We start from the raw sequence: 71,940 nt of genomic DNA on the forward strand, positions 1-71,940 counted from the left end.
TTGTCCTTGATGATCTTTATGGCCTTCCTGTGACATCGGGTGGTGTAGGTGTCCTGGAGGGCAGGTAGTTTGCCCCGGGTGATGCGTTCTGCCGACCTCACTACCCTCTGGAGAGCCTTACGGTTGTGTGCGGAGCAGTTGCCGTACCAGGCGGTGATACAGCCCGACAGGATGCTCTCGATTGTGCATCTGTAGAAGTTTGTGAGTGCTTTTGGTGACAAGCCGAATTTCTTCAGCCTCCTGAGGTTGAAGAGGCGCTGCTGCGCCTTCTTCACAACGCTGTCTGTGTGGGTGGACCAATTCAGTTTGTCCGTGATGTGTACACCGAGGAACTTAAAACTTTCCACCTTCTCCACTACTGACCCGTCGATGTGGATAGGGGGGCGCTCCCTCTGCTGTTTCCTGAAGTCCACAATCATCTCCTTTGTTTTGTTGACGTTGAGTGTGAGGTTATTTTCCTGACACCACACTCCGAGGGCCCTCACCTCCTCCCTGTAGGCCGTCTCGTCGTTGTTGGTAATCAAGTCTACCACTGTAGTGTCGTCCGCAAACTTGATGATTGAGTTGGAGGCGTGCATGGCCACGCAGTCGTGGGTGAACAGGGAGTACAGGAGAGGGCTCAGAACGCACCCTTGTGGGGCCCCAGTGTTGAGGATCAGCGGGGTGGAGATGTTGTTACCTACCCTCACCACCTGGGGGCGGCCCGTCAGGAAGTCCAGGACCCAGTTGCACAGGGCGGGGTCGAGGCCCAGGGTCTCGAGCTTGATGACGAGTTTGGAGGGTACTATGGTGTTAAATGCTGAGCTGTAGTCGATGAACAGCATTCTCACATAGGTATTCCTCTTGTCCAGATGGGTTAGGGCAGTGTGCAGTGTGGTTGCGATTGCGTCGTCTGTGGACCTATTGGGTCGGTAAGCAAATTGGAGTGGGTCTAGGGTGTCCGGTAGGGTGGAGGTGATATGGTCCTTGACTAGTCTCTCAAAGCACTTCATGATGACGGAAGTGAGTGCTACGGGGCGGTAGTCGTTTAGCTCAGTTACCTTAGCTTTCTTGGGAACAGGAACAATGGTGGCCCTCTTGAAGCATGTGGGAACAGCAGACTGGGCTAAGGATTGATTGAATATGTCCGTAAACACACCAGCCAGCTGGTCTGCGCATGCTCTGAGGACGCGGCTGGGAATGCCGTCTGGGCCTGCAGCCTTGCGAGGGTTAACACGTTTAAATGTTTTACTCACCTCGGCTGCAGTGAAGGAGAGCCCGCAGGTTTTGGTAGTGGGCCGTGTCAGTGGCACTGTATTATCCTCAAAGCGGGCAAAAAAGGTATTTAGCCTGTCTGGGAGCAAGACATCCTGATCCGCGACGGGGCTGCTTTTCTTTTTGTAATCCGTGATAGACTGTAGACCCTGCCACATACCCCTTGTGTCTGAGCTGTTGAATTGCGATTCAATTTTGTCTCTGTACTGGGACTTAGCCTGTTTGATAGCCTTGCGGAGAGAATAGCTACACTGTGTGTATTCGGTCATGTTTCCGGTCACCTTGCCCTGGTTAAAAGCAGTGGTTCGCGCTTTCAGTTTCACGCGAATGCTGCCGTTAATCCACGGTTTCTGGTTTGGGAATGTTTTAATCGTTGCTCTGGGTACGACATCGTCAATGCACTTCCTAATGAACTCGCTCACCGAATCTGCATATTCATCATTGTTGTTGTTGGACGCCGTGCGGAACATATTCCAATCCGCGTGATCAAAGCAGTCTTGAAGCGTGGATTCAGATTGGTCGGACCAGCGTTGAACAGACCTGAGCGCGGGAGCTTGTAGTTTTAATTTCTGTTTGTAGGCTGGAATCAACAAAATGGAGTCGTGGTCAGCTTTTCCGAAAGGAGGGCGGGGGAGGGCCTTATATGCGTCGCGGAAGTTAGTATAACAATGGTCCAGAGTTCTGCCAGCCCTGGTCGGACAATCGATGTGCTGATAGAATTTAGGGAGTTTTGTTTTTAGATTAGCCTTGTTAAAATCCCCAGCTACGATGAATGCAGCCTCAGGGTGTGTGGTTTCCAGTTTACAGAGAGTCAGATAGAGTTCGTTCAGGGCCATCGATGTGTCTGCTTGGGGGGGAATATATACGGCTGTGATTATGACCGAAGTGAATTCCCTTGGTAGATAATGCGGTCTACATTTGATTGTGAGGAGTTCTAGATCAGGTGAACAGAATGACTTTAGTTCCTGAGTGTTGTTATGATGGTCACACCACGTCTCGTTAACCATGAGGCATACCCCCCCGCCCCTCTTCTTACCAGAAAGATGTATGTTTCTGTCTGCGCGATGCGTGAAGAAACCAGCTGGCTGCACCGACTCCGTTAGCGTCTTTTCAGTTAGCCATGTTTCCGTGAAGCAGAGCACGTTGCAATCCCTGATGTCTCTCTCGAATGTTACCCGTGCTCGGATTTCATCGACCTTATTCTCAAGAGACTGGACATTGGCGAGTAGTATGCTAGGGAGTGGAGCGCGATGTGCTCGTCTCCGAAGCCTGACCAGGAGACCGCTACGTTTGCCCCTTTTTCGGCGTCGTGTAGCTTCGCCGGCTGGGATCAGGTCCATTGTATTGGGTGGAAGGCAAGACACTGGATCCGTTTCGGGAAAGTCATATTCCTGGTAGGAAGGGTGGTTAGTTGACGTTAATCGTATATTCAGTAGTTCCTCCCGGCTGTATGTAATGAAACTTAAGATCACCCGGGGTACCAATGTAAGAAATAACACATAGAAAAACAAAATACTGCATATTTTCCAAGGAACGCGAAGCGAGGCAGCCATCCTGTTCGGCGCCGGAAGTCGGAGTTGAACGTACTTTGGTGCGAAAAGTGCAAATCATTCCCAGAACAACAGCAAAGGACCTTGTGAAGATGCTAGAGGAAACGTGTACAAAAGTATCTATATCCACAGTAAAATGAGTCCTATATCGACATAATCTGATAGACTGCTCAGCTCCAAACCCGCCATAAAAACTACAGCTACGGTTTGCAACTGCACATGGAGACACATGGAGACATGGAGATCGTACTTTTTGGGAAAATGTCCTCTGGTCTGATGAAACAAAAATAGAACTGTTTGGCCATAATGACCATCGTTATGTTTGGAGGAAAAGGGGGGAGGCTTGCAAGCCGCTGAACACCATCCCAACTGTGAAGCACGAGGGTGGCAGCATTATGTAGTGGGGGAGCTTTACTGCAGGAGGGAATGGTGCACTTCACAAAATAGATGGCGTCATGAGGAAGGAATATTATGTGGATATATTGAAGAAACATCTCAAAACATCAGTCAGGAAGTTAAAGCTTGGTCGCAAATGGGTCTTCCAAATGGACAATGACCCCAAGCATACTTCCAAAGTTGTGGCAAAATGGCTTAAGGACAACAAAGTCAAGGTATTGGAGTGGCCATCACAAAGCCCTGACCTCAATCCCATAGAAAATTTGTGGGCAGGACTGAAAAAGCGTGTGCGAGCAAGGAGGCCTACAAACCTGACTCAGTTACACCAGCTCTGTCAGGAGGAATGGGCCAAAATTAACCCAACTTATTGTGGGAAGCTTGTGGAAGGCTACCCGAAACATTTGACCCAAGTTAAACAATCTAAAGGCAATGCTACCAAATACTAATTGAGTGTATGTAAACTTCTGACACACTGGGAATGTGATGAAAGAAATAATAGCTGAAATAATCATTCTCTCTACTATTATTCTGAAATTTCACATTCTTAAAACAAAGTGGTGATCCTAACTGACCTAAGACAGGGAATTCTTACTAGGATTAAATGTCAGGAATTCTGAAAAATTGAGTTAAAATGTATTTGGCTAAGGTGTATCTAAACTTCCGACTTCAACTGTATATTACATGGATTCATTAGACTTTTTAAAAATGGCTTGTAGGCCAGGACATGCTAAATGTGTTTCCTAATTAAGGGTCACTTACCATGAGACCGACAGTTATTTGCTTGACAATCACTAGCTGATGAAATTTTGGGACCGCCACAGTCCTACATACATCTAGTCTGTCTGTTTACAGTTCAAAGGCATGTTTGAGAACAGTAAAGCCATTTATTTAACTACATGCAATCAATCTCACAGCACTAATACTCAAAGCACCACTTTACTGATAGGGGGCATACTGCAGTCACATATTTACATTATAGAAAACCATAATGGACCTTTCTATAGTGTAAAAAAATGTACTGCTGGACTGCTAAAAATGTGCACAATATAGATTCTCAGTGAGGCTCGAACCCAGAATCTCTGGTGGCACCCGGGAGGCCACTGTAGTCTCTTTTCAAGCTGTGTAGTTAGGGTTATCACGATACCAGTATAACAATACTCAGTGGTATCATGGAAAGGAAACATTAAACAGACTTAATTTCCTGAGGAAAAACAGTCCTAATGCTGGAAACATGCAGCCTTATGTTGTCACCCAGAATCACATGTTTATTTCCAAGCTATAGCAACAATATTTTACATACAGTATGCTTTTTAAAGGACCAAAGAGTTTAGTGTGCTTTGCATGTTCCTTTTTGCCATGGGAAATCAGGTATTGTAGTATTGCGATACTGGTATTGTGACAACCCTAGCTTCCATAGATTTTTAAACTAACCTGTTCTTGGCAATACTTTCTTTGTCCTCGATTCAGTGAAAAGTGTATCTCAAATGTCAGTTACCAGTTGCATGTGGGTTTACAAAAACTATAGAAAATTCAGAAAGATAAATGTAATGTTTTGTATCCAGTGAAACATGCCATGCATGTGTGTAGATCTTTGTTTTGGTCGCACTGTGTGACGTGCTATCATCTATTTCTACATATGGCCTCGTCACATACAAACGACTGCTTCCTGCAAAGACGCTGCGAAATGCTAGATGTGTGGCAAAACAAGTATTTAATATCTTTCTTTTCACTGGTTTTCATAGAACCACCTGCAACTGTAAACTGACATTTGAGATACAATTTTCACCGAATCGAGAATGAAGAAAGTGTTGCCAAGAACAGGTTAGTTGAAAAATCTATGGCGGCTGTTTGTATGAGGGTTTTCTGTAATGCCCAGTAACGAACACCAAAAATCTTTGGTTATATCACATTATTTGGCATCCAATCTGTAACTACCCATCTGGAGAAACTTGGCATGCTACTGACCATCTAATCACCTGTAACCAGTCCTGGATATTGTCAGCTGCTGCGTCAGTGGCTCTTATACGTGGTTAACCAATGCTGGACGTCGACCAGTGATAATCCACCACCTGTCAGTGTTACCTCTCTGCATTGGTAAGAACTCAAGACAAGCAACTGGATAGAAAGTTTTACAGCTAGATAGCTGATTTATAGATGTTAGTCAAGTACCGCACCAGGACCACTTATGAAAAATAGTAAATACTAGTAGATGTCCACCTTCTAATATAACTAACTGCTATGTCTAATTAGGAGGAAAGCATAATGTTCAGTAACTGTTAGTCAAACCAACTAGAAGAAACGTGTATTATCGGTGTGCCTGACAAGCCATGGACGACTGAGTTGAGAAAACAGATTAGCTAGTTAGCCAGAAGGGTACACCATCAGCTATCTTCGCTTAACATATGAGAGGATTGAATAATCTATAGAGTTAGCAACATCTGTCAGTGTTCTTTTTAAGCAACAATGATTTTTAACAACACGGCGTTATCCAACGTCACCTGTTTGTGTTAACGTTAGCTAGCCAGTCACACCCCCTTGACGATGCGAGCTAGCCAACATATGTGTTACCTTAAAATGTCTCGAGGGACAAAAAAAGCATCCCACACCACGAAAGGACAAGGTCATAATATCAGTATAACAGCTTTCCAATGCTGCTTTCGAGTTCTGTCAATTGTTCGACGTAACGTGACAGTCAAAAGCTATATTTACTACCACAATGAAAAGCATTTAAGAAGGGCTTACCAGCAAAGGACAGCTACAATGAGGCACACGAACAAAACGCGCAACCGCTTCATTATCTTCCCGCGGGAACCAACATCCTCGCTATTATAGGATTTTACTAGCAATATATTTTTTTTAAATAACCTTTGATGATTATAAAATATAGATAATATTTAAGGGAGGGTGGCACTTTCCTAAAACTACAGTCGATGTAGCTAGGCCAATTTTCATTCAGTCATCCCCCTCGCCGCTCCTTGCTGTCTTTCTGTTGCTCTGTTACCCTGCTCGATTTTGCTAAGGTTTCCTGAGGTTCTCCTCTCAGCCAATAGCATTAGGGCAGTACTGCGGTACACCAATAGGATCAGGTAGCGACCAAGAAGTAGTGACGTACTAAGGGCCATTTCCTCTGCTTGAGCTGAGTTGGAAGTTCTGACATGGAACGCGTATATATTTTGCTTACGATAAGCAAAATATACAAAACCTGAAATAGTCCACCCGATTAGACTACAATCACCCCACTAATAACCAATTTTTGGATGACACCAACGTTACCATCCAACCTTTTTTTAACGCGAGTAATGCCGCGTCGGACTAGGAAACTTGGAAATAGCTGATTCGTTGAACACAGTACATGTATAACTACAACCAGATACCATGTCAAACATTACCGAGTTTTCTAGTTCCGACTAGTATTTGAACGCGTTATAAATTACATATCGGATTTAAAAAAATCGTGACAGGTCTACATTTTCGGTAAACTGTCCAAATGTCGACAAAACAAAATACGGTGTGATGTATTTGTGTCACTAAAATTAATTATGCGAGACATGTCAGTGGAAAAGCTTTTATGCACACATTTTGATATAATAACCATAATATTCAAGTGAACTTTGAGTCACGCGATGACATGTTGTGTGGTCCTCCCACTACGACTCGTTGGGAAAGCATGCAGTTTAGGCTACAGATTAAATAAATTATGATGAATTTTACGGGGTTGTAAAAGTGCAAAGTGATGAACTTGATTCACCATACCAATAAATATCGAGGATCTTATTCTGATGACATAATTGATGCTTGGCTGCCATTTGACAAAACATTATCTGCTTTTAAATTGCCCATATTAATAATAATAATAATCTCGTCATGTAGGCTATAGAGCCCCACAGTGGGATGTCACAATACCCATAAAACCTAGCGGTCAACAGGTAAATGGTTCCAATCGTTTTTCCACCATTCATTTTTCCCCATAGGGAATTTTCGAAAGACTTAAAATAAGGACTGTTTTGTGTAGGCTTACCCTTGCGTAACGTTTGGATAATCATGTAAATCTCTCGGGCAAAGTTACTTTTATCAATATATTCAGCTCTATTTACTCTCTGATTTGAAATGGTAATTAGCATCAAAGTAGACACGCAAAACTATAAATCCCTGCAAGCTCCTGCACATCATCCCTAGCTGACACCTTCGCTCACAGGTATTGTGTACATTTAAAACTTGCACAACACAGTTCACAGAATTGGCCATTTTAAGAAATGTAGCTAATTTATGAATTACTACATTTAGCTGACATTAGATAGTTAACCCATAGATTCTTACCTTTGCCTCGATTTGTCAGTCTTGTCCAGATCATCATGACATTTGTAGTTCTTTATGATAGCCACATGATAGCCAGCTAATACAGGAAAATATATTTTATTTTATTTTATTTGGATCTCTTTTAGTTCCCATTTGGACTAATCTTCCAAGAGTCCTTAACATTAAAATACAATTTATAATACGAACACATTTTCACATATAACACACTATTACAAACATACATAATATACTAACATAATCACCCAATAAATACTCAATATAAAAAATATTGATTCTTCATCTACTATAGTCCCACAACATTTATATGTATTATATTTAAATCGTTTTAAAATAATATTTAAATTTATATATTGAAAGGTTTCTGGTTTGCTCTGTTAATTTATTCAATTTCTTTATTGCTCTAAATCGAAATGTTCTTTTGCCTATTTCTCTTTTCTGTCTGGATAACGCATCGAGGTGGACAATCTATTCATAGTATTTACTGAATGTCTGTCTCTTACCAACTGAATACCGTTGTGAATAGAACTTGGCCGTTTTAAATTATGTATATTATGAAATAAAATAAGCATGTTTTTTTCAATTATCTTGTCGATTGATGACCAACCAAGAACATTGCGCATGACTGCAACAGAAGAACCATATCTCCACCTTAAAACAATCCTTGATAAGTCACTTTGTCCTAGCGAGATTTACATGGCTATCAAAACATCACGCCAGGGTAAATTTACACAAAACACAGCACTTATTTTTAGTGAACCAGTTCCCTGTTTGACCGCTAGGTTTAATAGGTATTATAACGGTCCTGATGTTGTAAAGACGAGTGCGCTTTGGGAGCAGCGTTGGATGCCGTCTTTTGTTCTTAAACACTACATTGCCCATCATACAACGGATACCTGCGTCTTCTGAGAACTGCCTGTATAAACGTTTTTGTTAAATGTAACATAATACACGCAGAATGTGTCCCAAATATATTTTATGCACCAATAAATACATGAACTTGAATAAGAAAAGGTTTGAGATTTCAACCTAGCATTTAGAATGTGAGGCACTGAGGCTTAGAGCCTCACATTCTAAATGCTGGGTTGAAATCTCAAACATGAAAACTCGTTGAGCGAAAACGATTTCCATTCTGAAAAGGCAGGGTCCTCATATAGTGATTGCCATCGAACGGTGAGCTGGTCATCATAAGTTAAGTTTTGACGAACACTAATTGAACTAGCACTTATCGAGAGCTTGTCTCTTTACGGAGTCAAAATCTAGAGTTGAAGGCAGCGGGAGACCATGGATGTGGCCCGGGTGTTACTGTGCCTGTTCTCGGTGCTGGTGTCTGAGAAGTTCCTGGGGGCCGCGTTCTCCCAGAGCCTGGTCAGCGACTTCACATTCACACTCCCCGCAGGACGGAAGGAGTGCTTCTTCCAGACCATGAAGAAGGACGCGTCGCTGGAGATAGAATATCAGGTGCCAGGGGTTTATATGATTGGTTTTACATGGGGAAAGGGTGAACACAAAGTTATAAATGAGCACACTTGATATAACTCATGTGGGTAGCTTTGGAGACGTCTCTACTCTACTAGTACTACTCGCATGACTCCACAAGAAGTCCCATGTTATGTGCATACCCCATCATTGATTGTGGTTAGCGCTGTCGTATCCAGTGGCGGAAAAAGTACCCAATTATCATACGGGTAAAAGTAAAGATACCTTAATAGAAAATGACTCAAGTGAAAGTCACCCAGTAAAATCCTTCTTGAATAAAAGTCTAGAAGTATTTGGTTTTAAATACGTAGTGAGTCGGCCATATCAGAGGCAGTAGGGATGACCACTTCCCTTGATAAGTTTGTGAATTAGACAATTTTCCTGCCCTGCTAAGCATTCAAAATGTAACAAGTACTTTTGGATGTCAGGGAAAATGTATGGAGTAAAAAGTGCATAATTTTTTTCAGGAATATAGTAATGTTAAAGTAAAATACAAATAGTGAAGTACAGATACCCCAAAAACTACTTAAGTAGTACTTTCAAGTATTTTTACTTAAGTACTTTACACCACTGGTCGTATCTGAATCCAGAACCTAGGAACTACTTGTGGAATAGGTTGAAGTAAATTAAATGTATTGTAAATGTATTAAACACTAACTATAGGCCTATGTGATTTTGAAATTATGCCATCATACTAGTTTAGAAACTCGTTTTTACCAGAACTGGCTATAAAGTTAATTTCTAATAATGACATTCCATCCTAGGCTGTGGTTCCTCTTACTCCTATTTCATTGGCCTAGCACTAGATTGTGCTCTGCTGATGTGTTTAAAATGTTTCCAATTGAGTAGTGGCCCTGAATCACAAATCTCAACACAGAAGTCTGGTAAAACCTCTATTTTCTATGAAATATTTAAACATTTCTGACATAAACGGATTGTCATACCATCACAGTAGGATAGCCTAGCTGTAGCATGCTACCACCATAGACAAGCTATTTTTGTGGCATGCTGTAGCCCAGCACTCTGCTCTCGGAGTGTGAACAAAACTGATAATGTCCTTAGTTTGTGGAGACACTAATTTCTAAGTACTTCATGGTATCTGCTCAATGTCTGTGTTTGGAAATACTCAAATAACTAGACATTAAAGTTTGGAAACCCTGTCATTCTTTGCTCCTGAGTAACAAAGGAGGCAGAGATCTGTGGAAATAGTGAACCAGTAATGCAACTGTAGAGAAACAGGCACCAGGGACTGGCCTGTTCACTTATTGTCTTGAATGGACTCAATCCAACCATATTTCACTAGTGAAAATAGGCCTTGTTCTTGGACTGGACATTGTGAAGCACCTCTGCTTGTTCTACAACTTTTCAGCACCAGCTCTCCTCAACCTCTCTCTCTTTCTGAGTGCGAATTATACTGTGACATTCGGGGTGGTCTCTTGGGTGAATTTTTTAAAGAGGATAATAATGATAATAAAGACATCATTTAACAGTAAACATTGATTACCTTTTAATGTGGCATGAACACAGCCAGTCATGGTTTTCATCTGATTTTCAAACAAATCACTTAAAGTGGGCTACCTGTGCATGTTCGTCCACAAAATAATTCTAGCATCACAACAGTACACTGCATGTACACTCGTGCCATTTGATGAATGGAAATGAACATCTGTTACAAAACACCAATAAGTGTGCCAAATGACATTCAGTGATTGTCATTGATTAGGCCTCCATTGATTGGGCCTGCATTGATTGATGTGTCTTGCTGACAAATTAACATTATTTGTTGCCTGATAAGTCGGGACACCTGAATTGGGGCTGAAACTGTCCCGTGAAATAACAGGATGGTCACCCTAACACACACGGTCAATTTACTAGACTACAATGTGTTTTACCATGAACTTCTAATAGGTCTACCGGTAGCCAGTGACGTAGTGGTAAAAAAGATAGGTGGGTAAACTATAATTGCCGGTTGTGGTGAAAAAAGTAACGCGCCCTATACTTTCAATGCATTTTTCTGAAAAAGGTGGGTAAACTGTTTACCCTCCACTAGGCCAACACCACTGGCAGTAACCTACCCTCTCAGTCGAGGCAATTGTACACACATGAATACATGCAGAACAGGTAGCCTACATTCAATATAATAGGCCTACATGATATGAATCAAAACATGTTTACACCCTAGTTCATGAGTTGTCCATAATTCATTAGTTGAATGCTTGGAGTCTTCACAGATCATGTGACATAAAACACTACCATTTTTTCCTTACATGAATGACATTTGTGTTATTTGTCATTATTAAGCATTTAACCATTTAGAACTTTAACCTGTATGAATCCTGGATCTTGGAGATCTCAGAAAGTTCACTACGTGTAACTATGCTTACATAACATTTCATTATCTTTCGCCGTGAAAATAGTTCTCATGGGCACACAAATCCAAAATAAAGTAGACCTATGCAAATACAAAATCTAATGGTTGTGACTGAAAAAGCCAACTATAGGCCTGCTGTCATTAACGTATATTGAGTGTACGATTTCCATGACAGACTGACCAGGTGAAAGCTTATTGATGTCACTGGTTCAATCCACTTCAATCAGTGTAGATGAAGGGGATGAGACAGGTTAAATAAATATTATTTTAGCCTTGAGACAATTGAGACATGGATTATGTACGTATGTCTTTTAGAGGGTGAATGGGCAAGACAAAATGTAAGCAATTTTGAACGGGGTATGGAAGTAGGTGCCAGGCGCAATGGTTTAAGTGTGTCACGAACTGCAACCCTGCTGGGTTTTTCACGCTCAAGTTTCCTGTGTGTCTCAAGAATGGTCCACCACCCAAAGGACATCCAGCCAACTTGACACAAATGTGGGAAGCATTGGAGTCAACATGGGCCAGCATCCCTGTGGAATGCTTTCGACAACTTTTAGAGTCCATTCCCTAACGAATTGAGGTTGTTCTGAGGGCAAAAGGGGGTGCAACTCAATATTAGGAGCTGTCCCCAATGTTTTGTACACTGTGTATACTTGTTGGATGGATTGGAAGCACATTGGTGTCTGTGTAGGCTAGTTGTAGTGATATTGTCTACCATCAGCTGAAAACAAATATTGATAGAAAACAATCAAGCTAAATAAATGGTCTACTTCTTCTGGCCACGGACGGCACAGAGAACACCAATACCCACGCGCACCTGGAAAAACAAAGTTGTGAGCACAGCTGACTGACAAAAGCAAACGGTAATAAATCAACGGATGAATATAATGCATTGGAATAAAGGCTATTTCTATAAAGGACACATGGCAAACAAATGGTGAAAATTAGGATGTACAAAGGAAAATCTATGCATTTAAAAGAGCTCAGCTTAGGCCGAAATTCAGCACTACAGAGTGGACAGCGCCGCTGTCTAGCTAGCTATAGAATTCTACAGTACCATTCGTGGACAGGAGGACGGTTTGTGTAATCATATAGAAATAAATGGTTTGAGGCCTCACGAGTGGCGCAGTGGTCTAAGGCATTGCACTGCAGTGCTTGAGGCGTCACTACAGACCCGGGTTTGATCCCAGGCTGTGTCATAGCCGACCATGACTAGGAGACCCATAAGGCGGCGCACAATTGGACCAGCGTCGTCTGGGTTAGGGGAGGGTTTGGCCGACTGGGGCTTCCTTGTCCCATCGTGCTCTAGCGACTCCGTGTGGGGGGCTGGGCGCCTGCAAGCTGACAACGGTCGCCAACTGGACAGTGTGCGGCTGGCTTCTGGGTTAAGTGAGCAGTGTGTCAAGAAGCAGTGCAGCTTGGCAGGGTCGTATTTCGGAGGATGCATGGCTCTCGACCTTCGCCTCTCTCGAGTCCGTAGGGGAGTTGCAACGATGGGACAAGACTGTAACTACTAATTGGATATCACGAAAAGGGGTTAAAAGTGCAAAAAAATGAAATAAATAGCTTAAACAATGACATTGGCGTGTTCGTTTCATTTGGAAGCTTTTATTTTCATAATTACCACTGCATGGTTAAATTAGCATAATTTAGAGAGCCCCCTGAAAGTTGGACTTTTGTTGCATTTAGGGGAGCTAATGTCTCATTCAGGGAAGCCGACAAAAGCATACTTTGGAAATGGAATGATTCATTAACAATATCAGTAACAACATCAATTATAAATCATCAAGAATTCGTTTGCCATGGTGTACTGTCGATTTAGGGCCAGATAACACTGCATTTTGCTCTGTGCTTGTTTCCCAATGTATTTTTTTATTTAACTTTTTATTTGACGAGGCAAGCCAATAGGTGATGTAGTTTTGTTTTGACTCTCTCGCTCTCCTTTTATTAGTCTGTCTCATCTGTCTCTCACCCATCCCACCTGTCTGTGTGTGTCCTCAGGTGTTGGACGGAGCAGGTCTGGATGTTGACTTCTCACTGTCGTCTCCTACTGGACACGTTCTGTACAGCGAACACCGCAAATCAGACGGAGTATACACGTAAGACACACACACCACGCAAGTGTGAAATACACACTCACATGGAGTTGGGCTCGCTCTCACTCTCTCTCCCGGTGTGTTTCCATTAGTGTAGAGACGGAGGATGGAGACTACATGTTTTGTTTTGACAACTCGTTTTCTGCTGTGTCGGAAAAGATCATCTTCTTCGAGCTTCTCATGGACAACATGGAACAGGAAGGGGAGGAGCCAGAGGACTGGAAGGAGTACGTCCATGGGACCGACATGTTGGACATGAAGCTGGAGGACATCATGGTGAGGGGTTGTGCTTATATTACATCTAGGCTACATGCTGATTCTTCACCCTTCTCCTGAAGCGTGTACTTAAACTTTCTCACATGGATTTTACAATGGTGGAAACCCTCCAACCAATGCTTACACCAATCCTATGCTTTGAAATCCATGACAGGGAGTGTGCAAGTGCGTAACTTCTAGAAAAGGATGGAGTTGTAGTCCTAGCTAGGCCTGGAAGCATGCTTTGCTTTTACACACACTATACATGTATGGCATCATGGAGGGTGCGTTTTATTCACCCAACATCTGTATTACATCATGCGAGGGGGTGCGATTTCACACATAACATTTCACAGAATTCACACATGTTCTTTGAAGATCTTGGAAAGGGATACTGGATAGTCAAAAAGGAATCCCTGTGGATAGCCATTGGGGAAAAATCCATGTGTTAGTCAGATTAGGCCAATTCCACTGTAACAGAATTGCAGACTCCCATTTTTTACTTAAAATATATGGCAAAAAACCCATTGATTTCAAAGTTTAACAGAGTTTAACAAACCATACAACTCTATGCACAATGACTACTACTACAATTTACACTGAACATTTTACAGAAACACATTTACTGGAAGAGCTGTGCAGATGCAAAGTTTGGTTACATAATTTGCGTATAATCTACCTCAGTTTTTTGTGTCCACGTTTTCCAAAAACACTTAAATATCTGCTCGCAATTAAGATTGAATGATGTCTGCAAAAATAATGGGGTGTCAGCTATGACATGACGCATTGACTTTGAAAATATGAACTACAGTAAGTGAAGTGGATTTACACCCGGTAACGGAATTTCACCATCGGTCCCTGATCTGTACTACACAGAAATGCGTAATTATGGATATATATAAATCATTTTTGGGGGGGGCTTGCCTTGTCATATGAAGATACATAATGAAGAGAAATTATACATAAAATGTATCGGTGCTCATCGGTCATTGGACATTACACAAGAAGTTGGAAATCGCAAATTCAACAATGAGTAGTTTGTTAGGAATCACTGGCTAACTGCAAGCATTGCAAAGCAACCACTAATGTTAGTCTGCTATTCAATGGAGTGGCTGTGTGTTTTCCATGCCAGCTTTCAAGGTGAGTCCAAAAAGGTATTGTATGCTGCTGCAAAAATGATGTCATATGCAAGGGAGATATATATACTGTAGCTAAGAAAGTAATACTAATGTATGTTGTGTAGTAAGCTGTTAGTAGCCCATGTGCCTCACCTTAATAATTTGTTCTATTTTCACCAACGTGATATTGTAAACCCATCATTCGTGGCTGGTGTGTGCTTGTTTGCAAACATTTTTTGTACAGCTTTGACAGTGCTACTGATAGTAGTGGTGGCGCTTTGCTTGCACGTGCAAATTCAGCACACACAACATTCTATAATAGAATTGTGTTATTTGACGTGTCAAATTAAAAGCTTAATTAACGCGTCAAATAGTGATATATGATTAATCTTTTTTGACACGCTGTCACACCCTGACTTTAGAGAGCCGTTTTATTTCTCTATTTGGTGAGGTCAGGGTGTGATGTGGGGTGGGCATTCTATGTTTTGTATTTCTTTGTGTTTGGCCGAGTGTGGTTCCCAATCAGAGGCAGCTGTCTATCGTTGTCTCTGATTGGGAATCATACTTAGGTAGCCTTTTTTCCCACCTATGTTGTGGGATCTTGTTTTTGTACAGCTCTTGTAGCCTACGGAACGGTACGTTCGTTTTGGTTTCACTTTGTTATTTTGTTGCTGGTTCTCATTTAAATAAATATGATGATCACAAATTACGCAAATTGGTCCACTTCTTCAGATGAACGTTACACACGCAAAGACCCAAACGGCATTCAATGTGCCTCACCCTAATAATTTGGTATATTTTCACCCCTTAATTTCGCCTACTGTTCTAACTTGGTGGTGCACATATAGCCTATAACCTGTTTTAGAGAAATGTAATCATTGAATATTGTAAGAGCTTTCATTGTCTGTTTATATGCCCCATTTATTTATTCTACGGTTCTGACTTGTTGTACAGGGAGTACACTGTAAGAACGGCCCATGTTCTGAATTCTGTGGCTGTACGTTTCAAAAGTGCTGAACAAATAGTTATATTGACTACGTCCGTTGTCTCACGCTCATTAATGTCTTACCCGAAATTACGGAATGTCTCTTATCCGTTTGTCGTCCCCTTATGCCATAGTTTGTATATCTCAATTGTCAGTAGAAACCACATGTTGTTTAAGCAAGTCAGCCATATCAGCTATGTTTTTTTTTTTAAGGCAGTAAATGAGGCTCAATGAACTTTTTCGCTGTCATACAAGGCTCCGCTGACTGCCAGGTGTAGTAGTGTTAAGGTGTTGGGACTGCTGTTGGGACAGCTTTCGTAGGCCCTAACAGTTTGTGGGGACCGTTTGTCACCGTTATAGTGCAATGAATGTATTGTTTAGTGTTGTGTAGTGGCTTTGGTGGCATGCATCCCACTTGTTTTTGTTGTTGTTGCCCCGTCAAGATTTACTAGCTAAAATCGCCACTGCTTGGCGGTGATGTACTGTCCCCACAAGTGACAGAACACTGAGCTAATCATGGTGCAACTAGAGAACATTACCAACACCTACGCTTTGTATTTTCCGATGGCTGCCCCACCACCACCACCACCACCACCACAGAAAGCACTAAGCTAGGCTGAAACACCTGTATTTTGGAGCTGCCTTACTCAAGACAGCAAAAAAGAGACCATGTTTGTATGCGGCTTTATTAACTCAATTATGTTTTTGTTTTTTTACATTGTTTGCAAACTGATATGTGACACATATTAATGCCAAAATAGCAAAAATGTGGGGCTCAAAACAGGTGGGGCTCTGCCTAAATGACTGGTCGCCACTGGTCCTTTTACATGAAAATGCCCATTAGTAATGGTAGAGTGGTGTGTGACCAGAAGGGCAGAAGAATCTGGGTCTTGTCTGAAGCCTGTTGACATTGGTGTCTGTCCTGTCTTTCTGAGCCAGTGTTGCACAGTATACTGAAATATAGGTACTTTCTCAGTGCTAGAACCCAAAAAACGGTTCAGTAGTACAATGTTTGTTACTTTGGGTACTTCTGCCAAATGTTTCTCATGTCGTCTACTGATTGAGAGAGGATCATGTCGCAGCCAATGTCCCCTTTCAGCGCGAGAGCACTGTGCCTAGGGCTGTTGGGTAATCTCTTCTTATGCACTCTGGACATGTGTTGGTAGTACACAACTTGCTAACGACCATTAGGTCGCTAATGGCCTGGTACTCAGGGCTGTAATGTCCCTTTAACCACTGAGTGTAAAACATGGTCTTCGTGGATGTTGTTTCAAAGCCAAACACAATGAAATGGGCAGTGCTTTCTAAGGAGATGATTCTTTCAAAACAGCCATCAGCATATTAGAGTTTATGTATATGCATAGGATTAGGCCTATATATGAAGCCAAGCCCGAAAAATAAAAAATTATGATTGTGCTGTTATACAATATTATGCATGGCAGAAAAACATAATAATTAAAAAATATAGTGATTTAGTGATTGGCCAAACCTATACTCCAAAATGTGTCACATTTTTCCCAAATGAAGCACTGGGTATCTGCAAGGAACAGGGTTGGAGAGCCCACGGCATACAGAGTTTGGGCGGAATATCACATGTTGCGCAGCGATCATGCTCCTCAAACAGTACTTGACGGGTGGAGTGAAATAAGTGTTATTTATTTACTTCTCAGCTGCTCATATTAGGCACATGCTCCGCTATAAAACCGAAGTAGCCTACCCAGCACCATTGAAAAACGAACCGGCTGGAAACCGCGCGGCAGCTATTCGAGTGCATACAGATGACTTATTTTCCCCCCTGTGGCTGTTCCTGCCTATTTGATAATGGGGCATTCTAAATCGAAAGTAATTTTACTTATTATTAAAGACAAGATTAAATTGAGAATAGTTTGATGGGAGAAAATATGGTCACGTGATGAGAGAACAGCTGTGCAGCCTCAGACACAGGCAGCCTCAGGCGACTTTCTCAAATCATCAATAGCTTATAGTCGCATCATGCAGCCCATATATGTTTCGATTTCTAAGACATTCTGAGATTTGTATCATTAATCAACTAAAGTTGCCAAATAACTAAATCTAGCGTATAGGACCTGTTTCAAATTAGCACTTTTACGCTCAACATAGTCACTTCATATGCGCAATCGCTCCGGAATGGGAAAAATATAATTTATATTTTATTCAGCTAAGTTCAAATATATTCTTCTTACTATAAAATCATATAATATAAAATAATGGCACTTGACTTATGCATATCTTGTCAGCTAAATGAACAAGCCTATGGCACGGAGCATAGCCAGATAACATGTTATTCTGAAATACGTTGTCTTCATATCATAATGTTTCTTTAGACCTGACTAAAATAAACAATGGATTTGTTGTGATGGTGTATATTAAGTTGAATGTAGATGTTCTGAAGGCTTCATCAGCAGCTTGTATTAGTGGAGGCCTGGATATGCTAAACTTGTTTATGTTAATTATTGGTCAATTATCATGATGTAACGGATGTGAAATGGCTAGCTAGTTAGCGGTGGTGCGCGCTAGCAGCCTTTCAGTCGGTTACGTCACTTGCTCTGAAACCTAGAAGTAGTGGTTCTTTGCAAGGGCCGCTGCCTTTGTGGAGCGATGGGTAACGATGCTTCGTGGGCGACCGTTGTTGATGTGTGCAGTGTGCTGTGTGCAGAGGGTCCCTGGTTCGCGAGAGGGGACGCCATAAAGTTATACTGTTACAGTATTTTGCATAACACTAACTGGATGACAAAATGTCACTGCCACAGCCCTAACCGTGCCTGCTCCACTTACCCATTGCTAGCTCTAGCCAGTCCTGAGGAACCACTACTCACTGGGAGAATGGGCTGCACCACCACTTATGCTGCACAGAAGTTTTAAATAATGCAAAATGGCATGTAGAAATGTTGAAACTGTTAATAACTGTTATCAAAACAATGTCCATTACAGGCTAGAACATTTTACAATGCAAGATCCCGGTAGCTTCCAGTTTTGTAGGCTAGCTTTCCTTGCTAGCTTACAGCTCAAGCTAACATCAATTCACTACCCTAGTACCTTTTTTGTGATAATATGCAAACCATAATGCAAAATATTGTATTGCTGATTGTCACCAAAAACGTTATTAATTCACTTCATCTCCCCGCCTCACGTCTCTCCCAGTCAAGATGGTGATTTATAGTACTTTTTGAAACAATAATACAACAGTACACGGGGAACACAAGTATACATAAATAATATACAAAGGACAGTTGGGCTAGGGGGTACAATATCACATTACACAAAGACCTTAAGGGACATACACACACTTATAATTTTAACAGCTTTTTTGTTGGTAGAGTATTGCATTGTGTTAAAATATTGTTACATTTCCTTTTGTAATGTAAGAAAAAGGTCCCACTGTAGCCATTTGATATACACTGAACAAAAATATAAACACAACATGTAAAGTCCCATGTTTCATGAGCTGAAATAAAAGATCCCAGACATTTTCCATACTCACAAATTTGTTTAAATTACTGTTCTTGAGCATTTCCCCTTTGCCAAGATAATCCATCCACCTGACCGGTGTGGCATATCAAGAAGCTAATTAAAGAGCATGATCATTACACAGGTGCACCTTCTGTTAGGGACAATAAAAGGCCACTCTAAAATGTGAAGTTTTGTCACACAACACAATGCCATAGATGTCTCAAGTTTTGAGGGAGTGTGCAATTGGCATGCTGACTTCAGGATTGTCCACTAGAGTTGTTGCCAGAGAATTGAATGTTCATTTCTCTACCATAAGCTGCCTCCAACATAATTTGAAAGAATTTGGAGGTATGTCCAACCGGCCTCACAACCGCAGACCATGTGTAACCACACCAGCCCAGGATCTCCACATCTGGCTTCTTCAACTGCGGGATCGTCTGTGGGTTTGCACAACCAAATCATTTCTGCGCAAACTGTCAGAAACAGTATCAGGTAAGCTCATCTGTGTGCTCGTTGTCTTCACCAGGGTCTTGACCTGACTAGTTCAGTGTCGTAACTGACTTAAGTGGGCAAATGCTTACCTTGCGTGGCCACTGGCACGCTGGAGAAGTGTGCTCTTCACGGATTAATCCCGGTTTCAACTATACTGGGCAGATGGCAGACAGTGTGTATGGTGTCATGTGGGCGAGCAGTTTGCCGATGTCAACATTGTGAACAGAGTTCCCCATGGTGGCGGTGGAGTTGTGGTATGGGCAGGCAAGCTAAGGACAATGAACACAATTGCATTTTATCGATGGTAATTTCAATGCACAAAGATACCGTGACGAGATCCTGAGGCCTATTGTTGTGCCATTAATCCATCGTCATCACCTCAATGTTTCAGCATGATAATGCACGGCCCCATGTCGCAAGGATCGGTACACAATTCCTGGAAGCTGAAAATGTCCCAGTTCTTTCATGGCCTGCATACTCACCAGATATGTCACCCATTGACCATGTTTGGGATGCTCTGGATTGACGTGTACGATAGCGGGTTCCAGTTCCCACGTATATCCAGCCACTTCGCGCAGCCATAAAGTAGTGGGACAACATTCTACAGGTCACAATCAACAGCCTGATCAACTCTATGTGAAGGAAATGTGTCGTGCTGCATGAGGCAAATGGTGGTCACACCAGATCTGACTGGTTTTCTGATCCATGCCTCTACATTAATTTATTCTAATTTTTATCTGTGACCAGCAGATGCATAACTGTGTTCCCAGTCATGTGAAATCCACAGATTAGGGCCGAATGAATTTATTTCAATTGACTGATTTCCTTATATGAACTGTAACTCAGTCAACTCTTTGAAATGATTGCATATTGTGTTTTATATTTTTGTTCAGTGTAGCATCTGCTGGGTTTTTGAATAACAGGGTTAAGATTTAGGAAGCATCTACACTTCTGATCCTTAGTAATGGTTATTCCTAAAATGTAAGTTCTTATTTCACTGGAATACCTATGAATTCACCTGTATTGTGTATATAGGCCTAGGCTACATCTTGATTAACCCAGTTTATTAATAGACCATTCAAATAAATGATTACCATTATGATGTTATGTAGTTGATTGATTGTGTAATTGATTCATTAATGTATAGATTTTTTTAAATTTCAAATGTAATGATATTGAACTCAAAAGATCCAAGTGCCATTCTGTGATATTGGCTAATAGGCCTTCTTCTTTTCCCTTGGTATTGTTTTGATATAATTTTGGTATCGAGGATTGTGATGGTATCGAGTATCGTGATACTAAACCTGGTATTGGTGTCAAAGTTCTGGTATCGTGACAACACTACTCTGAGGTAGAGATGCCTGGAATTACAACACGTCAGCTTACAGAGTACACAACTACAAAGGTGGTGTCACTTTGACCCAGCTCACACACGCTGCCAACACAACAGCAGAAGGTCAGAGAGACTTAGCACCACAGCCATCAATGTCACAACAACACACACGTACCTGAGAGCAGAATGGTTTGATCTTTCTTCCAGACCCCCCCCCCCCCCCCCCCCCTGTATCAGTACACAGACACAGTCAGAGACAGGAAGTGTAAATCACAGCTGTGGTCCCTTGAGAGGACTCACCGACTTGTCGGATTTGTTTACATGCACCCACCACTTCTCCACCCTGTCCTGTTGCCTTGGTCCCTTAGGACCTCTCTAGGTAACATCTATAATCTGCATGGTCCTGAAGTCTAGTCTACTCTCTCTACTCAGTGTATTGCTTAATACTAGTTCCAGGATGGTTCTATGACTATGACAATAACCCAAACTACTATCTCTCTCGGCTCTCCAGGACACCATTAACAGTGTTAAAGCCCGGCTGGGGAAGAGCCTTCAGATACAGACGGTGCTCAAAGCGTTTGAGGCTCGCGATCGCAACCTCCAGGAGTCCAACTACGACCGGGTCAACATGTGGTCCATGACCAACATGCTGGTGATGATGCTGGTGACGGGAGTGCAGGTCTACCTCATCCGTGCGCTGTTTGAGGACAAGAGACACGTGCGCACGTAACACCCCGCCCACTGGGAATGGCCAGGGAGAGACGGACAGCTCTGTCTACACCTGCCAGCCAATAGCGAGCAGGACTGTTGAAGATGAGATTGTAACTCATCAGATTTTTATGTACAACACTCACACACTCATACGTTACATCACACATCCTTACAGACACAAATGCCATACCCGTCCAGTCTCTTCATCTGCTCTGTTCTCCTCTGTTTAGCTGCTGATGGTCAGAGGGTCTGTGTTGGTATCTGCTCTATCTATCTAATAATCAGTGGCGGGTGAGACACCAGCCAGACCTTCAGTTATTGGTGTTTAAAAGCGAGCTTAAATGAACAAGTATTTCTAATTTAATATGGTAATGTGACCTCTCAACTATTTCTTCCAGACACTGAGGTGTGTGACTGTCCTGTCTCTGTGTCATGTCTTCCAGTATGTGACCTGTGAGTCATGTTGCGAAACACTTTATTGTAGAGTAGGTTATTGATACGCCTTAGAGATTCTGATTTAGCTGTCTGTGCCAAACTGCCAGAACTGTGGCCTTCCAAACACTGGCTGGAGTGGACAGCAACACTGGCTGGAGTGGACAGCAACACTGGGGCAGAACACACATGGCCTTTCACCCTCACTCTCTTTCAAAAACACACTCATTCTCACACACACACAATCTCTTACTTACACACACTCAAACCCACACACTTCTTCATTGAAACCGCTGCTGTCTGCCAGTTCCAGCGAATAGAGAAGTGGAGTAGGGGAAAGGGAATGGTTCCATATGTAACTCTCTAAATCACTGCTGTTCTCTTCTACTCCCTCCTTTTCGTCCTACTATAACTCTGTCCTGATGGTCTGTCAGACTTAGTGCCGACAGGAGAGTCAGGTTTCAGTCATACAGGCAGAAGTGAAATGGAACCTGCCCTGCCCCTTTCGCTCTCTTTTTCTCTTGTGACAGAAATAGAATGCTATCTAACACACAGCTGTGTCATCACAGCAATCACACCCTGCACTGGGGGGTAAAAGAGGCAGGAATGTTTGTGGGAAAAGGGTTGCGGGTGACTGAAGGAGGTGGGAGTGGTTGGGAAATCATCTAATTGACTGTTATTTGGCTTTATTTTATTGTTTTGTAGCTCTGTCATATACGCACTTTGACAAACATACAGATGTGGTTGATGCACTGAGATATGTGCCAACATTTTGGAGCTGCTGACAAATTTAGTCGGATTTCTCTCTCTAACTGCTATCTATGTTACAAAATAGTTTTTCTATAAATACGCAATGCGCTGCTGTGTTGATGAGTAATACCACACCGCCATCTTGTGGCTGGACACCAAACTGCTCACGCAAAACAAAACATGACTTGTTCACCTCTCGGACTGAAGGGTGTACCACAAAGCATGCTCAATGAAATAGCCAGGTAACTTTGATAAATAAACAGATAGCTATTGGTTTTCTGTTTCATTTAAGAATGCTAAACTTATATATGCTTGAAATGGGCATATCTAAATGTCAACAGGATAATTTATTGAACCTGCTTTGTAGTAAACCCTTCTGGCTTTCAACCTATCCCTGCTTTCAGATATTAAATAAGCAATAATACAGTGCGGCAGTATCCACTCTTTCTCCACTTTTACAATGGGAGAGTAACTTACTATACGATAACAGGGTGATGTTCAAGGGGTCTTGCATTGTGCCATTATGAGCCCCCTCCGTCTCAGTTACAGCTTCTCTAAGCCAATTACAATGGGTTGTATTGCCACGGTCTGTCTCTGCCCACCATTTTGTGTCAAAGTATTTTAGCTGATGCTCAGGCAAGCATCACCATGGGAGATTAATCAATAAAAGGAATATTTTTAATTTATAGAATGTCATTGATGCTCTTCTCCAACCTTTTTTGTTCCTTTCTGCACAAGACAATGACGGCCTCTTACTAACAACAAACTCAATGTTTTGAACCTACAGACAAGTTGTTTAGGAGAAGGTGTCTATTTTACTAACATGATGATGGAACAAGGAGAGTATATTTTAGCAATAAGGCTTGAGGGGTTGTGGTATATGGCCATTATACCATGGCTAAGGGATTTTCTTATGCACGACGCAACACGGAGTGCCTGGATACAGCCTTTAGCCGTGGTATATTGGCCATATACCACAAATCCCCGAGGTGCCTTATTATAAACTGGTTACCAATGTAGTAATTAGACCAGTAAAAATAAAGGTTTTGTTATACCTGTGGTATATGGTCTGATGTACCATGGCTGTCAGCCAATAAGCATTCAGGGCTTGGACCACCCAGTTTATAATCTGGGATATACAGACTAATGTTCTGTATATGTAAATGTGTCAAATTAAAAAATTATACTTTTCTGAACATGGTGTCCTGTTGTGTCCTTTGACTTCAAATGAGTGGTAGGAAATGAGAAGGAGCCACTTCAGACAGCAGACAGCACTGTAGATCTTTCATTTATCAGTGGTAATGAAGGAGAAGAGGTTAGGAAAGCTAAATATTTTAAAAGTATTGAGTCTCAACACTCCTTCCAAATATGTTCTCCACCGCTTGCATTGCCCAATGTGGAAAAGTGACTGTATCACACTCCCACCACTTGGTGTCGATGTCGAGGAATCCTGTCATTGTTGTGAATGAGTACACTTAGCCCCTTGTTTGAAATTTGTCTGTAGCCAACATGGCGGACGAGCTGGACGTTGATATCGAAGGAGACGAATATGACGCTAAATTGGGGTAAGAGCGTTTTTTTTGTGTTTCATTGATGGGCTAAAAGTCATTAATATAACGTTTAAACGATATTTTGGCGATTCAGAGAACCAAAGCCAGTTAAATAAAAAATAACCCTTTGGACACGCAAAAGACATGGCTAGCACGGTAACTAGCTGCTAACGTTAGCTGATGACAACAGGTCGCTTGATCAGTACATTATTTTAGCTAGTTAATTTAACATGTAATGGTCGCCCCCTTCGACTACCAAACAACGTCGTAGAGACAAATTTCAAAGAGACTGATGTGGCTCCAGTCATCTATCTGCCTCAGCCACGTGAAACCTGACACTCATGACACGCCCACTCCACTGTCTTTGCCGCAGCAGTTCTTTTTTGATAGAACAGGGATGTTTTTTTTCTCCAATTTATCAGGAATTCCTGCTTTTCTGACATTTATGAAGGTAAAAAATAACCTGTTACTGAAGCAGCATCTACTCTTCCTGGTGTCCACATACAATATGACAGAATACAGTACATCTATGCTGTGTTCATGTGCTAGTCGGAACTAGGAAACTCTGAAATTTCCTACTTGATAACTGGGTGTAGTTATTACACACCAAGTTAGCAAGCATAGATGTACTGCATTCACCAGCCCACAAATAAATAACAACATTAGAACCAACAAATTCCCTACTGACAGTTGCATGCATACAATACATAAGCACATATGTATATGTTGTCCTTGTTATCAAATAACATTTTATTGGTTGCATACACATATTTTACGGATGTAATTGCAGGTGCAGCGAAATGCTTATGTTTCTAGCTCCAACAGTGCAGTAATACCTAACAATAAAAAACAATGCACACAAATCCCTCAAATTTTTGAAATATCAAAACAAACAATGCCCGAGCATTATACACACTTACACACATACATGCATACATACATACGTACATACAGTACCAGACACGCACACTTATTTAAGGGTTTTTCTAAATGTTTTACTATTTTCTAAATTGTAGAATAATAGTGAAGACATCAAAACTATGAAGTAGCACATGGAATCATGTAATAACCAAAAAAGTGTTAATCAAATCAAAATATGTTGTATTTGAGATTCTTCAAAGTAGCCACCCTTTGCCTTGACAGCTTTGCACACTCTTGGCATTCTCTCAACCAGTTTCACCTGAAATCATTTTCCAACAGTCTTGAAGGAGTTCCCACATTTTCTGTGCACTTGTTAGCTACTTTTCCTTCACTCTGCGGTCCAACTCATCCCAAACCATCTCAATTGGGTTGAGGTCGGGTGATTGTGGAGGCCAGGTCATCTGATGCAGCACTCCATCACTCTCCTTGGTCAAATAGCCCTTACACAGCCTGGAGGTGTGTTGGGTCATTGTCCTGTTGAAAACAAATGATAGTCCCATGAAGCGCAAACCAGATGGGATGGCGTATCGCTGTAGAATTCTGTTGTAGCCATACTGGTTAAGTGTGCCTTGAATTCTAAATTAATCACTGACAGTGTCACCAGCAAAGCATCCCCACACCATCACAACTCCTCCATACTTCACGGTGGGAACCACACATGCGGAGATCCGTTCACCTACTCGACGTCTCACAAAGACACAGCGGTTGGAACCAGAAATCTCAAATTTGAACTCATCAGACCAAAGGACAGAATTCCAACGGTCTAATGTCCATTGCTTGTGTTTCTTGCACCAAGTTAGTCTCTTCTTATTATTGGTGTCCTTTAGTAGTGGTTTCTTTGCAGTAATTCGACCATGAAGGCCTGATGCACGCAGTCTCTCCTCAACAGTTGACGTTGAGATGTCTGTTACTTGAACTCTGTGAAGCATTTATTTGGGCTGCAATTTCTGAGGCTGGTAACTCGAATGAACTTATCCTCTGCAGCAGAGGTAACTCTGGGTCTTCCTTTCCTGTGGCGGTCCTCATGAGAGCCAGTTTCATCATAGCGTTTGATTGTTTTTGCGACTGCACTTGAAGACTCCTTCAAAGTTCTTGAAATGTTCCGGATTGACTGACCTTCATATCTTAAATGAATGATGGACTGTCGTTTCTCTTTGCATGTTTGAGCTGTTCTTGCCATAATATGGACTTGGTCTTTTACCAAAAAGGGCTATCTTCTGTATACCACTCCTACCTTGTCACAACACACTTGATTGGCTCATTCGCATTAAGGAGGAATGAAATTCCACAAATTAACTTTACCAAGGCACACTTGTTAATTGAAATGCATTCCAGGTGACTACCTCATGAAGCTGGTTGAGAGAATGCCAAGAGTCTGCAAAGCTGTCATCAAGGCAAAGGGTGGCTACTTTGATGAATCTAAAATGTGTTTTTTAACACTTTTTTGGTTAGTACATGATGCCATATGTTTTATTTCATAGTTGTGATGTCTTCACTATTATTCTACAATCTAGAAAATAGTAAAAATAAAGAAAAACCCTTGAATGAGTATGTCTCCAAACCTTTTACTGGTACTGTGTGTATACAGTTGAAGTCTGAAGTTTACTTACGCAGCCAAATACATTTAAACTCAGTTTTTCACAATTCCTGACATTTGATCCTAGTAAAAATTCCCTGTCTTAGGTCAGTTAGGATCAGCACTTTATTTTAAGAATGTGAAATGTCAGAATAATAGTAGTGATTTATTTCAGCTTTTATTTATTTCATCACATTCCCAGTGGGTCAGAAGTTTACATACACTCAATTAGTATTTGGTAGCATTGCCTTTAAATTGTTTAACTTGGGTCAAACGTTTCGGGTAGCCTTCCACAAGCTTCCCACAATAAGTTGGGTGAATTTTGACCCATTCCTCATGACAGAGCTGGTGTAACTGAGTCAGGTTTGTAGGCCTACTTGCTCACACACGCTTTTTCAGTTCTGCCCACACAAATTGTCTATAGGATTGAGGTCAGGGCTTTGTGATGGCCACTCCAATACCTTGACTTTGTTGTCCTTAAGCCCTTTGCCACAACTTTGGAAGTATGCTTGGGGTCATTGTCCATTTGGAAGACCCATTTGCGACCAAGCTTTAACTTCTTGACTGATGTCTTGAGATGTTGCTTCAATATATCCACATAATTGTCCTTCCTCATGATGCCATCTATTTTGTGAAGTGCACCAGTCCCTCCTTCAGCAAAGCACCCCCACAACATGATGCTGCCACCCCCGTGCTTCACGGTTGGGATGGTGTTCTTCGGCTTGCAAGCCTCCCCCTTTTGCCTCCAAACATAATGATGGTCATTATGACCAAACAGTTCTATTTTTGTTTCATCAGACCAGAGGACATTTCTCCAAAAAGTATGATCTTTGTCCCCATGTGCAGTTGCAAACCGTAGTCTGGCTTTAATATGGCGGTTTTGGAGCAGTGGCTTCTTCCTTGCTGAGCGGCCTTTCAGGTTATGTCGATATAGCCACAGTAAAACGAGTCCTATAGATACTTTTGTGCCTGTTTCCTCCAGCATCTTCACAAGTTCCTTTGCTGTTGTTCTGGGATTGATTTGCACTTTTCGCACCAAAGTACGTTCAACTCTAGGAGACAGAACGAGTCTCCTTCCTGAGCGGTATGATGGCTGCATGGTCCCATGGTGTTCATACTTGCGTACTATTGTTTGTACAGATGAACGTGGTACCTTCAGGCGTTTGGAAATTGCTCCTAAGGATGACCCAGACTTGTGGAGGTCTACAACAACCCAGCAGCAGGACCGCTACCTCCGCCTTTGTGCAAGGAGGAGCACTGCCAGAGCCCTGCAAAATGACCTCCAGCAGGCCACAAATGTGCATGTCAGCATATGGTCTCACAAGGGGTCTGAGGATCTCATCTCGGTACCTAATGGCAGTCAGGCTACCTCTGGCGAGCACATGGAGGGCTGTGCGGCCCCACAAAGAAATGCCACCCCACACCATGACTGACCCACCGCCAAACCGGTCATGCTGGAGGATGTTGCAGGCAGCAGAACGTTCTCCACGGCGTCTCCAGACTCTGTCACATCTGTCTCATGTGCTCAGTCTGAACTTGCTTTCATCTGTGAAGAGCACAGGGCGCCAGTGGCGAATTTGCCAATCTTGGTGTTCTCTGGCAAATGCCAAACGTCCTGCACGGTGTTGGGCTGTAAGCACAACCCCCACCTGTGGACGTCGGGCCCTCATACCACCCTCATGGAGTCTGTTTCTGACCGTTTGAGCAGACACATGCACATTTGTGGCCTGCTGGAGGTCATTTTGTAGGGCTCTGGCAGTGCTCCACCTGCTCCTCCTTGCACAAAGGCGGAGGTAGCGGTCCTGCTGCTGGGTTGTTGCCCTCCTACGGCCTCCTCCACGTCTCCTGATGTACTGGCCTGTCTCTTGGTAGCGCCTCCATGCTCTGGACACTACGCTGACAGACACAGCAAACCTTCTTGCCACAGCTCGCATTGATGTGCCATCCTGGATGAGCTGCACTACCTGAGCCACTTGTGTGGGTTGTAGACTCCGTCTCATGCTACCACTAGAGTGAAAGCACCGCCAGCATTCAAAAGTGACCAAAACATCAGCCAGGAAGCATAGGAACTGAGAAGTGGTCTGTGGTCACCACCTGCAGAACCACTCCTTTATTGGGGGTGTCTTGCTAATTGCCTATAATTTCCACCTTTTGTCTATTCCATTTGCACAACAGCATGTGAAATTTATTGTCAATCAGTGTTGCTTCCTAAGTGGACAGTTTGATTTCACAGAAGTGTGATTGACTTGGAGTTACATTGTGTTGTTTAAGTGTTCCCTTTATTTTTTTGAGCAGTGTATAAAGGTGTGTATGGACTGTATATGAATAGAAAAGGTGTGTACATCATTATCACATTCCTGCTAGAGTGAGAGATAATGGCTATATCATCACTTCTATGTCAGGGGCTTTGGTGAGGGAGCAGCTCTACTCCTGAACCAGTACCCGCAGTCAGCATGGAAGAACATGACTGGAGTCTTGGTAAGAAGTGTTGCTGCCAAATCAATATGCCATGATGGAAGTACTGTGTGATGGTCTTGTGTGTGTTGACTCTCTCTCCCCTGTAGCCATGGGAACTAGACAGCTCTATCAGTGCAGAGAACAGAGAGGAGAACATACTGCTGGAGGAACAGTATCCTTCTCATAGACCACACACACACCTGGGATAGATTTTGATGTGTTTGTGTGTCTGTCTTTCTTGATATAAGATGTGTTCTAGTCCTTATTAAGCACTTTTCTAGGTATTATTTGACAGGTAAAGAGATGTCCAAGAGTGTGTGGGCCAACTCACCTAACTGCAAGCCTAAACCCAAAGTGAAGAAGTGAGTCAGTTGTCCCATTTGTCCGTGTGTTGCTCTAAACCTCTTGTGAAAACGTTCACTTCTCACCCCTCTGATGTGATGTGTTGTTGCCTCTGACATGATACTGTTACTACTGTGTTTTCACCCAGGTCTCCTGCCAAGTCTTCAGGTTCAACCTCCTCCACAGCCACTCGCTGGTCTCAGCAGGAGAAGGAGCTGTTTGAGACAGGACTGGTACGTCCCTCTCTTCTCCTCTCTTCTCCTCTCCTCACTGATCTCAGATGACACCCTACTTTTTATACCCCCAGGCTCAGTTTGGCCGTAGATGGACTAAGATCTCCAAGCTGGTAGGCAGTCGGACCATTCTACAGGTGAAGAGCTACGCCAGACAGTACTTCAAACACAAGGTAACACTCTCTAGTCGACATCTCTCCCAGCTCAGCCAACCAGGATATATTAGAGATATCCTACAGTCTCTGTCCTCTTTCACCATGTCACTCTCCCTGTCCTCTTTCACCATGTCACTCTCCCTGTCCTCTTTCACCATGTCACTCTCCCTGTCCTCTTTCACCATGTCACTCTCCCTGTCCTCTTTCACCATGTCACTCTCCCTGTCCTCTCTGCCTGCAGGCTAAATCAGAGTGCAATACTACTGCAGTGACAAGCCCTACAGCCCCGCTGGTTTTAGGCCAGGTCCCAGAGACAGGGTCAACAGTGTTCACCTCTGGCCTGTCTGTCCCCACCCACCTGTCAGCTCTGACCAACGCTGTCCGGATAGAGAGACTGTGGGACGAAGAGGAAGAGGAGGTGGACATCACTGATGACTTCAGCGATGAGGGAAGTAGTGGAGGAGGAAATGGAGGAGAGAGAAATATTGAGGGGAATGTTGAGGACCTCCAAGCTGGAGTTAGGACTGAGACACATGAGCCTGGAGCGCCAGAGGAGCTGGACAACCATGGAGTAACCCACCAGGTGCAACCCAACCAGACACACCCCAGGATGGAAGAGACGGATCAGGAGCAGTCTAATTGTAGCCCCCCATCTGCCCTCACAGCTCCCTGCCCAGCAGAGCAGGCACCCAGCGGACAGTGTGAGGGGGGAACTGCTGAGCCCCTGAGGGACCCAGTGGAGTCTGGAGAGGAGACAGGGGGGTCTGGGTGGCAAGGGGAGGAGTTTGAAGAGGAGGAGCTTACAGCCCCCGAGCAGGAAGCGGAGCTGGACCTGGCGACTATCACTGAGGAGGAGAAACGAGCTATCCCAGAATTCTTTGAGGGACGGCCATCCAAAACCCCAGAGAGATACCTGAGGATCAGGAACTACATGCTGGACCAATGGTACACACTCACACAATCACAACCAATCAGAGACATCAAGGTTTCACTTTCAACATGCTTTTTGTGTTTGTTTGTCTCAGGTTGAAGAGTAAGCCCAAGTACTTGAACAAGACGTCAGTGCGTCCTGGTCTGAAGAACTGTGGAGATGTCAACTGTATCGGCAGAATACACACCTACCTGGAGCTGATAGGAGGCATCAACTTCAACTGTGGTAACTAGGACTCACTACTAGTGTGGTTCTCTCATTCTTTTTCTCAGTCTATCTTTCTTGGTTATGCAAATCTTTCTGATTTGTCTGATCTACCTGTCTATTCTCTCCACTCTTCCCCTCCAGATCAGGCAGTGTATAACCGTCCCAGGGTGGTGGATCGTTCTAAACCCAGAGAGAGCCGAGACACTCTGGAATACCAGCTGGCCCAAAGACTACAGAGCATGGTGAGTCAACCCCTGACCTCTGTAACCTCTGACCCCCTACTGTATCCCAAACCCCTCTAGCTGGTCCAGACAATAGAGCATTGTGAGAGAACACCTATCAATGTCAGGTATTTGTCAGGCCTAGGTTGGTCATTTATATTTGGTTTATTAAAGATTGAATCTACATTTAGGGAAACAGCTGCAGTTTGCCTCAGCACATTTGTTATTGTGTTGTTGATGAAATGGAGGAGAGGAGCGTCAGGCAGCGTGGGAAAAATATTTTCAGTTCATATTGTGCTGTTCTATCCATAGACATTAAAACCAGTAGCTAGTAATATCGCTGACGTCATCCACGTGTCCCTATGGAAAACTTCCAATGGCGCATGCAGCTGGAAGTATTTGAATTTGAAGCGTGCCATATTGCTGAATGGGGCTGAATGACACCAACAAGTCGCTAAGGATCATGGTGAAAGTGGCCGTAACTAGCAAAGGATTATGGTCGATTTAGGCGTTTTCATCCTGCCTGAGAGTCAACTCTATGCTGCCGGCCCGTGATTGGTCTGTCAGCACGTGGTCCTGTGTGAGCTCCACACCCAGCAATGCAGTAATCAATATAGCACAAAAAGTAACACAAGGTAGAATACAAACACGAAAAATGTAAATCAGAAGAACTCGAGAAAGTAAGAAGCTATATACAGGGTCAGTTCCAATACTATATTTACAGTGTTCAGGGATACTGGAGTGATAGAGGTAGATACACTATATATACAGAATTATGTAGACATCCCTTCAAATTAGTGGATTCGGCTATTTCAGCCACACCTGTTGCTGACAGGTGTATAAAATCGAGCACACAGCAATCTCCATAGAATACATTGGCAGTAGAATGACCTTACTGAAGAGCTCAGTGACTTTCAACGTGGCACCGTCATAGGATGCCACCTTTCCAAGTCTGTTCGTCAATTTTCTGCCCTGCTAGAGCTGCGCCTTTCAACTGTAAGTGCTGTTATTGTGAAGTGGAAACGTATAGGATCATCAACTGCTCAGCCGTGAAGTGGTAGGCCACACAAGCTCACATTACAGGACCGGCGAGTGCTGAAGCGTGCAGCACGTAATAATCAGTTGCATCACTCACTACAGAGTTCCAAACTGCCTCTGGAAGCAACATTAGGACAAGAACTGTTCGTCTAGAGTGGGTTTCCATGGCCGAGCAGCTGCACACAAGCCTAAGATCACCATGCGCAATGCCAAGCGTCGGCTGGAGTGGTGTAAAGTTCGCCTTCATTGGACTATGGAGCAGTGGAGAAACGCGTTCTCTGGAGTGATGATTCACGCTTCACCATCTGGCAGTCTGACGGACGAATCTGGGTTTGGTTGATGCCCGTAGAACGCTACCTGCCCCAATGCATAGTGCCAACTGTAAAGTTTGTTTTTCATGGTTCGGGCTAGTCCCCTTAGTTCCAGTGAAGGTAAATATTAACGCTACAGCATAGAATGACAGTCTAGAAAATGCTATGCTTCCAACATTGTGGCAACAGTTTGGGGAAGGCCCTTTCCTGTTTCAGCATGACAATGCCCCCGCGCATGAAGCGAGGTTCATACAGAAATGGTTTGACGAGATCGGTATGGAAGAACTTGACTGGCCTGCACAGAGCCCTGACCTCAACCCCATTGAACACCTTTGGGATTAATTGGAACGCCGACTGTGAGCCAGACCTAATCGCCCAACGTCAGTGCCCGATCTCACCAATGCTCTTGTAGCTGAATGGAAGCAAGTCCCTGCAGCAATGTTCCAACATCTAGTGGAAAACCTCCCCAGAATAGTGGAGGCTGTTATAGCAGCAAAGGGGGGACCAACTCCATATTAATACCCATGATTTTGGAATGAGATGTTCGACGAGCAGGTGTCCACATACTTTTGGTCATGTAGTGTATGTATAGGGGTAAGGTAACTAGGCATCAGGATATTTGATAAACAGAGTAGCAGCGTGAATTAATATTTTACGTGAGTGTTTGTGCATTTGTATAGTCAGTATAAATGTGTGTGCATGTTATGTGTGTTGGAGTGTGTAGAGCCCTGTGAGTGTGCATAGAGACATTATAAAATACAATGGTCAACACAGATAGTCTATGTAGCCATTCTGTTAGCTATTTAGCAGTCTTATGGATAGAAGCTGTTCCGGAGCCTGTTGGTGTCAGACTTGATGCACCAGTACCGCTTGCCTTGAGGAAGCAGAGAGAACAGCCTATGGCTTGGTTGCTGGAGTTTTTGACAATATTTAGGGCCTTCCTTTCACACCGCCTGATATAGATGTCCTGGATGGCAGGGAGCTCGCCCCAATGATGTACTGGGCTGTCCGCACCACCTTCTGTAGCTCCATGTGATCGAGGACGGTGCTGTTGCCATACCAAGCAGTGATGCAGCCGGTTAAGATGTTCTCAATGGTGCAGCTGTACAACATTTTGAGGGCCTATGCCAAACCTTTTCAATGCTATGAGGGGAAGAGGAGCTGTCACTCCCTCTTCACTACTCTGCGCGTGTGAGTGCATCATTTTAAGTCCTTAGGGATTTGGACACCCAGGACCTTGAAGTTCTCGACCCGCTCCACTGTAGCCCCGTTGATGTAGATGAGGGTGTGGTCTTTGTTTTACTGACATTGAGGGAGAGGTTGTTGTCCCGGCACCAAACTTCCAGGTCACTGACCTCCTCCCTGTAGGCTGTCTCCTCGTCGCCGGGGCTCAGGCCTACAACCGTTGTGTTGTCAGCAAACTTGATGATGGTGTTGGAGTCGTGTTTGGCCACGCAGTCCGGTGAACAGGGAGTACAGGAGGGGACTGAGCACACACCCCTGTGGGGTCCCCGTGTTGATGGTCAGCGTGGCGGAGGTGATGTTGCCTACCCTCACCACCTGGTGTCAGCCTGTCAGGAAATCCAGGATCCAGTTGCAGAGGGAGGTCTTCAGTCCCAGGTTCCTAAGCTTGGTGACGAGCTTGGAGGGGACAATGGTGTTGAACGTTAAGCTGTAATCAATGAACAGCATTCTCACAAAGGTATTCCTCTTATCTAGGTGGGTTAGGGACATATGGAGTGCAATTAATATGGGGCGGCAGGGTAGCCTAGTGGTTAGAGCGTTGGACTAGTAACCGAAAGGTTGCAAGTTCGAATCCCCGCGCTGACAAGGTACAAATCGGTCGTTCTGCCCCTGAACAGGCAGTTAACCCACTGTTCCTAGGCCGTCATTGAAAATAAGAATTTGTTCTTAACTGACTTGCCTAGTTAAATAAAGATAAAATATCAAAATGAGATTGCGCCATCTATGGATCTGTTGGGCGGTATGCAAATTGTGGGTCTAGGGTGTCTGGGATGATGTGTGCCATAACCAGTCTTTCAAAGAACTTAATTATTACAGATGTAAGTGCTACAGGGTGGTAGTAATTGTGACGTGAAACCTTATGAGTGTTGACCTGATTTAATGTCGGCCTCGGAGAGCGAGATCGCCCAGTCCTCTGGATCGATGGGGGCCCTCGCGCACGATTCGGTGTTATTGTCGAAGTGTGCATAAAATGAGGCGTCTGTGACCTGTTATAGCTGTATGACATGTTGATTGGTTGTGTGTCGTAGCGAACCAGGAAGCGTCGTGTGAGGGACGTGTGGGGGAACTGGCGTGACGCTAAAGACCTGGAGGGGCAGACATACGAGCACCTGAGTGCAGAGGAGCTAGCCCTGAGGAGAGAGATGAGGAGACCGCATAAACCCTGTAAGGTCTCCAGGCACAGAGGGTGAGTGGGTGGTGTATATGATGATGATGTCTGTGTGTGTTGTCAACACTGGATCCTTAGAAATGTGTACTGTAAATTACATGCATTAAAAGTCTCTTTCTCCATTATCAGGTTGCTTGATCCGTTCCAGCTGATTCCGTGTCGTGTGTTTGGAAAGGAAAGGCAGGAGCCCTTTCAGGTCATGGTGTGTGCCGAGGCTCTCCTCATCATGGACATGGTAGGTACACACATCTACACGTATTTAATAAAGCAACAATGTTCACACATGAACACACAGACAGAGCTATGGGTTGTTTACCAAGGTCTTAGTGTTTGTATTTTTACCCAGCATGCCCATGTGTCGATGGGTGAGGTCATCGGGCTACTGGGAGGATCCTACAGCGAGGGAGACAAAGTCCTGAAGGTGAGACTACCACCTCATGATGATGATGTTGATAAAGAAAATGCTAATAACACTAGTCTATCCTGTGTCCTACAGTGCATTCAGACAGTATTCGGACCCCTTGACTTTTTCCACATTTTGTTACGTTACAGCCTTATTCTAAAATGGATTAAAAAATAATAATAATCCTCAATCTACAGAAAATACTGCATAATGACAGTGAAAACAGGTTTTTAGAAATGTTTGCAAATGTGTTGAAGTCTGAAGTGTCATACAGTTTTTCACAAATCAAATCAAATGTATTTATAAAGCCCTTCGTACATCAGCTGATATCTCAAAGTGCTGTACGGAAACCCAGCCGAAAACCCCAAACAGCAAGCAATGCAGGTGTAGAAGCACGGTGGCTAGGAAAAACTCCCTAGAAAGGCCAAAACCTAGGAAGAAACCTAGAGAAGAACCAGGCTATGAGGGATGGCCAGTCCGGCTGTGCCGGGTGGAGATTATAACAGAATATGGCCAAGATGTTCAAATGTTCATAAATGACCAACATGGTCAAATAATAATAATCACAGTAGTTGTCGAGGGTGCAGCAATTCAGCACCTCAGGAGTAAATGTCAGTTGGGTTTTCATAGCCAACTGCTGTCTCTAGAGAGTTGAAAACAGCAGGTCTGGGACAGGTAGCACGTCCAGGTCAGGGTTCCATAGCCGCAGGCAGAACAGTTGCTGACATTTAATCCTAGTCAAAATTCACCACTTTTATTTTTAGAATGTGAAATGTCAGAATAATAGTAGAGAGAATTATTTATTTCAGCTTTTTATTTATTTCATCACATTCCCAGTGGGTCAGAAGTTTACATACACTCAATTAGTATTTGGTAGCATTGCCTTTAAATTGTTTAACTTAGGTCAAACGTTTCGGGTAGCCTTCCACAAGCTTCCCACAATATGTTGGGTGAATTTTGGCCCATTCCTCCTGACAGAGCTGGTGTAACTGAGGCAGGTTTGTAGGCCTCCTTGCTCGCACACACTTTTTCAGTTCTGCCCACACATTTTCTATAGGATTGAGGTCAGGGCTTTGTGATGGCCACTCCAATACCTTGACTTTGTTGTCCTTAAGCCATTTTGCCACAACTTTGGAAGTATGCTTGGGGTCATTGTCCATTTGGAAGACCCATTTGTGACCAAGCTTTAACTTCCTGACTGATGTCTTGAGATGTTGCTTAAATATATCCACATAATATTTCTGCCTCATTGATGCTATCTATTTTGTGAAGTGCACCAGTCCTTCCTGCAGAAAATCACCCCCACAACATGATGCTGCCATCCCCGTGCTTCACGGTTGGGATGGTGTTCTTCGGCTTGCAAGCCTCCCCCTTTTTCCTCCAAACATAACGATGGTCATTATGGCCAAACAGTTCTATTTTTGTTTCATCAGACCAGAGGACATTTCTCCAAAAACGACGATCTTTGTCCCCATGTGGAGTGGTTGAAAAACGAGGTTTAATGACTCAAATCTAAGTGTATGTAACCTTCCGACTTCAACTGTGTGTGTGTATATATGTCTTATTTACATAAGTATTCAGACCCTTTGCTATGAGATTTGAAATTGAGCTCAGGTGCATCCTGTTTCCATTGATCATCCTTGAGCTGTTTCTACAACTTGATTGGAGTCCACCTGTGGTAAATTCAATTGATTGGACATGATTTGGAAAGGCACACACCTGTGTGCCTATATAAGGTCCAACAGTTGACAGTGCATGTCAGAGGAAAAACCAAGCCATCAGGTCAAAGGAATTGTCTGAAGCGCTCTGAGACAGGATTGTGTCGAGGCACAGGTCTGGGGAAGGGTACGAAAGAATGTCTGCAGCATTGAAGGTCCCCCAGAACACAGTGGCCTCCATCATTCTTAAATGGAAGAAGTTTGGAACCACCAAGACTCTTCCTAGAGCTGGCCGCCCGGTCAAACTGAGCAATCGGGAGAGACGATTGCTCGTCTCTCTGTAACGTAACAAAATGTGGAAAAAGTCAAGGGGTCTGAATACTTTCCAAATGCACTCTGTGTGTGTGTCTATGTGCTAGATTGTTGCAGCGGAGCCGTGTAACAGTGCGAGTACAGGTCTGCAGTGTGAGATGGACCCTTTGTCTCAGACTCAGGCCTGTGAGCTGTTGTCTAGCCTGGGCTTGGCTGTAGTGGGATGGTACCACTCTCACCCCACCTTCCACCCAAACCCCTCTATACGGGATATACACACACAGGACCAGTTCCAGGTACGTGTGTGTGTGTGTGTGTGTGTGTGTGTGTGTGTGTGTGTGTGTGTGTGTGTGTGTGTGTGTGTGTGTGTGTGTGTGTGTGTGTGTGTGTGTGTGTGTGTGTGTGTGAGAAACTGTGTTCTGACTCCCTCTCTTTCTCTCAGAGTTATTTCTCTCGAGGCGGAGCCCCGTTTATTGGGATGATTGTGAGTCCGTTTGACCCTGCTAACCCCTCCCCCCGCTCCCAGACCACCTGCCTGATGGTCAGAGAGGACCAAGGACCTGGACCACAGAGTATGACACACACCTCTTAACATGACCCCTTTCACAACCTCTAATCAACTACAGGACCCCTTTCACAACCTCTAATCAACTACAGGACCCCTTTCACAACCTCTAATCAACTACACGACCCCTTTCACAACCTCTAATCAACTACAGGACCCCTTTCACAACCTCTAATCAACTACAGGACCCCTTTCACAACCTCTAATCAACTACAGGACCCCTTTCACAACCTCTAATCAACTTGGTAGAAAAATATAAATATAATAAAAAGATAGTCTGAGTGTGCATATTCATCCTCTACTCCTCCTTCCGTCTCTCAGAGCTGCCCTACAGGTTTGACTACCAGTGTTCCCAGCAGCAGCCTGACTGGAGCCAGCTGATGAGGAGGGCAGAGTGGATTATCCACAAGTATAAACACGCCCACGGCAGTGTCCAGATGGACAGGCCGTTCCGCAGGGACTCTCATCTCACCTGTCTGGAGAAGGTAGGTCACCTTGTCTCTATTCACTCTCTTACCCTGTTTCATATTGCTGTGTCACCTCTCTCTGCTGTCTTGAGTTTTTCTCTTCTTTCTCTATCATCCCTGCCTCATTTCCATCTCTCAACATCTTGCTCTCTTTCTCCTCCCTGTCACACCCTCTGTCTCTATCTAGATGATGTCATCTTTAGGGAGGTATCTGGAGCCCCTGCTAGAGGAGGAGGGAGACCACTTCCTCTCCCAGATCCACACTCTGTTCCTGTCACACTTTGTTGCTGAGAAACCAAGAGACGAGGATGAGGGCGAAACCTCTGACTCCTCAGATCCAATCAACACCCATGCCTTCCCCTTCACTCAGCCAATCAACATCAGAGGAACAGACGACACAGGAACAAAGGATAACTGGGAGAATGAATCGGTCTCGCCCATTGATAGTATAGAAACGCCTAATATAGAAACCACTAACTCACACACAGCTAACCAAGAGAACTTACATCCAATGCAGTTTGGTTCTGTGTTGTTAACTGGTCATGATTATCTATTCTGAATCTAATAGATTTCTCTATATATCCAGTTTGTAATGCGGTAATCTGCAGTTGAAACAATAACAAAGTGTTATCCCTGCCCCTATTTCGGTAAAAAGCGCTGGGGGATGTGGCTGGAGATATGTAACCCCTCATAGACAGAGCTATGGATGCAAGTTCTGACAATCCATGATATAAAAATGATAGTTTCAACCATGTTTTGGAGCTATATAGTGTTTGTTTAAAAACATTGTAGTAAAACAAGTGTATATTTTGGGTTCTGATGGGATACAACAGTTCAAGAATCAGTAGGTACATATAAATCATTTATCGTTCCAAAAATAAATGAAGATTGGCCTTTTAAACCCCTTGTGTGGTGTTCATGTTTTTGTTATTCACCCAATGTTCACCGGTCTGATGGACCCACAACATTATTGGGTTTTAAAACAATTCAGCCATAACAATTTACGTAAAAATACTTAATACTTAGATGTTGACTTAAATCAATTACAAGCAATATAGACCGCATACATGGTTAATATTTGCCATTTACCTCTGCTAGATCACATTTATCAATAAAAGTGCTCTTTTTTTTTTTTTACCAAAATAGTTTATAATCAAGACATGGGTGGAATAAATCATGTTAATCTTGAACAAATGTAAATGAAACAAGGTTTTCATCACTATTGATGTTTATGGTTTTGAACTGAACAAATTGGAAGGACACATTTTACCAAAAAGTTAAGAGCCCAATTGAACACAAATGAAGGCCGATCTACACACCACATGAGGGACAGAGTCTTACACTTGATGCATGTGTAGTGTATCTTCCTGTCCTCCTTGTTGCTATCGGCTGCAATCTAGAATGATGAAAACACTTAGTTCAGGGATTTGACTAACATCTCACTCACATATATAGTTACAGCAGGCCAAGGTAGGAGAGTCAGACACACACACACATGCAACATCACTCACACTTCCGCTATTGGAGTTGTTGGTTCTGTGAGTCGGGTGGATGGGGCACCAGCATCCTCCTCACGATGGCTGCAGAAGCTGGGGTCCTTGGAATATGTTGCCGCCTCTAGATTTGAGGTCTCACCAATACCTTGCCCAGCTCCTGGAGTATCTCTGTTCCAATCTGGGTTCAACGCCATCCAGATGACAAACGCGTTGTACGCCGAGATGTCCAAGATGTTGAAGAATATCACAAGTGTCCAGCATAGGGTTATTTTGCAGCTGTAGCCAGTCACCAGCTTGTCTAAATTGTCCACCCCTCCTTTGGTGGCATTGTAATCCAATATGATTTCTGTTTTTTGATGTTCCTGGCCACAGATTCTCCCATCCCTATGAAGCGTACTCATGAGTACCACATTTTTGCCTGCCTTTGGCACGTAGGACACTAGGGATGTGTCGGCTGTCAACACAAACTTAGAGGAATTGACAGGCCTGTTCTGTGTATTCAACAGCTGAGGGGGAAGCTCTGGCTTGTTTTGTTCCTATACTTCCTACCATTGTCAGCTTCCTCTTGAGGAGCTCCTGTCCCAGCTTATTGCATGTGATGTTGTGGCCACGGAGTCTCTGTCACGTCCAGGACAACCTGCATCCCTTGGTTCTTCTCAGGGGCTCCTCCATCTGCCTTCCCCGTATACACTTGCAAGTTCCACGCATATGATGAAGCAGCATCACAGGCAGCCCAGACCTTGAGTCCATATTTTGCGGGTCTAGATGGTATGTACTGCCTGAAGGTGCAGCAACCCCCTAAATGGCTTAAGCTGCTCATCAACAGTAACGTTGGGCCCATGGTTGTAGTACAGGGGAAGGCGGGCCCCCACTTGTCCCACACTGACCTGATTGCAGCTAGCTTGTCTCTGCCGCCGAGCTGATCTGGTGTCTCGGTTATCGAAGCAGATCATCTTGGAAATAATGTGGAATTTTTCCAGAGACATTGTTGCACAGAAAAGTTCTCTGCCAGTTTCTGCATCGCACAGGGATTCTGTGGATTCCCCATTGGATCTAAAAACACCAGCAATGAAAAGAACCCCAAAGTATGCAGGTAAATGAGTTTGGTACATCTCCTTCCATCTCACGCCTTCCCTCCAAATGAGTGTGCACTCAATGAAAATGTGTTCTTTTACATGTTCTTCACAGAAAATAAGCCTAGGCCAATGAGTCTCAGGTTGAACAAAAATATTAATTGTATAATTTTTCTTCTACTAAACATTGAAAATGGGTCCCACAGACCCGAACGCTACACAAGGGGTAAATATTTTCTTTTTTTTAGGTTCATTAGTAGGCTTTCTTGATTTAGCTTGACTGGTGCGTTATGTGGAGTTTGTTTCCAAAAGGGAAAACTCTGCCTACCTGTTGCACAAGGCAAGCTAATTCAAGTCTGCCTACTGTTTTAATGGCTTCATACTGTATTTAATATTTAAAAAAACATTGCTAGAACAAGTGATGTAGCAAGTTTTTACATGTTATTTTTCATACCATATAAGTTGTATCATTCCACACCTTTGAAAAAACGGAATGATAATCAAACATTTCAATGTTTAGGTTTGCTTTATGGTGAAGTTACCTCAAGAAAAACAGAGGAAAAAATAGTTCCTGTATCACTGTCGATAATAAAATGTGTATATTTTGTAATGCATTTCATTTCCATTTATTAACACAATGAATTTGTCAAACATTAATATACACTGTCTGCAGAATGTTATATTTGACGAGACGGTCATTGACGGAACGTCCTAGCGCATGATGTCGCAGGGGGATTGCAGACACACGACACAACCATGAAAGAGAGTACACTACAGTATGGTTTAGAAGCTCTGGTTCCTCCTTTGCCAATCAGGTTTTGACTTGCAGAGGACCGTTAAAGCAAATGAAAATGCTTTGACAAGATGGATCCAAGGGGTTTGATTTGATTAGGATTCCCATTAGCCGACGCCAATGGAGACAGCTAGTCTTATGGTGCCCGACGTATAACGAAAAAGACATTACAAACAAAATACTTTACAATTTACATAATTTAAAAACACTAACATGGAATGTGTGTGTGCACCTATCAGTTACAAATACATGTCAATACATACATGCAAGTAGGTCACATGGGTGAGAGGTGTTGTGCTGTGAGGTGTTGCTTTATTTGTTTCTTTAAACCAGGTTTGCTGTTCACTTGTACTATATAAGATGGAAGGGAGTTCCATGCACTCATGGTTCTGTATAATACTGTATGTTTTCTTGAATTTGTTCTGGACCTGGGGACTGAAAAGACCCCTGGTGGCATGCCTGGTGGGGTAAGTGTGTGTGTCAGTGCTGTGTGTAAGTTGACTATGCAAACAATTTGGAATTTCCAACACATGTTTCTTATAAAAACAAGAAGTGACGCAGTCAGTCTCTCCTCAACTCTTAGCCAAGAGAAACTGGCATGCATAGTATTAATATTAGCCCTCAGAGTATGAATCATACAAAGGTAAAGTGTTGTTTACGCATGCCATTCTTATCGGTGCATCAAGACAAGCTAGCTTACTTGCTAATGTTAGCGCTGCTGTGCTCTAGCTGAAAAAACTGCAAGACATGACATTGAATCTCTATTATTAGCTATAAATATGACCAGAGTTAAAAGTGGATATCTCAGGGAAACGTTTGTGGCAATTGCAAACTAATGCCAGTTATTTTGCAATTGGTGTCTTCCATAGGCTTTCAGATGGACATTTCAGGAAGTGGTGTCTTCTCATTCAGTAGCCATGTAGTTGTTGTTTGTCTGTCTCTTCAGGAACCAACGCAGTTGCCTCCTTGCCTACCTGTCTAGAAGCTTTCAAACCGCCTTCTGCCAATAGAGACCAAGAATAACCAGGAGGACGTTGCCTCCCGAGTGGCACAGCAGTCTGAGGCACTGCATCACAGTGCTAGAGGCATCACTGCAGATCTGGGTATGATCCCATGCTGTGTTGCAGCTGGCCGTGACTGGGAGACCCATGAGGCGGCGCACAATTGGCCCAGCGTCGTCCGGGTTAGGGAAGGGTTTGGCCGGCTGGGATGTCCGGGCGCATGCACGCCGACTTCGGTCACCACCTATATGGTGTTTCCTCCAACACATTGGTGCGGTTGGCTTCTGGGTTAAGCGATCATGTAACAGGAAGCAGTGCGGCTTGACGGGGTCGTGTTTCGGAGGACGCATGGCTCTCGACCTTCGCCTCTCCCGAGTCTGTAGGGGAGTTGCAGCGATGGGACAAGACTGTAACTACCAATTGGATATCACGAAATTGGGGAGAAAAAGGGGTGAAAAAACAAATCAAACAGGATAACTCTACTACTCAACCAACATATGTTGGAATCTACTGCAGCACGAAACCACAAACTCAGTTTGTCAACTTCAATTGAGGCTATCTTTGTCTCAGAGACTGTATGTAAGAACAGGACTTCTCCCAGTAGGGACCCCCAGACTTGGCCCTCCTGTCAACTGTGTCTCTGTTATATGGCTGTCTCAGTGTGGACAGAACCTCTTCCATACCTCTGCTCCTCACCGCGCCCTGCCTTCTCCTTTAAAATGGCTGGTACTCAAAACCCTGCAGAAGATAGTGCCTACTATACTGGGCAGGTAAGACACACACACAGATCTGAGTGTGATCTCCAGATGTTGCTGCTACATGGTGTTTTTGGTGTCCCTGTCTCCAGTAGTACTACATGGTGTTTTTGGTGTCCCTGTCTCCAGTAGTACTACATGGTGTTTTTAGTGTCCCTGTCTCCAGTAGTACTACATGGTGTTTTTGGTGTCCCTGTCTCTAGTAGTACTACATGGTGATTTTGGTGTCCCTGTCTCCAGTAGTACTACATGGTGTTTTTGGTGTCCCTGTCTCTAGTAGTACTACATGGTGTTTTTGGTGTCCCTGTCTCTAGTAGTACTACATGGTGTTTTTGGTGTCCCTGTCTCCAGTAGTACTATATGGTGTTTTTAGTGTCCCTGTCTCTAGTAGTACTACGTGGTGTTTTTGGTGTCCCTGTCGCTAGTAGTACCTCATGGTATTTTTAGTGACCCTGTCTCTAGTAGTACTACATGGTATTTTTAGTGTCCCTGTCTCTAGTAGTACTACATGGTGTTTTTAGTGTCCCTGTCTCCAGTAGTACTACATGGTGTTTTTAGTGTCCCTGTCTCCAGTAGTACTACATGGTATTTTTAGTGTCCCTGTCTCTAGTAGTACTACATGGTGTTTTTAGTGTCCCTGTCTCCAGTAGTACTACATGGTATTTTTAGTGTCCCTGTCTCTAGTAGTACTACATGGTGTTTTTAGTGTCCCTGTCTCCAGTAGTACTACATGGTGTTTTTGGTGTCCCTGTCTCCAGTAGTACAACATGGTGTTTTTGATGTCCCTGTCTCCAGTAGTACTACATGGTGTTTTTGGTGTCCCTGTCTCCAGTAGTACTACATGGTGTTTTTGGTGTCCCTGTCTCCAGTAGTACTACGTCGTGTTTTTTGGTGTCCCTGTCTCCAGTAGTACTACATGGTGTTTTTGGTGTCCCTGTCTCCAGTAGTACTACATGGTGTTTTTGGTGTCCCTGTCTCTAGTAGTACTACATGGTGTTTTTGGTGTCCCTGTCTCCAGTAGTACTACATGGTGTTTTTAGTGTCCCTGTCTCCAGTAGTACTACATGGTGTTTTTAGTGTCCCTGTCTCCAGTAGTACTACATGGTGTTTTTGGTGTCCCTGTCTCTAGTAGTACTACATGGTGTTTTTGGTGTCCCTGTCTCTAGTAGTACTACATGGTGATTTTGGTGTCCCTGTCTCCAGTAGTACTACATGGTGTTTTTGGTGTCCCTGTCTCTAGTAGTACTACATGGTGTTTTTGGTGTCCCTGTCTCTAGTAGTACTACATGGTGTTTTTGGTGTCCCTGTCTCCAGTAGTACTATATGGTGTTTTTAGTGTCCCTGTCTCTAGTAGTACTACGTGGTGTTTTTGGTGTCCCTGTCGCTAGTAGTACCTCATGGTATTTTTAGTGACCCTGTCTCTAGTAGTACTACATGGTATTTTTAGTGACCCTGTCTCTAGTAGTACTACATGGTGTTTTTGGTGTCCCTGTCTCCAGTAGTACTACATGGTGTTTTTAGTGTCCCTGTCTCCAGTAGTACTACATGGTGTTTTTAGTGTCCCTGTCTCCAGTAGTACTACATGGTGTTTTTAGTGTCCCTGTCTCCAGTAGTACTACATGGTGTTTTTGGTGTCCCTGTCTTCAGTAGTACTACATGGTGTTTTGGTGTCCCTGTCTCCAGTAGTACTACATGGTGTTTTTGGTGTCCCTGTCTCTAGTAGTACTACATGGTGTTTTTAGTGTCCCTGTCTCCAGTAGTACTACATGGTGTTTTTGGTGTCCCTGTCTCCAGTAGTACTACATGGTGTTTTTAGTGTCCCTGTCTCCAGTAGTACTACATGGTGTTTTTAGTGTCCCTGTCTCTAGTAGTACTACATGGTGTTTTTGGTGTCCCTGTCTCTAGTAGTACTACATGGTGTTTTTGGTGTCCCTGTCTCCTCTAGGAGCATTAAGAAGTGGTGGCAGGCCCTCCCGCCCAATAAACAGCAGCTCCTGCGTCAGGGGGCCTTGCGCCGCCGTTGGCAGCTGGTGGTATGGTTGCTATGCTGGTCATGGCACTGTTATTCCTCACTATACCTGGACGAATCACCCGTCACGGGACGCACATGCCTCCTAGTGTTCAGTAGAGCAAACTACATGGAACTGGCTGCAGTGATCAGACTGGGTGAGACAGAGTGCGGAGATGGGTGAGAGGGGGGGAGAAAGAGAGATGTTGTTAACCCTGTGGGCCCCTATAGAGCTTGCCAGCGTCTTTAAAAAAAGGAAATTAATTACCTCTGGTTCGTTTCGCCATTCCTATGGGGGAAATTAATGGGGAAAGAATGGGGTTTTGGGATAAACGCCGAAAATAAGGTCTGAGGCTAACACAGGTCTAGGAGATCTTATATGTTTTGTTCAATGAGATATCAGTCAGTTTACATGACCTTCGTGAATTATTGAGCCTTTATGTGCTTGTTTTGATTAGATAAATCACAAAAGGCCCGCCTTTTTCTGTAGTCCACGATCAACTCCTTTGTCTTGCTCACGTTGAGGGAGAGGTTGTTGTCCTGGCACCACACTGCCTCCCTGCTGTTATCTCTTATTTTTCAGTTATTTCGCCACCTTCATCAGTGTGTGTGTGTGTGTGTGTGTGTGTGTGTGTGTGTGTGTGTGTGTGTGTGTGTGTGTGTGTGTGTGTGTGTGTGTGTGTGTGTGTGTGTGTGTGTGTGCGCTCGCTTGGGGGCTACACAGAGTAATGTCCTGTTCTGTGCAGGGTGACTAATCAGTCTTAGTAATGCTACGCTAGTACTGCTCTCCTCTCCTCACTTTCATCCACATCACCTGACCTAAAGCTCAGATCTGCTGCAGGTCTACAGAGAGGATGTCATTAATTGCAGTGGGGTTGCATCATCAGCCATAGTTATAAGAAGCTCACAGGCAGACAGACAGTACTTTAGAAGTCTGAGACACTAATGTTGTTTCTGGACCGATGGCACAGCTGTTTAAGTAGCAGAGAGACTCTAGTCTCAGTCCTGTTCAATTAAATCAGAATCATTGAGTGTTCTAATCGAATAATCTTCTTGATCTGAGAGAAATGTTTGGAGATAGTTTCTGATAATTTACTCTGAGAACTTCATACCCTCCAATACAGAGGAGAGTTTAATTAGATGAAGAAAATGTATATGGATTAATCAGTTCCAACCTCGCCCTGGGTGTCTTCTATTAGATTCACTGTTCAAATGTAATCTCCACATTAGGTCTGAATTAAAAAGTTCAGATGAAATAGGTGGGAACAATCAATACATTTACAGAGAATAATTTACTTATTGCCTTTCCTCCCTCTCCCCTTCCCTTCCCTTCCCTTCCCTTCCCTTCCCTCTCCCCTTCCCTTCCCTTCCCTTCCTCTCCCTCTCTCTCTCTCTCTCTCCCCCTCACTATCTCCCCTCCACCCCCTCCCTTCCCTCCCTCCCCCTCTCTATATCCCTTCCCTCCCCCTCTCTCTATCCCTTCCCTCCCCCTCTCTCTCCCCCTTCCCTCCTCCTCTCTCTCTCTCTCCATTCCATCCCCTCCCTCTCTCTATCCCTTCACCTCCCTCCCTTCCTCTCTCCCCTTTCCTCCCTCTCCCTTCCCTTCCCCCTCTCTCTCTCCCCCTCACTATCTCCCCCCCCCTTCCTTCCCTCATTCCCTCTCTCTATCCCTTCCCTCCCCCTCTCTCTATCCCTTCCCTCCTCCTCTCTCTCTCTCCATTCCGTCCCCTCACTCTCTCTATCCCTTCACTTCCCTCCCTTCCTCTCTCCCCTTTCCTCCCTCTCTCCCCTTCCTCTCTTCCCTCCCTCCCTCTCTCTCTCTTCCCTTCCCTCCCTCGCTCTCTTCCCTTCCCTTCCCTTCCCTTCCCTCCCCCCTCCCCTCTCTCTCTTCCCTTCCTCCCTCTCTCCCTCCCCCTTTCCTCCCTCCCTCTCTCTCTTCCCTTCCTCCCTCTCTCTCTTCCCTCCCTCCCTCCCTCTATTTCCTCCCTCTCCCCTCCCTTCCCTTCCCTCTCTCCCTCTCCCCCTCACTATCTCCCCTCCATCCCCTCCCTTCCTTCCCTCCCTCATTCCCTCTCTCCCTTCCTCCCTCTCTCTCCCTTCCCCCCCCCTCTCTCTCTCCCTTCCCTCCTCCTCTCTCCCCTTCCCTCCCTCTCTCCTCTTCATCTCTCTCCCTTCCCTCTCTTCCCTCCCTCTCTCTCTCTTCCCTTCCTCTCTCTCCTCCCTTCCCTTCCCTTCCCTCCCTCTCTCCCTCCCCCTTCCCTCCCCCCCTCCTCCCTCCCTCTCTCTCTCTTCCCTTCCTCCCTCTCTCTCTTCCCTCCCTCCCTCTCTCTCTTCCCTCCCTCTCTCTCTTCATTACCTTGTCCTGTCCCGTCCCTCCCTCCCTCCCTTCCCTTGTCCTCTCTCTCTCTCTCGCTCTCTCTCTCTCTCTTCCTTCCTCCTTCTCTCTCTTCCCTTCCCCCTCCCTTTCTCTTCCATTCCCTCCCTCTCTTCCCTTCCTCTCTCTCTCTCTCCTTCCCTCCCTCTCTCTCTCCCTCTCTCTCTCTTCCCTTCCTCTCCTTCCTTCCCTCCCTTGTCCCTTCCCTCCCTCTCTCTCTCTCTCTTCCCTTTCCTCTCTCCCTCCCTTCCCTTCCCTTCCCTCCCTCTCTTCCCTTCCTCCCTCTCTCCTTCCCCCTTCCCCCCCTCCCTCCCTCCCCCCTCCCTCCCTTTCTCTTCCCTTCCTCCCTCTCTCTCTTCCCTCCCTCTCTCTCTTCATTCCCTTGTCCCGTCCCGTCCCTCCCTCCCTCCCTTCCCTTGTCCTCTCTCTCTGTCTCGCTCTCTCTCTCTCTTCCTTCCTCCTTCTCTCTCTTCCCTTCCCCCTCCCTTTCTCTTCCATTCCCTCCCTCTCTTCCCTTCCTCTCTCTCTCTCTCCTTCCCTCCCTCTCTCTCTTCCTCTCTCTCTTCCCTTCCTCTCTCTCCTTCCCTCCCTCTCTCTCTTCCTCTCTCTCTTCCCTTCCTCTCCTTCCTTCCCTCCCTTGTCCTCTCTCTCTCTCTCTCTCTCTCTCTCTCTCTCTCTCTCTCTCTCTCTCTCTCTCTCTCTCTCTCTCTCTCTCTCTCTCTCTCTCTCTCTCTCTCTCTCTCTCTCTCTCTCTCTCTCTCTCTCTCTCTCTCTCTCTCTCTCTCTCTCTCTCTCTCTCTCTCTCTTCTCTCTTCCGTTCCCTTCTCTCTTCCGTTCCCTTCCTCCCTCCCTCCCTCTCTTCCCTTCCCACCCTCCTTCTTCCCTTCCCCCCATCTCTCTCTCTTCCCTTCCCTACCTCCCTCCCTTTTCCCTTACCTCCCTCCCTCTCTTCCCTACCTTGTCCCTTCTCTCACTCCCTACCTCCCTCCCCCTCTCTCTCTTCCCCATCTCTCTCTTCTCTTCCTCCCTCTCTCTTCCCTTCCCTTCCTCCCTCTCTCTCTCTTCCCTTCCCTTCCTCCCTCTCTCTCTTCCCTTCCCTCCCTATCTCTCTCTCCCTACCTACCTCCCTCCCCCTCTCTCTTCCCTTCCCTTCCCCATCTCTCTCTTCTCTTCCTCCCTCTCTCTCTTCCCTTCCCTTCCTCCCTCTCTCTCTCCCTTCCTCCCTCTCGCTCTTCCCTTCCTCCCTCTCTCTTCCCTTCCTCCCTCTCTCTCTTCCCTCTCTCGCTCTCTTCCCTTCCTCCCTTTCTCCCCCTTCCATCCCTCTCCTTCCTTCCCTCTCTCTTCCCTCACTCCCTCTATCTCTCTCTCTCTCTCTTCCTTCCCTTGTCCCGTCCCTTCCCTCACTTCCTCTCTCTTCCCTCCCTCTCTCTTCCCTTCCCTTCCTCCCTCTCACTCTTCCCCTCCTTCCTCTCGTTCTTCCCTTCCTCCCTCTCGCTCTTCCCTCCCTCTCTCTCTCTTCCCTTCCCCTCCCTCCCTCTCTCTCCTTCCTTCCTCCCTCTCTCTCACTCTCTCTTCTCCTTCCCTTGTCCCATCCCTTCCCTCCCTCCATCTCGCTCTTCCCTTCCTTCCTCCCTCGCTCTCTTCCCTTCCTTCCTCCCTCTCTCTCTTCCCTCCCTCCCTCTCTCTCTTCCCTCCCCCTCTCTCTCTTCCCTCCCTCCCTCCCTCCCTCTCTCTCTTCCCTCCCCCTCTCTCTCTTCCCTCCCTCCCTCCCTCCCTCCATCGTCCCTCCTCTCTCTCTCTCTCTCTTCCTTCCTCCTTCTCTCTCTTCCATTCCCTCCCTCTCTTCCCTTCCTCTCTCTCTCTCCTTCCTTCCCTCCCTCTCTCTCTCCCTCTCTCTCTCTCTTCCTTTCCTCTCCTTCCTTCCCTCCCTTGTCCCTTCCCTCCCTCTCTCTCTCTCCCTTCCCTTCCCTTCCCTTCCCTCTCTCCCTCCCTTCTCTCTTCCCTTCCCTTCCTCCCTCCCTCTCTTCCCTTCCCTTCCCTTCCTCCCACCCTCCACCTCTTCCCTTCCCTCCATCTCTCGCTCTCTCTTCCCTTCCCTCACTCTCTCCCTCTTCCCTTCCCTCCCTCCCTCTCTTTTCCCTTACCTCCCTCCCTCTCTTCCCTTCCTTGTCCCTTCCCTCACTCCCTACCTCCCTTCCTCCCCCTCTCTCTCTTCCCTTCCCTTCCCCCACCTCTCTCTTCCCTTCCTCCATCTCTCTCTTCCCTCCCTCTCTCTCTCTTCCTTCCCTTGTCCCATCCCTTCCCTCCCTCCCTCTCGCTCTCTCCTTCCCTCCCTCTCTCTTCCCTCCCCCCCCTCCCTCCATCTCTCTCTTCCCTCCCCTCCCTCCCTCTCTCTCTTCCCTTCCCTCCCTCTCTCTCTTCCCTTCCTCCCTCTCGCTCTTCCCTCCCTCTCTCTCCCCTTCCTCACTCTCTCTCTCTCTTCCCTTCCTCCCTCCCTTTCTCCCCTCCCCTCCCCCTCTCTCCTCCCTCTCTTGCTCCCTTCCCTATCTTGCTCCCTTCCCTCTCTCAATCCCTTCCCTCTCTTGCTACCTTCCCTTCCCTCTCTCGCTCCCTTCCCTCTCTCTCTCCACCTCCCCTTCCTCTCTCTCCTCCCTCTTACTTCCTTCCCTTTCTCCCCTTCCCTCCATACCACTCTCCCCTTCCCTCCCTACCTACCTCTCCCTTCTCTCCCCTTCCCTCCCTACCTCTCTCCCCTTCCCTCCCTCCCTCTCCCTCCCTCTCCTTCTCTCCCCTTCCCTCTCTCTCCCTTCTCTCCCTCTTCACTTCCCTCCCTCCCCTCTCTCCCCTTCCCTCCCTCCCTCCCCTCCCTTCCCTCTCCCCCCCCCCCCTCTCTCTCCCTTTCCTCTCTATCGCTTCCCTTTCCTCTCTCTCTCTCCCTCTCTCTTCCTTCCCTCTCCAGGACAGGACTCTACAGGATAGGACTGTAACTCAGCATCACTCTAATTCGGACCCTGCTGTATATGGTGACTAACCGGTCATCTGCCTACAGTGCACTAGATGGTGATGTTGTCAATACAGTTTCTCTCTCTCCTGTAACTATTTGTGCCTCTCCTTCCTGGCGTCTGCTGATGTGCGGGCAGGGCCAGTGTTCTGGCAGCAGATGGACAGGCTGGTCCCACAGGTAACAGGTAACACACACACCTGAGATCATGGCTGGTCATGGCTCACATCAACACCATCATCCCAGAAACCGTGGACCCACTACAATTTGCATACCGCCGCAACAGATGACGCAATCTCTATTGCACTCCACACTGCCCTCTCCCACTTGGACAAGGTGAACCTACAGTTGAAGTCAGAAGTTTACATACACCTTAGCCAAATACATTTAAACTCAGTTTTTCACAATTCCTGACATTTATCCCAGTAAAAATTCCCTGTTTTTGGTCAGTTAGGATCACCACTTTATTTTAAGAATGTGAAATGTCAGAATAATAGTAGAGAGAATGATTTATTTCAGCTTTTCTTTCTTTCATCACATTCCCAGTGGGTCAGAAGTTTAGTAAACCTGGTGTAACTGAGTCAGGTTTGTAGGCCTCCTTGCTCACACACGCTTTTTTAGTTCTGCCCACAAATCTTCTGTAAGATTGAGGTCAGGGCTTTGTGATGGACACTCCAATACCTTGACTTTGTAGTCCTTAAGCCATTTTGCCACAACTTTGGAAGTATGCTTGGGGTCATTGTCCATTTGGAAAATCCATTTCCGACCAAGCTTTAACTTCCTGACTGATGGTAGTTAGTCTGGGTAGCTATTGGGTAACAGTTTAACTTCCCTTTTTGCACCAACTCTTTTGATTCATCACATACACTGATGCTACTGTTTATTATCTTTCCTGTTGCGTAGTCACTTTATACCTACCTCAAAAGTTTGGACACACCTACTCATTACAGGGTTTTAACTTATTTTTACTATTTTCTACATTGTAGAATAATAGTGAAGACATCAAAAACTATGTAATAACACATATGGAATCATGTAGTAACCAAAAAAGTGTTAAACAAATCAAAATATATTTTAGATTCTTCAAAGTAGCCACCCTTTGCCTTGATGACAGCTTTGCACACTCTTGGCATTCTCTCAACCAGCTTCACCTGGAATCCTTTTCTAGCAGTCTTGAACGAGTTCCCACATATACGGAGCACTTGTTGACTGCTTTTCTTTCACTCTGCAGTCCAACTCATCCAAAACCATCTCAATTGGGTTGAGGTCAGGTGATTGTGGAGGCCAGGTCATCTGAGGCAGCCCACCATCACTCTCCTTCTTGGTCAAATAGCCCTTGCACAGCCTGGAGGTGTGTTTTGGGTCATTGTCCTGTTGAAAAACAAATGATAGCCCCACTAAGCGCAAACCAGATGGGACGGCGTATCCCTGCAGAATGCTGTGGTAGCCATGCTGGTTAAGTGTGCCTTGAATTCTAAATAAATCACAGACAGTGTCACCAGCAAAGCATCCCCACACCATCACACCTCCTCCTCCATGCTTCACGGTGGGAACCACACATGCAGAGATCATCCATTCACCTACTCTGCATCTCACAAAGACACGGTGGTTGGAACCCTAAAAATCTAAAATTTGGACTCGTCAGACCAAAGGACAGATTTCCACCGGTCTAATGTCCATTGCTCTTGTTTCTAGGCCCAAGCAAGTCTCTTCTTGGGGTGGCAGGTGGCCTAGTGGTTAGAGCATTGGGCTAGTAACCAAAAGGTTGCTGGATCAGATCCCTGAGCTGACAAGGCAAAAATCTGTTGTTCTGCTCCTGAACAAGGCAGTTACCCACTGTTCCCCGGTAGGCTGTCATTATAAATAAGAATTTGTTCTTAACTGACTTGCCTAGTTACATTAGGGAAAATAAAAAATCTTATTGGTGTCCTTTATTAGTGGTATCTTTGCAGCAATTCGACCATGAAGGCCTGACTCACACTGTCTCTTCTGAACAGTTGATGTTGAGATGTGTCTGGTACTTGAACTCTGTGAAGCATTTATTTGGGCTGCAATCTGAGGCTGGTAACTCTAATGAACTTTTCCTCTGCAGCAGAGGTAACTCTTGGTCTTCCTTGGTCTTCCTCTCCTCTTGAGAGTTTTTGCGACTGAACTTGAAGAAAATGTAAAAGTTCTTGAAATTGACCAGATTGACTGACCTTCATGTCTTCAAGTAATGATGGACTGTCATTTCCCTTTGCTTATTTGAGCTGTTCTTGCCATAAAATGGACTTGGTCTTTTATCAAAAAGGGCTATCTTCTGTATACCACTCCTACCTTGTCACAACACACCTGATCGGCTCATTCGCATTAAGGAGGAACGTAATTCCACAAATTAACTTTTAACAAGGCACACTTGTTAATTGAAATGCATTCCAGGTGACTACCTCATGAAGCTGGTTGAGATAATGCAAAGTGTGCAAAGCTGTCATCGAGGCAAAGGGTGGGTACTTTGAAGAATCTCAAATATAAAATATATTTAGATTTGTTGAACACTTTTTTGGTTACTACATGATTCCATATGTTTTATATTATAGATTTGATGTCTTCACTATTATTCTACAACGTAGACAATAATAAAAAATAAAGAAAAACCCTTGAATGAGTAGGTGTGTCCAAACTGTTGACTGGTACTCTATATACAAAGGTATGTGGACACCCCTTCAAATTTGTGGATTCAGCTATCTCAGCCACAACCGTGGCAAGCATTGGCAGTAGAATGGCCTTACTGAAAAGCTCAGTGACTTTCAACATGGCACCATCATCGGATGCCACCTTTCCAACAAGTCAGTTTGTCAAATTTCTGCCCTGCTAGAGCTGCCACGGTCAACTGTAAGTGCTGTTATTGTGAAGTGGAAATGTCTAGGAGTAACAACGGCTCAATCGCAAAGTGGTAGGCCACACAAGCTCACAGAACGGGACCGCAAAGTGCTGTCCTCCGTTGCAACACTCACTGAACAGTGGCACACCAGCTTAAGATCACCATGTGAAATGTCAAGCGTTGGCTGGAGTGGTGTAAAGCTCGCCGCCATTGGACTCTGGAGCAGTGGAAACAGGTTCTCTGGAGTGATAAATCATGCTTCACCATCTGGCAGACCGACGGGCGAATCTGGGTTTGGCGGATGCCAGGAGAATGCTACAGTACCTGCCCCAATGCATAGTGCCAACTGTCAAGTTTGGTGGAAAAGGAATAATTGTCTGGGGCTGTTTTTTATGGTTCGGGTTAGGCCCCTTAGTTTCAGCGAAGGGAAATCCTAATGCTACAGCATACAATGACATTCTAGACTAATATGTGCTTCAAACTTGGTGGCAACAGTTTGGGGAAGGCCCTTTCCTGTTTCAGCATGACAATGCCCCCGTGCACAAAGCGAGATCCATAAAGAAATGGTTTGTCGATCGGTGTGGAAGAACTTGACTGGCCTGCACAGAGCCCTGACCACAATCCCATTGAACACCTTTGGGATGAATTGGAATGCCGACTGTGAGCCAGGCCTAATCGCCCAACATCAGTGCCCAACCTCACTAATGCTCGTGGCTGAGTGGAAGCAAGTCCCCGCAGCAATGTTCCAACATCTAGAGGAAAACCTTCCCAGAAAAGTGGAGGCTATTATAGCAGCAAAGGGGGGGACCAACTCCATATTAATGCCCATGATTTTAGAGTAAGATGTTCGACGAGCAGGTGTCCACATACTTTTGGGGATGTTGTGTATCTACCTCAATTACCTAATACGCCTGCACATCGACTCGTTACTGGTACCGGTAAATTGATAATATAATTTTTCCCTCATCAATCTACACACAATACCCTAAAATTACAAAACGAAAACAGTTTTTTTTTAATGTTTGCAAATTTATAAAAAATAAAAACATACTTTATTTACATAAGTATTCAGACCCTTTGCTATGAGACTCTAAATTGAGCTCAGGTGCATCCTGTTTCCATTGATCATCCTTGAGCTGTTTCTACAACTTGATTGGAGTCCACCTGTGGTAAATTCAACAAGATTTGGAAAGTCACCCACCTGTCTATTTAAGGTCCCACAGTTGACAGTTCATGTCAGAGCAAAAATCAAGCCGAGAGGTCAAAGGAATTGTCCGTAGAGCTCCGAGACAGGATTGTGTCGAGGCACAGATCTGGGGAAGGGTACCGAAAAATGTCCGCAGCATTGAAGGTCCCCAAGAACACAGTGGCCTCCATCATTCTTAAATGGAAGAAGTTTGGAACCACCAAGACTCTTCCTAGAGCTGGCACTGAGCAATCTGGGGAGAAGGGCCTTGGTCAGGGAGGTGACCAAGAACCCGATGTTTACTCTGACAAAGTTCCTCTGTGGAGATGGAAGAAGGACGTCCATCTTTGCAGCACTCCACTAATCAGGCCTTTATGGTAGAGTGGCCAGACGGAAGCCACTCCTCAGTAAAATGCACGACAGTCCACTTGGAGTTTGACGAAAGGCACCGAAAGGACTCTCAGATCATGAGAAACAAGATTCTCTGGTCTGAAAAAACCAAGATTGAACACGATTGATTGATTTGCCTGAATGTCAAGCTTGATTTGCCTGAATGTCAAGCATCACGTCTGGAGGAAACCTGGCACCATTCCTACAGTGAAGCATGGTGGTGGCAGCATCATGCTGTGGGGATTAGGAAATTGGTCAGGATCGAGGGAAAGGTGAACAGAGCAAAGTACAAAGAGATCCTTGATAAAAACCTGCTCTAGAGCGCTCCGGACCTCAGACTGGTGCAAAGGATCCCTGTCCAACTGGATAACAATTCTAAGTACACAGCCAAGACAACGTAGGAGTGGCTTTGGGACAAGTCTCTGAATGTCCTTGAGTGGCCGAGCCAGAGCCCTGACTTGAACCCGATCTAACATTTCTGAAGACCTGAAAATAGCTGAAACTTCCCAGATACAGGTGTGCCAAGCTTGTAGTGTCATACCCAAGACGATTTGAGGCTGTAATTACTGCCAAAGATGCTTCAATAAAGTACTGAGTAAAGTGTCTGAATACTTATGTAAATGTTAAACAACAAGCCTGTAACGTGGAAAGATAGACATGCTGAGAAAGGCAGAGGGGGCTAGAGAAAGGAGATATGCTGAGCTGTCTTAGGCTGCTGTCAGAAAGAGGACTAAAACCTCTGGCTGTGTTTACCTGACCTGGTTGGAGAGAAGAGTCAGTGAAAGAAGGAGGGGAAGATAGAGGCAGTGAGAGATAGACATGCGTTGGGGGTTGGGAGGGTACTGAAGAGAGAGATGGAGAAAGAGGAACACAAAAAAAGAGAGAGGGTATGGAGGGAGAGAGATGGAGAACTCTCTATTTTAATCCAGATACACAGTGCAGCCCTAAACTCCACGCTCTGCCACGTGTCACCCACATTGTAAGGTTCTTATAGAGCCGTGAATGTGTATTTTTCCTTCCATCTCCCCCTCTCTCGGTCCCTCCCTCTCTATCAACCTCTCTCGCCTTTTGTTAGGTTGTTACTGGGTCCTTCAACTTTAATCCCACTCTTTAATAACTCTCCAGATCAGGGCTCGGCCAGGGCTCCCAGTTCCGACTAATCTCACACAGAAATAGATCTTCTCTCTTCCTCTCTCTCGCATGTGTGTGTGTGCTGTAGCCATATGCAGGTATTACTGTTTGGCTGAGTATTGCTGGCTCTCTGCTCTCTCTGATGCCAATGCGAATTCCCCAAAGTACGGAAACAGCACTGATAGCTAATTAGCATGTAGCATTACAATTTGTTCCCAGACCAGTCGAGACCAGCGGAGTAAAAACTCATAATTATCAGCTTACATTCAGTCAGCCCATAAAACCGCTTCTACAGGCCAAAAATATACACACATTTCTTAAAACATTATCTTAACAGCCTTTATATCTACAGTGTCATGACGTTGGCCTGTGGGTAAGGTTTATGACCCTCCCATAAATACCTTTCTCCCCTCTCTCTCTTGACTCTACTGAAGGACTCTTGAATAGCCTTTGTTAAACATAGAGAGTCTGGGAACATCAAACAAGTGGGGGGAAAGGAACCATATTACGGTAATAGAACCAGTTGAAAATATGCGTTGGTACCTAATGAATATGATGTCAGTTCGGTTGTCATCTGAGACATTATGACTGATGACAGGACGACATAAACTGTATCTGGGAAAGTCTACACATTATAGTTATCAGATTCACATGGAATTGTTGTGCAATTTAAATGTTTCAATATGACACTATTTGTGAAAAGATGAAATGTAATTTTAGCTTCCAAATGAGAGATTTGGGTTTTCATAAAGTTAGAGCTCTGCCCATTAAGTGGCCCGCCCCTGTGAAGAGACATGGGTTATAAACTATGAAACACACCCTTCTCTCCCTCCACTATATAAGCCCTTGACGAAAATGTAACTATCTGTTCCGAGGACGATAGGACGACGGTCCATACGTTGAAAAGGACTAACATGTCAACTACAGAACTAAGCCAACTTCAGCGTGAGCTTTGGTTGTGAATGGTATAAACTTTGAACTCTTATTCACTAAAGAAGTGAGACATCCTAGCCGCTGAGTTAGCAACAGTAGCTGTAAACGTGGGCTAGGAAAGGACAGACGACCTATCCCGTCTACCACATGTAACAGTATAACTTTAGTACGTCCCCTCGCCCCGACCTCGGGCGCGAACCAGGGACCCTCTGCACACATCAACAACAGTCACCCACGAAGCGTCGTTACCCATCGCTCCACAAAAGCCGTGGCCCTTGCAGAGCAACACTACTTCTAGGTTTCAGAGCAAGTGACGTAACTGATTGAAACGCTAGTAGCGCGTACCCGCTAACTAGCTAGCCATTTCACATCCGTTACACTCACCCCCCTTTCAACCTCCTCCTTTTCTGCAGCAACCAGTGATCCGGGTCAACAGCATCAATGTAACAGTATAACGTTAGACCATCCCCTCGCCCCGACCTCGGGCGCGAACCAGGGACCCTCTGCACACATCAACAACAGTCACCCACGAAGCGTCGTTACCCATCACTCCACAAAAGCCGCGGCCCTTGCAGAGCAAGGGGCAACACTACTTCTAGGTTTCAGAGCAAGTGACGTAACTGATTGAAACGCTAGTAGCGCGTACCCGCTAACTAGCTAGCCATTTCACATCCGTTACACACACAACGACGATACTACAACATATCCAATTTACCACCAGTGACATTCTTCCGTTTACAGGAAGATCTCTGTTGGCCAACACGGCCAGCATCTACGACCAACCTACCAAAGCGCAGCTCAGAGTAAATATTTATTGCATTTTCCTTTTCCAAATGGGCGGTAATTTAGAATGCATAAGATACTGTATTTGCGAAAGCATAGCTTCTCCCTTTGTTCCTCAGTCTTCCCGCTCTTTCACTCAAACCCAACCCCCGTTCTTTGTGTAACCAGCTGTCATATATGTTCCGTCCACCAGGGACGTTTTCCTTTATGACATTATTTGTAATCAACGTATGATTCATTCTGTGTATATGTAATTCTGTGTGATTAGTTAGGTATTTGGTAAATAAATAATTAAACCCAATTTTGTATTGCTGATTCAGCTTGTTAGCCAGGGTTTGTGAAGATGAAGAATTCTTGTGAACCAAGAATTCTACGATGTTCAGATGAGACTGAAATAAGGTGACAATTAATATTGACTGCTATTGATGTAAAATATTACTAGGTCTTTAAGTGTTTATTCGGAAGATAACAGCTCTATAAACACTCTTTCGTGGTGCCCCGACTTTCTAGTTAATTACATTTACATGATTAGCTCAATCAGGTAATATTAATTACAGAGGAAGGATTTTATAGAATAGCATGTCATATCACTTAATCTGGCATAGCCAAAGACACGACAACATTATAAGCATTTCGCTACACCCGCAATAACATCTGCTAAACATGTGTGTGACCAATAACATTTGATTTGATTTATAATAGACATGTTCGCGCAGTGGCGAACCTGTAGGCTTTCTGTGTGTGACATGTTAAAGGATAAGCAGTCCATAAACTCAGACATAATAAGCCAGTAGGTCCCAATCAAAAGAATACAAAAACACAACTATTAAGCATTTTCCAATCAAAATGTACAACTATTACTTCCCATTGCAAAAAAACATTTCATGTTTAGCACAAAGTAACCTGTGACCTAAAGTTTACAGTGGAACTGACAGCGTTTTAAAACTACTTTGCAAATAGGAAATAAACAGACAATCATAATATCAGAAATTCCCACTTTATGCTACTTAACCTACTTTAAAAGAGGTTTTATAAAGATGTTCTATTTGACTCAACATTCCATGATATACACTAAGGCATTGTTGGCAGAATAGATGGATGAAGTTCAATGCATGATTAATATAATTCATCGATGCATTTCTTGGTAGTCAAAAAATATTGCTATCAGGTTGTAAATCACAGCTGGCCTGGTACATCGTTTGCTGACTCCATTTGGGATGCACTGTTTCAGTTTCAATGACTCAATATTCTGAACAAAAACGGACAAATGTAACTGGGAATGTCAATACAATCAAACTAGCAAGGGCAATGATCACAAGTCAGTCATGACGTGGCTAATAGACTAGCATATCTATCTATTTATGTAGCAAGCTAAAAACACAGTGCCTAACAGTAGCTAGATAGTTAGCTAGCTAGCTGCTAGGAAGATGTCATGTCATGCCATTGGAGGAAAAGTGGTAAGTGACTGACTTTTTCCCCTCATATCGTTTTTCGGTGTCTATACACAGCTAGAGATGCAGGTGTCATTTGGTTAGCTAGCAAGAACTTCAACAACTGTTATATCTCTTGCATTCCAAATTCACTCGGAGCACTCTCGTCTAAGTGTGCCAGAGCACAGAACAACTGATACATTTACGAACGCGCAACACCTGCTGAATATGACCGTTGTCAGTAAAGATAGTAAAGAAGTAATAGTCAGTCAAGAACACTCTAGATAACCAGCTCTGCTATGATGAGTAAAATGGTCAGAGTGAGGTGTTCTTTCATTTGCGTCTGGAAGTAGCTAGCTAGCAAGCTAGCCAACTTTAGCCAATTAGCGTGTGTGCTTGGTTGGGACAAGCATGCATTGGCAGGCAAGCTGCAGAAGGACGAGGCGGCTACTATTCCCCATCGTTTATCAGTGACATTTTCACGGCCAACTAGCTGAAAAAGTTTGGGAGGGTTTATCTAAAGTTCCTTAGTTAGATTTTAACTCATCTTGCTCTGGCTAGCATTAGTTGTTGATCTTGTTGTTGTTGACGTGCATCACTGAGGGAGAGAGAGCCTACTTTTTCATGGTTGTTTGATCAATAGGACTGTAAAGTTCCCAAATGTAAGAGGACTCCCGTTGTGTTTTACATACAGCATTTGCAGAAATCCATTCAGGTGTATTTTGTGACTTTTGGCGAATGCGTTCTAATGATCTGAAGATGCGTGGTTGCAACTACCTGTAAACACACAGTCCAGTTCAAAGTGAATGATGGCACGCCCATGTGGCAAATGGCTTGTTTGTATAAAGGCCTACAGTACTGTAGCTTTGATTGGCTATAGCTCAACGGTCTGTGTAGACTCCATTACTGGACAAGACAGATGTTTTTATTTGGTTTTATTTACTGCAGTGCCTATTAATTGTCCAATTGCACAGCCGCTTTCCCACTCTATATTTCTATAGAATTTTCACAAATGCCTTTAGTATACTTAATTCCCAAACACTATGAATTTAGGAAAATGTGAAAATGACCATATCTAAGTGTTTGCTTGTCAGAAAAAGTGTAATTCTTCCTGGGGGTGTATATGAACAGATTGTAATAAGATTTCGTATTGCTAAAATGCTTTCAGTTCCACTTAAAATGCAACAATGTTTCATACACAAGTTATTTTCAAAGAGATGGCTAACAACACAGCAAGCATGCTGCAATAAAAAACACAGTTCCATTAACCAGATGATGATCATTTGAAACTTAAATTCTTGTTGAAAGTTATTCTTGAAAAGGGAGAAGCTATCCTCTTGGATAACACCTGCTACAGCCGCTGCAAACTAGCCAACAACAAAAGCTAGCTAGCTAGACCGTGGAAAAAATACTGCTCACTATTGCACAGTGACCTGTTGGCCTTCAAGAAGACAGAAGTTTCCATACCTTTTTGTAAAAACGGTCCCACCCATTAAGTCAAAATGTGATTGGTTGATTCCTCTCTCACTCCAAAATGTTGCCCTAATACAGTTGAATGGCAGATGCCTTTATTTAGCTTCTGATGGCCAGGACAATGGCAGACTTAGCTAGCTAGATTTATCTCCCCAGAGCCCAGCAGTGTTAACCCTTTTCTTTTCAACAAAAACTATAGACATTAAATCAGAACATTATTGAAAATAATATTACAGTTATCATTATTATAATCATTATTTTATAAATCCTTATCCCTTCTCTGAAGGCATAGGAAGCCCATTGTTTTCCACTGTGTTTGAGTTAATAATTTGTAGAGTGGCTCTATTTTCCATTTGTTCACTATTCTGAATGTCTAAAGAATCCATATGTTCTGAAATATGAACACAGAAATACTGGACATTTTTATCTCTTATGTGGTGATTTGACACAATTACAATCATGGTCTTGAATTGGACTCGCATTTTTCTGGTCTTGGTCTTGACTCGGTCTCGCCCCCCAACCGGTCTTGGTCTTGACTCGGACTCGATTTTCTCCGGTCTTGAATCGATCTCGTTTTAGGTGGTCTCGAACACAAAACTGCCACAGAGCAAGCCACACATGCTCACCTAGCTTACTAAACACCCACACACACAAGCTGACGGACACTTACTAAGGCTTTTACCAAACATAACTTCTCTCATACTCAGCCACCACCGCCCGTTGTCACGCTTGTGTATGTGTGTTAACGAGAGGTTGCCAAGGACACACACACAGACGAGACAAGGTGTCAGAGCAACTGTGATCTGGTAAATGTCATCTGACTATTTAATTTAGTGTTGAGCGTACCAGTGCTTGTGTGTGTGTGTGATACATTCGTTTGTCTCCTTGGCCTACATAGGCCTGTTGTAAGTAGTACAGTGAGCAGCTCCTTCCCCGGTAGACCCAGCTGAATAATACATTCCCTCTCTCCCCCTCCCTCCCACCCTGAATAATAGAGCAGTGTTGGGGCTGCTGGGTAATAAGATACACTGGCTCCGGAATAACTTGCTGGACAATGTGACGGTGTGTGAGAGAGAGATCATCTTGGTAATGACTGCTATTATTCTGCGGCTTTGGGACCAAATATACACAGACCAAATATACACAGGCACAGCCTGTTATATGACTGTGTGTGTGTCTGTTTGTGTGTGCGTGCGTCTGCTATTATTCCAGGCATTAGAGACCAGGCACATGCATGGTCTTATGTTAGCCTATGGGCCAATGGAGAGCTGCTCAGAATAACATTATACATATCTCTTTTTCTCTTTCTTTCTTTTTGTGTTTGTGTGTGTGTGTGTGTGTGTGTGTGTGTGTGTGTGTGTGTGTGTGTGTGTGTGTGTGTGTGTGTGTGTGTGTGTGTGTGTGTGTGTGTGTGTGTGTGTGTGAGGGGGTTGGCTTTGTGACTTTTCTAGATTGACAGGAGTGCTCCCTATTATTGCCCAGACTCTGAAGTGTGTGTGTCTCTTAGTATGCTGTCCCTGTCCTTCTCTCCACTCTCTTTCTTTCTCCTGTTATCCCACCCCTCCTCCACTTTAAGCAATAGTCTAATCTTCTCAACCCTCTCTCTCCTCCAGCATAATTTAAATCCAATGAATACTTAATGACCCAGAATCCTACCTGAAACCCACTTTCCTCAACTCACCTCCTACTCCTCTCACCTCTCTCATCCTTTTCTCTGAAACGTGAATTAAGGATTGTGGCTTTTATACAGTTTACCAAATGCATTTCACATAATGCTAGGCTATTTGCTGTTAAATAACAGTTTCATAAGGTTGAAGTTCATAATCTCACTGGATTATCCTATCATTAGCCTACCTGTGTTGGCTATTAAGTCTTGTTATTGTAAGAATTTAAAGGCCAAAAAATATTGCCCTACCTTTCTATTGTCTCAACCATCCAGCCAAATCCAATAATTCCATGCCATGTGTCCTTATAAACGAGGACACAGGTATTCCATGATATGTGGTAATAATCCATCACTGCAGTTGATTGCCAGATATCGTCATTCATCACATACACAAATGCAATATATAATCATTACACGACTTTCAAGGAGTAGTACATTTGAGACAAACATATAAGTAGGCTATAACCTTTCCATTGTATAAAATGACATCCTCACAATTGCTTGCTTGCCATACTAGTCTGTTCAACAAGAAATTAGCCAGCCACAACCGACCGTTGAGGGATAATGTTGATTGTAAGGTCTACACCTGTTGTTTTCGGCGCACGTGACAAATAAACTTTGATTTGATTTGATTGGCGGTTGGAATGATGTCCAATGAGGTTGCAAGTGACTGGTAGTCAAGTCTATATGATATAAGAATATTGCAGCTGTCATTCCCTGCTGGCTGGTTCAATTATTAATCCAGCAATTCTGGCTCTGAGACCAGACCACTGTCTGTACCGGCATAACATCCCCACTCCCTTCACAGTTTGAGAGAGAGAGAGAGAGAGAGAGGATGTATGGATAGACAGATAAATAAAGTGCTACAGGCAATGGTGGACGTTGAATCACATCTGTGACATCACCTTGTGTGTCATCACTCCCCAGGCGTCCTTGCTAGGTGCTAAGTCACTGTGATGCTGTTCTCAAATCTCTTACCTTGGAGATTAGGTTCTGCTGTTCTGTTGCTGCGCTCCTGAAGAAACCCTGCCAAGCTGCCCTGCAGAGGGACACCAACACAACCGTGCAGAACTAAACTGACTGAAATAGAAAATAGATTGCAAGGCCACTGAGTCGTCTGCCCACTGCGCACGCGTGTGTGCGCACACACACACACACACACACACACACACACACACACACACACACACACACACACACACACACACACACACACACACACACACACACACACACACACACACACACACACACACACACACACACACACACACACACACACACACACACACACAGGTCCACAGTCTCAGGGCTGACCTTGTCAAGCAGAGAAAGGTACAGTATGTAAGGGTGCCTGGCACAAATTTCAAACAAGCAATTGCTTATTTCACAATAACCTGTGATACTGTGTTGCTCTCCTCCTCCCTAACAGCAATGTGTGCGCGCGCTTGCGTAAGCATTACTCCCGTGGGAGTAGGTTATAAATCAGGTACAGTTCCACAGGGAATGTTCACTCTGCTGAACAATAGATGGGTAGGTGTGTGTCTCTGTAGGCAGAGAGGGGACAACTGGCAGTGAGAGTTTGGTCAGAAACGATTCTTTTGTAGCTGATGTTTAGTGGTCTGCAACTACAGACTGGTCTATAACTACTCTGTGTGTGTGTATGTGTGAGAGAGAATGACTGGTCTGTAAATACTCTACTGTGGTTCTCTGCTAAATCAGCACTTTTCTCTGGGACATGGATCACACTAGGAGAGAGAGTGAGTGTGCTGGCGTAGAGCTCCCTCATCAGAGCTGCAACGTTTGGTCCTCGGGCTCTACTGGAGCTCAGCCAGAATTACACAGCAACACCACCACTAACCTCTCTCTCTCTCTCCTTCTCTCAGAGTACCTTTAACTAACTTCATATGTTCTGACTGTGACTTTACGTGTGTTCCAGACAAAATAAACATGTTGATATGAATGCCAGTGGTGCTGCAGGCAGGGAAACTTAGCTGGGTCATTCACTACAGTAAAGACACATTGTAGACGTTTATAAATCCATTCCTTTAGTAATTTCTCTCCATCTGAGCAAGAGAGCGAGGGCGAGCGAGAACAGGATTTAATAAGGGGAAGAAAATGTTTGTTGTCATGAAGCTGCTTTGTTGGTTGTGTGAAGTAAGGAGGTGAGTGAGGGTTGTTACAGTGTGTCCTTGCAGAACCTCTTTGTTTTTATTACTGCAATGAACCCTGCTAGCAATTCTGTTACTGTTGACAAAACCAACAACAATACGTTTATTTCTGGAGTAATATGATTACATTTGCATGAAAATAAACAGTGGGTTGCTCAAAGGGCAGTGCACCAATATCAAGACTGTGTTTTATAAATGGATTTTATAACAAATGGAAACAAACATTGTTCCTTACGATACCTTTTCACATGACGCACAGAAAATAATTGGGACCCTGAATTAAGTGTGTGTGTGTGTGTTTTGTTCTAGGTGAGGGCAGAGTAAGAGTGTACTGAAAAGGGCAAGCTCAAGTTATAAGATGGCCGTGTCACCACAAGTGTGTGTGTGTGTCACCCCGTGTGACCCTCACGTTGTCGTGGTAATTAACAGATAACCTTTAACAAGATGTGGGCGTCGCTGGCCTTAACGAGGAAAATGTCACTCTTAAAGAGAGGGAGACAAGGACACACACACACACACACACAGTGAGACAAGATGTGACAAGGTGTCAGAGTAACTGTGATCTGGTAAATGTCATCTGACAATTTCATTTAGTGTGTGTGTGTGTTTCAACTTGATCAGTTCGGATGTAACCTAAAGTATATGAGTGTTGGGAGATAACTGGCAGGGAAAATCTCCAATAACACCAAATAAGAACGAAGCAATAAGACAAGCATATGGGGGATTCAGGCGAAGCTATGTCTCTCTCGATGCTCTCCTCCTCCAACGGTCACATGCATACCTTATCATCCCCCCCTCCATCATCTTCCTCTCCGTTCTTTGTCTGTCTGACTCTGAGCCTAGAGGTTTGACAACCCATTTATGGAGAGAGAGATTGTGTGTGTTGTCCGGCACAGTGAAAACACGCATGCATGCAGAGTTATCCAGGTGGTACACAGAGGAGTTGTTCGTGGTAATAAGTGTAGAGTAGAACTAGACTCTCAGCACCAGCTTGGTAGTTAATTATCTGCGCTGTGAATTGTTGTTGAGAGCCAGTTGGATCAGGTATACTAGAAATAAATCAATATGTAGAATGGCTCAGGGGGGAGGGGCGAGGTCATACTGTGTTGAGAAACACTGGTATGGTGCTGCTAGACAGTAGACTAAAGCACTCCAAGTGACATGTGAAACCTGTACCTCTTGCTGTCTGGGAAAAATAACATACAGTTGAAGTCGGAAGTTTACAAACACCTTAGCCAAATACATTTAAACTCCGTTTTTCACAATTCCTGATATTTAATCCTAGTAAAAAGTCCCCGTCTTAGGTCAGTTAGGATCACCACTTTTATTTTAAGATTGTGAAATGTCAGAATAATAGTAGAGTGATTTATTTCAGCTTTTATTTCTTTCATCACATTCCCAGTGGGTCATACGTTTACATACACTCAATTAGTATTTGGTAGTATTGCCTTTAAATTGTTTAACTTGGGTCAAACATGTCGGGTAGCCTTCCAAAAGCTTCCCACAATAAGTTGGGTGAATTTTGGCCCATTCCTCCTGACAGAGCTGGTGTAACTGAGTCAGCTTTGTAGGCCTCCTTGCTCGCATACGTGCTTTTTCAGTTCTGCCCACAAATGTTCTATGGGATTGATGTCAGGGCTTTGTGATGGCCACTCCAATACCTTGACTCTGTTGTCCTTAAGCCATTTTGTCACAACTTTGGAAGTATGCTTGGGGTTATTGTCCATTTGGAAGACCAATTTGTGACCAAGATTTAACTTCCTGACTGATGTTTTGAGATGTTGCTTCAATATATCCACATCATTTTTCTCCTCATGATGCCATATATTTTGTGAAGTGCTCCAGTGCCTCCTGCAGCCTAGCACCCCCACAACATGATTCAGCCACCCCGTGCTTCACGGTTGGGATGGTGTTCTTTGGCTTGCATACCTCCCCCGATGATCATTATGGCCAAACAGTTCTATTTTTGTTTCATCAGACCAAAGGACATTTCTCCAAAAAGTACAATCTTTGTCCCCATGTGCAGTTGCAAACCGTAGTCTGGTTTTTTTTTATGGCGGTTTTGGAGCAGTGACTTCTTCCTTGCTGAGCAGCCTTTCAGGTTATCTCGATATAGGACACGTTTTACTGTGGATATAGATACTTTTGTACCCGTTTCCTCCAGCATCTCCACAAGGTCCTTTGCTGTTGTTCTGTGATTGATTTGCAATTTTCATACCAAAGTATGTTCATCTCTAGGAAACAGAACGCGTCTCCTTCCTGAACGGTATGACGGCTGCGTGGTCCCATGGTGTTTATACTTGCGTACTATTGTTTGTACAGATGAACATGGTACCTTCAGGCACTTGGAAATTGCTCCCAAGGATGAACCAGACTTGTGGAGGTCTACAATTTTTTTCTGAGGTCTTGGCTGATTTCTTTTGATTTTCTCATGATGTCAAGCAAAGAGGCCCTGAGTTTGAAGGTAGGCCTTGAAATACATCCACAGGTACACCTCCAATTGACTCAAATTATGTCAATTAGTCTATCAGAAGCTTCTAAAGCCATGACATAATTTTCTGGAATTTTCCAAGCTGTTTAAAGGCACAGTCAACTCAGTTAATTTTCTGACCCACTGGAATTGTGATACAGTGAATTATATGTGAAATAATCTGTCTGTAAACAATTGTTGGAAAAATTACTTGTGTCATGCACAAAGTAGATGTCCTAACCAACTTGCCAAAACTATAGTTTTTTAACAAGACATTTGTGGAGTGGTTGAAAAACAAGTTTAAATGACTCCAACCTAAGTATATGTAAACTTCCGACTTCAACTGTATGTGGTTAGTGTCTGGGAATTCATAGCTGCAGTCTTATGAATGGAAGAGGCCCAGACACAGACAGGCATCACATACAGATATAGGATCTTAATCTGATTACTCTTTTGTTGCAGTGAATTTTCCTGCACTGGGAATTCAGTGAAACCCACGCTAACACACTGTTATATTAAGAGTATTGCACTTTTACTGTAGCCTACTTTTGAGCAGCTAATAGCCTAACCACCGATCATGCAACATTATTGACTAAACGTTCAAATCCTGTTGCTGCAGCATTATTTTGCTGTGAAAATAAAGGTCAAATTAAGATCCTATATCTGTACACATATACACCCAGTTGTCTGCACACACACAATCAAATATATATTCTCCCTGCATCTCTACTCTCGTTACGCCTCTCTGACCCTGTCATTGTCTGAACCAACACACACACACACACACACCACAACAAATTATACCAGACACACAATAGCGTTCTCATTTTGGTGGGAGGATAATTTGTTCAGCATCTGTGAAATTAGACAAGGTTTTACAATGTAGTGCTTTCATTATTGATCACTGTCATACAGTGTGTTTGTGTGTGTGTATGATGAAGCTCCTTTGTATGTGGTTCTTTTGTGGGCTGTGAAATACATGCTGTTTAACTTGTATTCATGCAGTAGCCCTTTACACAGTGATTAAAGTATATGTGAATGTATTTGTGTGTGTACAGTGCACATGTAGCTGTTACAGCCTGAATTCAACATTGATTTAATATTCGTTTTTCTCTCTCCCATCTACCCACAATACCCCATAATGACACAGTGAAAACATGTTTACAATTTTTGCTAATTTATTGAAAATGTTAATGGAATATATCTATATTTTATGTATCCACACCCCTGTCAATACATGTTAGAGCTGTGAGTCTCTAAGAGCTTTGCACACCTGGATTGTACAATCAAGCTCTGTCAAATTGATTGTTGATAATTGGTAGACAGGCATTTTCAAGTCTTGCCGTAGATTTTCAAAATGATTTAAGTCAACTATAACTAGGCCACTCAGGAACATTCAATGTTGTGTTGGTAAACGACAACTGTTTTAGGTTATTGTCCTTCTGAAAGGTGAATTTGTTTCCCAGTATCAAGCTTTTCCTCTTGCATTTGCCTGTACTTAGCTCTATTCTGTTTTTTATTTTCATCCTAAAAAAACTCCCTAGTCCTTGCAGATGACAAGCATATCCACAACTTCGTACAGCCGCCACCATGTTTGAAAATATTGTGACGGCCCCTCCCAGCTCTGTCTACTGGGTTTTGCTGTGCTTACTTCCTGCAGGAGATTGGTGGGCGGAGTAGGAGAGGTGGGCGGAGCTGGGAGTGTTGTCAGTGCTGATGGGGCACACCTGTTGAAGCTCAGCTGTGGCATAAAGCCACTGTTTCCCTATTCAGCAAGAGATTCCTCTCTCCATGCATACCTTTGGTTGTTTTGTTGTGGCTTTGGCAGTTGACATCTAATTTACTGTCCTTCATGCCTAATCTGATTATTGTTGTGAGTGTTTACTTTATTTATGGAATAAATTAATTTTGTTATTCCTTTACTCAGTGTGTGGTTTCACATTGCTTGTTACAATCTTGACAAAGGTTATAACAATATGAAGAGTGGTACACAGTCATGTGTTGAATTTGCCCCAAACCTAGCGCTTTGTATTCAGGACAAAGTCCATTTCTTTACCGCATTTTTTGCAATTTTACTTGAGTAACTTTTTGCAAAGTGGATGCATGTTTTGGAATTTTTGTATTCTGTACAGGCTTCTTTCTTTTCACTCTGTAGTTACTCCACAATATTAACCTGACAATGTTGTTGATCCATCCTCAGTTTTCTCCTGTCACAGCCATTAAACTCTTACTGTTTTAAAGTCCCCATTGGTCTCATGGTGAAATCCCGGAGTGGTTTCCTTCCTCTCCGGCAACTGAGTTAGGAAGGACGCCTGTATGTTTGTAGTGACGGTGTATTGATACACCTTCCAAAGTGTAATGAATAACTTCCCAATGTTCAAAAAGATATTCAATGTCAGTTTTTGTTTTACCCATCTACCAATAGGTGCCCTTTGCGAGGCATTGGAAAACCTCCCTAGTCTTTGTGGTTGAATCTTTGTTTGATATGGAGTTGGTCCCCCCCTTTGCTGCTAGAACAGCCTCCACTCTTCCGGTGAATTGGTACATTGCTGCGGGGACTTGCTTCCATTCAGCCATGAGCATTAGTGAGATTGGCACTGATGTTGTGCGATTAGGCCTGGCTCGCAGTCGGCATTCCAATTCATCCCAACGTTGTTCGATGGGGTTGAGGTCATGGCTCTGTAGGCCAGTCAAGTTATTCCCTACCGTTCTCGACAAACCATTTATGTATGGACCTCACTTTGTGCACGGGGGCGTTGTCATGCTGAAACAGGAAAGGCCCTTCTCCAAACTGTGCCACAAAGTTGGAGCACAGAATTATCTAGAATGTCATTGTATGCTGTAGCTTTACGATTTCCCTTCACTGTGACTAAGGGGCCTAGCCTGAACCATGAAAAACAGCCCACCCCAGCCAACGCTTGGTGTTGCACATGGTGATCGTAAGCTTGTCTGCGGCTGCTCGGCCATGGAAACTCATTTCATGAAACTCTCGACGAACAGTTCCTGTGCCGACTTTGCCTCCAGAGGCTGTTTGGAACTCTGTAGTGAGTGTTGCATCCGACTATTTTTAGGAGCTACGCGCTTCAGCACTCGGTGGTCCCGTTCTGTGAGTTTTGTCTGGCCTACAACTTTGGGGCTGAGCTGTTGTTGCTCCTAGACATTTCCACTTCACAATAACAGCACTTACAGTTTACCAGGGCAGCTCTGGCAGGGGAGAAATTCTTAGAACTGACTTGTTGGAAAGGTGGCATCCTATGACAGTGCCATGTTGAAAGTCACTGAGCTCTTCGGTACGGGCCATTCTACAGCCAATGTTTATCTATGGAGATTGAATGGCTGTGTGCATGGTTTTATACACTTGTCAGCAACGGGTGTGACTGAAATAGCCAAATCCACTAATTTGAGGGGTGTCCACATACTGCTGGACATAGTGTACTTACTGACTCGAGACATTTCAGCTTTTTGTTAATTTGTAAATGTTTCTAAAAAAACACAATTCCACTGACAGTGTGGGGCCAGTGACACAAAATCTGAATTTTAAATTCAGGCTGTAACACAACAAAATGTGGCTAAAGTCAAGGGATGTGAATACTTTCTGAAGGCACTGTATCTGTTTATTGTATGCACATGTGTATGGAGCTAAAACATAGTCATTCTAATATAAGTACACTACATGAAATGTATGTTTAGAGCTGGATTGGATTTCTCTGCAGTGGGTGACTTCTTCTAACACTGCTGTATGCACAAGGGACTGCGCTGTTTAGTTGTGACGGGGGTGAAAATGTATATGGAGACAGGGAAACTGCACTGTTATTAAATTAAGCACAATTAGATACTTGATCCTCAGTGTGTATTTAAGCAGTCACGTGTCCCGTCCCCCCCCACATGCCCCATCTCTCTCTCCATTATAATGAGGTCTATTAGCAGATGTAAATATTTACCTCTAAGTGACTTCTGAGATTTATAGCACACACTTCACTATGCTCTTTTAAAACAATATTTAAACTGCTACGCTGTGTGTGTACTAAGATCAGATCATTAGGGCCTCCTGTAGTGTGAGATCATCAGAGAACATAGAGAAAAAACAACAGTTTAGAGAGGGGGAGAATCAAACATCACACGCGGTGCTACTCACTGCTTGGAGGGTTACACACACAACACAGACAGCGTAGCCGTTGA

The 71,940-nt window shown here is 44.1% G+C and overlaps 3 protein-coding genes across 8 annotated transcripts in view; 2 read left to right on the forward strand and 1 right to left on the reverse strand.

Annotated features, from left to right (window-relative positions):
* The window catches only part of suco (SUN domain containing ossification factor), a 119,643-nt gene extending 113,438 nt beyond the window's left edge, over positions 1–6,205 (reverse strand). For all 5 annotated transcript variants that reach the window (XM_071345699.1, XM_071345701.1, XM_071345698.1 and 2 more), the window contains exon 1: positions 5,943–6,205. In XM_071345699.1, coding sequence (XP_071201800.1) covers positions 5,943–5,995 — 53 coding nt within the window. In that variant the 5' untranslated portion in view covers positions 5,996–6,205. The remainder of the gene's footprint in view (positions 1–5,942) is intronic.
* Positions 6,206–8,606: 2,401 nt separating this feature from the next.
* Positions 8,607–24,203, forward strand: LOC139541259 (transmembrane emp24 domain-containing protein 5-like). The gene is made up of 4 exons (XM_071345703.1): positions 8,607–8,975; positions 13,366–13,463; positions 13,553–13,736; positions 21,626–24,203. The coding sequence occupies exons 1-4, from the start codon at positions 8,799–8,801 to the stop codon at positions 21,842–21,844; spliced, it is 678 nt and encodes a 225-aa protein (XP_071201804.1). The 5' UTR covers positions 8,607–8,798; the 3' UTR covers positions 21,845–24,203.
* A 247-nt stretch (positions 24,204–24,450) lies between these two features.
* On the forward strand, positions 24,451–39,668 carry LOC139541265 (histone H2A deubiquitinase MYSM1-like). 2 transcript variants are annotated; one of them, XM_071345720.1, is made up of 16 exons: positions 24,451–24,572; positions 29,457–29,532; positions 29,619–29,683; positions 29,793–29,873; positions 30,002–30,086; positions 30,161–30,259; positions 30,483–31,186; positions 31,267–31,397; positions 31,521–31,621; positions 35,223–35,380; positions 35,492–35,597; positions 35,709–35,783; positions 37,843–38,031; positions 38,178–38,307; positions 38,622–38,785; positions 38,955–39,668. In XM_071345720.1, the coding sequence occupies exons 1-16, from the start codon at positions 24,517–24,519 to the stop codon at positions 39,324–39,326; spliced, it is 2,592 nt and encodes an 863-aa protein (XP_071201821.1). In that variant the 5' UTR covers positions 24,451–24,516; the 3' UTR covers positions 39,327–39,668. The 2 variants fall into 2 exon arrangements, with proteins under 2 accessions (XP_071201821.1, XP_071201822.1); XM_071345721.1 differs by lacking the exons at positions 24,451–24,572; positions 29,619–29,683.
* Positions 39,669–71,940: the final 32,272 nt, after the last annotated feature.

Source organism: Salvelinus alpinus, chromosome 16 (assembly GCF_045679555.1).
Source record: "Salvelinus alpinus chromosome 16, SLU_Salpinus.1, whole genome shotgun sequence".
In the NCBI taxonomy this organism is placed as follows: Eukaryota; Metazoa; Chordata; class Actinopteri; order Salmoniformes; family Salmonidae; genus Salvelinus; species Salvelinus alpinus.

Bases quoted from the DNA above. Each gene is read 5' to 3' on its own strand.
- LOC139541259 (XM_071345703.1), top strand. From the start codon at position 8,799: ATGGATGTGGCCCGGGTGTTACTGTGCCTGTTCTCGGTGCTGGTGTCT. The intron at 8,976-13,365 runs GTGCCAGGGGTT...GTGTGTCCTCAG, and splicing joins CGCTGGAGATAGAATATCAG to GTGTTGGACGGAGCAGGTCT. The intron at 13,464-13,552 runs GTAAGACACACA...TGTTTCCATTAG, and splicing joins AAATCAGACGGAGTATACAC to TGTAGAGACGGAGGATGGAG.
- LOC139541265 (XM_071345720.1), top strand. From the start codon at position 24,517: ATGGCGGACGAGCTGGACGTTGATATCGAAGGAGACGAATATGACGCT. The intron at 29,874-30,001 runs GTGAGTCAGTTG...GTTTTCACCCAG, and splicing joins CCTAAACCCAAAGTGAAGAA to GTCTCCTGCCAAGTCTTCAG. The intron at 31,622-35,222 runs GTGAGTCAACCC...TGTGTGTCGTAG, and splicing joins CCCAAAGACTACAGAGCATG to CGAACCAGGAAGCGTCGTGT.